Genomic DNA, 72,089 nt, shown 5'->3' with positions numbered 1-72,089 from the left:
CAGATATTTACAGGGTAGATTCCCTCTTCATGGAATATCAAGAGAGCACATAGAATGAATCAGACCTCTCGGTTCAATAGTCAAGCATAACAGGGACAAAAAGAACTGGCAGTCAGAACTTTTTCCCAAAAACTATTCGTAATCAAATGAGCCAATGGCAATTGGAAGCTGTGTGCCCTGACTGCTGTATTGTTGGACATGTCCTGTCCTGAGTGGTAATGTATTCATTTTTATTAAGATGGTATCAAAGTAGGATTGGTTGGGGACATTTCAAACTGTAGAACCTGGCTCCTGTATTGGAACACTATTCCCCAAAGCATTCTTAGCATTTTAAAAATTGCATCGTCAAGAGGGGCCCTGGTTAGATCCTTTCTTCCTGATATCTAATTTTATATAGTGGAGCTTTCAATCATGGAGCCTTTGATCCCAAGATAAAATTGACTAGGTGGAGGCAGGCTTTTTATAGAGTTGGGCTTGCTTTAAGATTAAATATCCACAGAAATTGGAGAAAAATCCTCCCCTGGAATAATTTATTAGGACAGTTTCGAATTGACATTTGAAAGGCAGAATGTAATTTAGAGCTGGGTAGCCATGCATGGACCATCTCTCAGAGACTCCTTAAATCAAATGCATCTTTTCCAGGGATTGTGCATCAGCTGCAGAGATCAGCAATCTGAAATAAGAAAAATATACAGCAGGTATGAAGTATTACAGACAGGTGCTATGGGTCTGTCTGGATGTAACCAATGATGCTTATCCACCACACCAGGATCAAGTAAGCCAGCGGGGAAAATATCTGCTAATTATGGCCCTGCAGAAGTATTGATGAATTCTATCCATTTTACAGTCCAGACCAGGATTTTTCAAACTTGGCAACTTTTAAGATGAGTGGACTCAAAATCAACTCCCTCTTCCCTGTGATATACCTTCGTGTATCAGAAGACTGCTGTCATGTCTCTCCTTAACCTTCTCTTCTTTAAGGTAAACATACCAAGTTCTTTTAACAACTCTTTGTAGAGTTTAGTCTTTGTAAAGTTTAGACCCTTAGCAGCTTTGGTGCTCTTTTCTACACTCTTTTCAGTACTGTAGCAGCCTTTTTATATTATGGCAAGCTGTAGTTGTCATGGTATTCCTGATGTGATCTGACCAGTGCAGCATGAAACTGTACTATAAACTTTCACAAACAAAAAAAAATGTTGATTTCAACATTCTTCTGTGTTCAGACAGGGTATTCTTCATTTCAGTATTCTACCATATCAGCCCATTATACTTTTGTACGCTATTTCCTATTACAGTTGCATTGTTACACTATTTCATCATGATGATATTATGTGATTTCAAGCTAAAGGGTAAAATTGATCTAAGGATAAGTTGTATGTAATATCATTGGGACATGGTGGAAAAAACATTGTCCCATGATTAAGGGCAGGTGGAGAACAGAATAAGCTTCACATAAGTCTAGAAGTTCTTTGGAATAAAGCCCAGAACAACAAAAGCCACACATTGATTTATTAGTTGAAGCTCCACATGATCTGCGCAAACCCACTCAACTCTTCACTTTACATCCTTCCTTCAGCCCACCCACCTGTCTGTCACACTGTTTGTCCAGCTTACTGTTCTTCCAGAAGATTCTTAGACTCATATTCAGAAATTTCTGATAGGCATAAAACCCCCGTACAGTGATATCTCTCAAGCAACCTGAAAAGAGCCTAGACTCAAGCCTCCATCCCTGGCACCATCCCACATGCTTGTCCAAGTTCTCTATTACATGTTAAGAAGAGAAATTGATGTGTGTTTTTTTTCTCCTCACCTTATGGTGTTACTGGACAAATGGGGAAATAAAGGTAGGAGGATTTACCCACTATTTAGCTTAAACTGCCCCACAGTTTGGTGTAGTGATTAAGTCCACCAGACTAGAAACCCTGGGACAGTGAGCTCTAGTCCTGCTTTAGGTACGAAGCTAGTTGGGTGATGTTAGACCAGTCACACCTGCTCAATCCTAAAAGCAGGCAATGACAAATGGCTTCTAAAAAAGCCTTGTCAAAGAAACTGCAGGGATTTGTCCAGATAGTTGCCAGGAGTCAACACTGACTTGGAGTCTCACACACATACAAGTTCTGTGAACAGAACCACTTGCAAATGTAATTTTAACTGTCAGGGCACCACAGTATACGCCAGCATACTGTTCTACTGACTCAAGGATTAGAAGAATGCACACATTAACAAGGGACATAAGAAGGAGCTCTGAATCTCGAGCTTTAATTTCCTTTGCTTTCTATTTGGAAATATGTGACATAGATACACTAGATAGATGCAAGCAAGCCAAACTCAGATGGAAGCAATTACTTTTTAAAAGGCATGAATAAGGCTGAGTTCACCCTCAGCTCTGGCTAAATCCATCCATGTGGCTTGCAAATGATTCCTATTTTAGTGCATTGTGTAATGCTCATCATACCCTATATGACTCCTAGAGAAACTGGATTTAGACCTTGCAATGCAAACTCTGAGGGGATGGGTGATTAAGAAATTGGATGGTTGGATCAGAGATGGTATTCAGCAGGTTCTGACCAGTTCTGGAGAACCGGTAGTGGAAATTTTGAGTAGTTCGGAGAACCAGCAAATACTACCTCTGACTGGAGATTTTACAGTATCCTTCCCCTGCCACGCCTACCAAGCCACGCCCACAGAACCGGTAGTAAAAAAAAATTGAATCCCACCACTGGATTGGATGGATGGGTGGCTGGCTGGCTGGCTGGCTGGATAGATGATTGATAGATAGATGATAGATAGATGGATAGATAGATAGATAGATAGATAGATAGATAGATAGATAGACAGACAGACAAATCCTATGCAAACAGAGACAGAATAGATATCATACAAATAAAAATAAGCCCATAGACATATCCCACTGGAACTCTGGGAGCTGAAGACTACACCTCTTAGAGGTGCCTAGTTTAAAAAAAACTATCCTATAGTATTTGCCATCAACCAAGTAAGCAAGAATGGCAGCTCTTGCCTTGAGACAGTGACCTCAGACCATGCAGTCTGATGTAACAGTGAAGTCACATCCGCAACGGATCAGCAGTGAAGTTCCCATTCTGCCCTCCATCCCAAATGAAACATCAAACTGGGAAGAAATAAAACTCACATACAGTGGTCTCTTTTACATCCCGCCACATCTGCAAGGGCTCTTCCAGAAGGCTGCAATTTCACTCCAGCGGATAATTTTCATCCTTCAATCCGCATGGCTTTAATGTTGTGACTCATGGCACCATAGTGCTTCACTGCGCAGCTGGTTTGCAGAACTTGCTATTTCAAGTGTCTGTCTTCAGTCAATTTAAGAAGAGGATTAGATGAATCCTTGGAGGATAAAGACTACCTGGGACCAGTAATTTCAGAAAGTCTCCCGGGGAACACAAGCACTAGGGTGCTTTTCGGCTCCAGGCTTGCAGGATTCCCAGGGCCAACTGGTTGACAAATGTGGGAATACCAGACAAGAAAGGCCTTCAGTCTGATCCTATGTTTATTATGTTATTATGTTTTTAGCATGCCAAAAAGAGGAACGGTTCTGTGTCACAAGTACATGACTGGAGAAATGTATAGGAGGTGATTTTTCTGCTGTCACCACGTCTGTGTTAATGAAAACTGCAACCATTGAATTTTCACTTGGTTCAGCTACTAACAGAATTGTAGTTCCAAAGATGTTGATGTTGTTGCTGCTGCTGCTGAACAGAAAACAGATTGTCAATATGAGCCAAGTGCAATAGGTGGACCAAATCCTGCAGGGACATAAATATGGGGCTTAAATCATAGTCTGGCAGAGTTCACACACTGACGCAAGCTATGTTTGCTATCTTGTGTCTGGTTTTACTTAATATATTTTCTATGCTCCTTTACACAACCATAAAGAAATAAAGAAGAATCTGCTTGGAAGAATCACCATATGTTCTTTTTTAAAATAATTTTTGGTGGGCTGACATCATTTCAATGCAGGATTATTGCAGTGAGATTATTATATGCACAGAAGTTGAAAGATTCAAGATTATGCACTATTTTTTATTTATTAATTATAAAATATATTTGCCGCCGATCTGGTTTCCGATGGTTTCTTGGCTGTGGATGAATGGCTGGTGAAATTGACAGATTTTGCTGAGATAAATTAAATCCTTTGATTAGAGAAAAGGCATTATCTACATTTATTGGTAACTGGAAACTTATGGGTGTCAAAATGAAAGCATGAGCTCTGATGATTAGGATTATAGAAACAACAGTATCATGATGTAAATTTAGAGGGAGCAATTGTACTTATAACTGCTATGAAGAATATCAGAAGTCTCTTTTTGTATCTTTTTCTTTTCTATTTTTCTTTGTTTTTTCTTGCACTTTTTTCTTTCTCTTTTCCCTTTCTTATTTTTATTTATTTGTTATTTGTTTTATTTACACCCAAGTGTGCTGTGCTACATGTGAAGAAGAGAAATTGATGGTTTTTTTTTCTCACTTTATGCTGTGGCTAGGCAAATGGGGAACAGAGATAGGAGGATTTACCAGCCAGTTTATCTTAAGTTGTCCTGCAGTTTGGGGCAGTGATTAAGGCACCAGGCTAGACACCCTGAGACAGTGAGTTCTAGTCCTGCCCTAGGTACAAAGCCTAGCTGGGTGACTCTAGACCAGCCACACCTTCTCAGGCCTATGGAGTAGACAATGACAATTTTTAGAAAGTCTTGCCAGGAAATATGGCTTTTGTGCCTAAGATGGACTTGAACTTATAGTCTCTTGCTTTCTACCCTGACGCCTTAACCACTAGACCGCTCTCCTCATTTTAAATTCCTTTTTAAAAATATTAATTTGCATTAGATTTTATCTTTCTCATAAAAAGTTTTAATAAACATTTATATTTTTTTTAAAAAAGAAATATAAACATGAGATTGCCAATGGAGAAACAGCTATGTACATTGCAGCATGAGGCAAGCTTTGCGAAATATCGCAAAATACATTTCCTCCTTTTGGTCAACACTTAGATAAGTGGATTCCTCTCGATGACATAAACCATCAACCACAATGGCTGGCTCAAATATAATGCTAAGCTCAAGTCAAACGAATACTTTATAGTGTGTAGCATAATATGTGAAATCAGAATGTTTCTGCTCCTTTTGGTGGTTAAAGTCAGCACTTATATATGGGCATGCAGAGGACAGAGTTTTCAGAAAAGTAAACTCTTTCTTTATAAAATACATCCTCGGGATGCCTTACTTAATAAGGTCAGGCACACAATTAACAGGGAAGGTTCCAAAAGGAGCTAACGTTAATGTATAAACCAGGATTTTTCAGGAAAGGCTGCAACAGGCCAGAGCTTGTAGGAGGGCCAACTTGCATTCCTAGGAAACAAGCAAGAAATTAGATCAACAGAAATCCAGGCTTGTTGGCACAGAATCACCCACCCTCCTTTGCATTCCTCTCTCCTTAACTCCCCTTTGGCTCACTAGTTCTAATCATTGTCCTCCATCCACCTTGCTACTTTTTAAAAAAATTTCGGTCACTTCCAATGCTCCATTTAGCATTAGCACTTAGACTTATATACTGCTTCACAGTGCTTTACAGCCCTCTCTGAGTGGCTTACAGAGTCAGCACATTACCCCCAACAATCTGGGTCTTCATTTTACTGACCTCAGAAGAAGTTTGAGCCCTGTCAGGATCAAACTCCTGGCTGTAGGCAGAGTTTGCTTGCAATACTGCATTCTAACCACTACGACTCCTCCACTTCCCCTTCTTCTACCTATGAAATCAAAATGTGTTGAAGAATCCTGATTTTAAAAAAGCTGGGTAGCTTAAAGAGCCCATTTTCAGCAAGTTCCATCCTGCCTTGCTTAGTGGCAAGAGAAAAGTGGTGGAAGGTGACTTTAAATCTCTATGGATTAAATCCCCCCCCACCCCACCCTTTGCTAGGCCATGGCACATGTACGTGGAACTCCATCTGTGTACGTCACCACTAACCATTCTCTGTACATTTTTTGCAAGGATCAGTACGTGCCTTGAATGCTGCTAATGCCTCATCCTACTTGGAATCTACAAAGCTGATGAAAGCCAAGCAGGAAAAGAAGCAATAATATCTGGAGCTCAGAGTTCAGAGAATTAAGAATGTTTCCACAGATGAAGCTAACACAGCTAGGAAGCCTTGCCCATACACTCACTCTGTGTAGCTGCGTGCATAGCTGAAAGTCTATAGAAAGTGGATTTGTGTGAAATTAAGCGGTTTAATCTCCTTCAGATGTGATCAGTGGTACACAATAGTTACTGGAGAGACTTCCCCATATGTGGCATGGGAGGCAGTTCTAGCCAAAAAGCTTGGACTTTGGATTCTCATGCCGGCTGTGAATATAACCTAATAACTAAAGCAGGACAGCCTGAAGTAAGGAATCCTTGATTCTGTGCTGGATGACAAAGAGGCTCTAATGCTTTTTACATTGTCCTGTATTGGCTTTCAATTGATTCCATTTTTTCATCTATTGGGTACATCCCCCCATCTCTTTAAGGCAACCTTGCTTATTATAAAGGAGCCAAACCAGATTGGCCACAGAGTAATTATCAGACTTCGGATTTGGAAGGTACCTTTCCAGTGCAAGCATTTTACAATCTGGTATTTATGACATCAATCCAGTGCTCTCAGGATTGTTATTTACATTTCGCTCAGGCTAATGAAACAAAGGTTGAGCTTGGCTCAGCACTTATCTGAAAGAATGCTTCTTTGAGGAAGAATTTCTCATTTCTTTATCATATTTTGGAGCAGTGTGGTGGCCTAGCAGTGAAGACATTTGCCTCCCATTCAGAAGGTTGAGAGTTCAATCCTAGGTAGTGGCAAAGGTTTCTCTCAGTGCACAAAGAGAACATATCTGCTGTGAGCTCCACATAATTGTCAGGAAGAGCATCCAGTCACTAAATGATCAGGTCCATTCAGTCACCCCAAATCTACCCTCAGTTAAGGGAATACCAGGTCATTAAAAAACAACATTTGTTCACTTATAACATTTATGTAGCCACCCATCTTCTAGCCAACTGGCAAACTCCCAACAAAAACTGAAAAACATATACAATCATTTTAAAAACTAGAAAATTCAACCAGTTAAAATATAAAACATTAAAATAACAAAAACCTGGTATAAATCCATGCTAACATGCCATTATTTAATCTTTTTTCCATTGTCTTGAGATAGGCAGATTTCTAATATGAATTTCACGAGCCAATTCTGGTTAATGAGTTCCAGTGTAAATTTCTCCTCCATGTTATTGCTCAGCTGTGCACACCGTGTTATTTTTCCCTGCCATAGTCTTCGAGATTCCAAAGGGCAGGAATGTACTAGAAAATGAATGACGGCCTTAATAGGTTCCAGGTTACTTCTGGAAAATTTCAACTTATCCTCCCTCTTTGCCCCCCCTTAATTCCAGAATCTGTAATATGATCCAAGAAGGTCAATCAGAGAAAGATTGTCCAATAAACAGTTTCAAAGTCTGCAGCTTCACTAACAGATAATCAGAGTTGACTCTTGTAGGTCAAGTGGGGGGGCCCTACACCATTTCTGACAGATGGCTGTCCAATCTCTTCTTGAAAGTCTCAAGTGATGGCGCTCCCACAACTTCCGAGGGTTGATTGTTCTCACTATCAGAAAGTTTCTCCTTATTTCCAGGTTACACTAGAATGTAGGTGCCACTATTAACCAGAAATAATCCCTAATTTGGTGGGATTGCACTGGTTGTTGTATCCTTCCAAGCCTAATTCAAGGAATTGATAGATACCTGTAAAGTTTTTTTATGGCTTTGACTGTTGTTATTAGTCTACCTTGGGCCAACTAAGAGAAGATCCTGCTGCATGATCTTGCTTCTTGAGAGGTCAGATTGATTTCTTTGGGTGGGGGGAGTAAAAAGAGGGTGAAAACAGTTCTGTCTCAGAGTTTTTGCAGAGGAAGAATTTTAACAGAGAGGTGGTAATCTATATGTTTTAATTATATAATGTTGCTTTAATATTTTAATATTGTAAAACCATGTAGAATCCAACAAGTGGGTGGCACACAAATGGATTGACTATGCACCATCAAGTCAGTTTGGACTGCTAGTGACCACATAGATTTTTTTCCCACGAGACATACAAATTAATGTAATAAGTCAATAAAACTACAAGCCTGCACTTCTCCCATTTAATCTATACAATTTTGAACTGCTCAGGAACCGTGGCTGTATTATTTCACCCATTTTTGACCATGTCTTTGGTCCCAGTATAATACTTGGAAGCTAACAGCATAGATTTGAATTGCTTCTTTTAGGCTACAACTAACAAAATTATCCAGAAGAAAGTCCCACTGAATTTGGTCATATCTGAATAGACCTCTATAGACTGTGGTAGAGGAAATAAGATAATTTCCAGGATTATTTCATCCCTATGTCTACCATTGGGAATACTGCACAGGGAGTCTTCAAACATAATTTTCTGGTAAAGCTGTCATAAGGCAACATCCAGTGGGATTCTCATAGTTTATTATCAGAGGATTAACATCAATTGTACATGAAACTTCAAAGCAGCTCCACCTGTATTATCTTTGTATGTTTTATTTCCATCTATCTCTACATGAATCTGAGAATGTTGGTTTCCACAACAAAACTTTCCAGATGTTTGTATAAATGTGGTTTGCTGATGTACATAGATTGGTATTTTTCAATTCATTGATCAGAAGAAGAGACTAAAGCTATCTCTTTTGTTGTTGCTGCTGCAACACAACAGAAACAATGACACATAAATATGAGTGGGGAGGCACAATGTGATCTGTGTGCCAAGATTTAAATGTACTATGGTAAACATGTTAACTTGCCCATGAAGCTTCTGATAGAATCTGCATCAAAGGCTCTGGGTTACCATATTTAAGACAAGGCTTAAAACAGATTGGTGGAAAGAAAAGCTCATTTGTTCAGCAGAAGTAGAGAAAACTGCGGGCTGAACTCAGATTTGATTGGCTCAGTATCAGCCTAGTTATTCGGCTAGTCTCAAATGTGCTTTTTCAAAGGCAACTGGATTTTGTTTTACCTTGGAGACCTTTCACGTCTCATCCAAGAAGCTTCTTTAGTTCTGACTGAATGGTGAGGGATGGAAGGGTTTATATTTCCTGCAGTCATCTGGTCATTAGCACTCTTTCAGAGAGTTGTTGAGGCCACTTGGGGGTTTATTTGTGCACTTAGGGTCACCTGAGTAGTGCAAACAGTTGTGGAACCTCCCTGGAACTCCTTTCAGGAAAAAACAAAGTCCAGTTACCTTTAAAAATGCATCTTTGGGACAACCATGACCTGGATGACTGAGAATCTCCATAGACACTTATTCATCTAGTCCAGGGGTCTCCAACCTTGGCAACTTTAAGACTTGTGGACTTCAACTCCTCAGCAAAGCTGGCTGATGAATTCTGGAAGTTGAAGTCCACAAATCTTAAAGTAGCCAAGGTTGGAGATGCCGGATCTAGTCCATATCCTGTTTCCAGGACCTTATACTTGGGACCATATCAGTTAAGATAGTAAAACATCTACATTTTCTGAAGTGGGAAGAAATGGAGAGACTCTGGTTGTGGAAAGGTTTTGCATGCTTACAATAACAGTATTTTAGGTCATTACAGATAATTATCATCATGTAAATAAACCTCATGGCAATTAAGTTGGCAGTGAATCTGGGTCTTTTCCCTGGAGAAATGAAAAGAAATACAGTATCTACCAATTTGTTTACTTCTGACCTTTCTTAAGGAATGTGTTTGGAAAAAAAGGGTGGGGAGAGAGATTCATGGTTCAGCAGAGATGTGTCCAGGAAGTTCAAAGGGGTGCCTTTAGCCAAGTCCTTTTGCATTTTCAAGCCACTCTGTTCAATCGCTTATTTTCTGTGCAAAAGAACAAATGGACAGAAAGCTGACAGTGAAAACAGTCAGAAACAAATGGTGCGTGTCAGACTCCCCCGGAATTCTATTGCAGATCTCAAAAGTTGTCATTGCATAACAAAAAGTTGTCATTGCATTTCAAAGGAAATCTTACAGATTGTTTGAGTAGAATATTATCGGCAAGTTCGAATCAATTCAGATTAAATTAGGGGCAGTTTTACCACAGAACCTCAATTAGCACAGGAAAGCTTCGAGGTACTGCACAATTTAGTTCCTTAAGTGCAATTCTTATCTATGAGAATGAAATAGAAATAGTAATAATTCAGTATTATTTAAAACCAAATGTAGTTCCTTCTATATTCTTGTCATTTAAAAAGAAAGGATGATTTTGGGTACTGAATGGAAGAGCATATTCTTGAGAGTAAATTGGATTTACTAAGTAAAAAATGGTTGTCACAGAGTCAAAATATAAAAACTACATAATAAAGTTAGGACTCTGAATTCAAAACTTCTCTTTTTCTCTTCCTGTCACTGACTTTTCCAGGGTTACCATTAATACAATTTTATTTCTATACTGCTATTAAAAATTTACTTACAGTGTTCACATATTGCACTTGTTTGTTTTTATGATAAGCCTTGGTAATAAACCTTTGATTTGGTGAAGCCTGAAGCAAAATAAGTATTCATGTGAAATTGTGAAGCATTTCACAAAGGAATTGTGAAGCATTTACCATTTCATGGTTTTTTAAGTGTGATTTCTTTATACTATCCTGGCATTGTGCCTTTTTAGCTGCTCTTGGTTTGTGCTCAGTGGATTGGTTGAAAACCTCAGCAGGGACAGCTACCCAAAAGCCAGGGTATGCTAAAGGAATCATGTTTCACTGGGTATACATCATACTCAATTGCAAGCAAGACATTAACAATTGCAAGCAAGATATTAACAAGAGATCAAAGTCTCAAACTCTCCTGTGCTGCTTGATCTGTTCACTGGTCTTGCTTGCACTTTGTAGCCGAGTGTGATTTATGAATTCATTGTGCCACATAAATGAGCCCAGGATACCCTACCTGCCTCACAGTGTTGTGAAAGAGGCTGCTGTCCCTCAATTTTCTCTGCCTAAACAGTCCTATAGAATGATCAAGCACAATAGGCTTTGTGAGAAATCTCTCTCCATTTAAGGATCTCAGACACATTTGGACTTGGGGTTGGGGATGGTGGTAAGTGAGGGGTGGTGAAGTTCTTGAGGGAACTTCTATTTTCTAAGCTTTGGTTACTACCAGAGAGCCAGAGGTGTTATCTCTTGGGATACTTTTGTCTTAAAGCAGGGGTCCTCACTTAGCAACTTTAAGACTTGTGGACTTCAACTCCCAGAATTCCTCAGCCAGCTAAGCTGAAGTTGAAGTCCACAAGTCTTAAAGATGCCAAGTTTGGAGACCTCTGTCTTAAAGTATCAAAAATAGAGGTCTGAACACTCAGAGGTCTGAACCTCATTTTACAGGGAAGCATTCCCATGATGGTAAATCTCTCACTCGCTCGCTTGCTCTATTTCCATCCCTCCAGACAGTCTTATTGGTTCCATATATGTAGAGGAAAACACAGGAGATCACCTCATATGGGGCTGCTTAAGTTAAACAATTCTCCAAGGCCCAAACCACCAAACGGCCAGACACCGGGAAGTCTTGGCACGTCCCTTCTTCTGAATAGATGACCACACTGAGTCCCCTACATAAGAGTGATAAAGTGACTGCTGTACTTGTTACTTGTCCTCTGAAGATGAAACATGCTAGTACAGAAGATACCAGAGTGGTGTTTGAAGGTCACAGAAACACAGGATTAAACTGCTTTGTCCATGGTGTGTGCAGAAGAAAGATCAACAGATTCATGGACAGTCCAAAACTCTTTTGCCTTGAGACCACAGTTCTCTCAATCTCCTACACAGATTTGTTGGTTTCTATAAGTCACCACATAGGTTCCACATCTCATACCGATTCCTCTTTTTCCCTTCCAAAGAGTTTATTGGGAAAAAACTTAAGAAATGGCTCCAATATGCTGTTGCAAGAGATGGAACATTTATTATCTTACAAAAGCAAATTCACCCCATTTTTTGGAACCCCCCACCAGCTGTTATTAAAACTTACTTCCTAGGCAAGTTGTCAAATTGAACACCAGGGATAGCTGTTTCCCTTCAATTTAGATACTGCATTAAACTATACTTAGATTGGTTTGGCTTTGAATTCTTTTGTTGTGTAGAACCCTACTACTATGGTGTGCAAAATATGGCATATGGTTTAGTACAGATAGTCTGGGCTTACCACCACAGTTGAACCCAAAATTTATGTGGTTGTGAGACCTTTGTTAAATGAATTTTACAACATTTTGCCAGTAACAGTTGTTAAGTGAATCATTGCAGTTGATAAGTTAATAAGTTAATAACCTGGTTGTTAAGTTTATCTGGCTTTCCCATTGACTCTGTTTGTCAGAAGTATGCAAAATATGATCACATGACCCCAGATGCTGCAATGGTCGTAAGTATGAACCAATTGCCAAGCACCTGAATTTTGATCACATAAACATGGGATGCTGCAAAGGACATAACTGGGAAAAACAGTCACGAGTGACTTATTTCAAATGCTGTTGTAACTTTGAACAATCACTAAATGAACTGTTGTAAGTTGAGAACTACTTGTATTGTGCCTCAACTCAACCAGTTTGATTTATTCAAGAAATAATGATTAAGCAAGCAATAATTTAACTTGGGTGAGCCCAGTCATAAGGGCTAGAAGGGATTTTAGCCTCCTGCTGGTACAAGGATGTAGTACTGGAGAGATGACACCACCTGCCTTATCTATTTTATACTTCCAAATCAGTACTATACTTAAATCCTGTTAATGTACCTGACCCTCACCTTGCTCCACTTTTAAGAGCTCCATCATCTTTTCATTTGAGCACACACTGCTTTGGGTAGAGCTTTAAAGTGAGAAGCATAGTTTAAAACAACCGAGTGCATATCTTGCCCTTCCCATCTTTTGGAGCCAGAATCAGTACCAAGCCTCAGGTTGTGAAAAAGGCCAGTGTGCTGTGATAATTACCATATAGGATTAGGACCAGCAGTGGGATCCTACCTATTCCACTATTGGTTCGGTGGCCGCACGTGCATCTAACGTGTGCCCGCAACTTTTCCCACACTAGCTGAGGCTTGAAGCGCCAATCAGCTGAGAGGATAAAGAAGAGAAAAGCGTAGGGACGGGTGGGAGGGCCGATCCTGCTCTGTTCTCTCCTTTCTCCTCTCAACTGATCATCGGAGGCCTTTTTAAAACCAGTAGCATACCACCACTGATTAGGACTGGAGAGAACCAAGTTCAAATTCATGTTTAGCCATTGAAACTCATGGGCGGCTTTGTGCCAGTCGCTGTCTCTCAGCCCAACTTACCTCTCAGGGTTGCTGTTAAGGTAGTAAAAAGAAGAAATTGCATCTTGAGCCCTCAGAGAAAAGGTGCGAGAACACATAAATCCATAAAAAGATCCTTTTTTTTCCTAACTGGGGAAACATTAAGAGGCAGCATGTGAAGGTCCACTCCACAGGTCTTTTTCTAAATCCCATTGTATCTTAAAACTGATTGCCGAAATGGGAGTTCAGCTCTCAAGGACTTGCAGCGCTGACTGTTTGGCAGGGCCTGATGCCCACGGAGTGCCAAGTTATTCCTATTTATGTTTATTTATAGAGCGAAAGTCATCTCTCCCTTCACTCCTCTTCCCTGCCAAGGTCACCCAAATGCCTGAATTACAGCATATCAATATTATGAGAGCCTTCCCCGCCCTGGAGGCTTTCCAGATGGGCTGGGCTCAGCTCAGCTTATACCAGACAGCCACTGGCCACATATAAGCTCGCGTGTCACTGGAGAGCAAATGATTTCAAATAGTGCAGAGGTCAGTCTGTGAGTCGGCATCCTCTAGGTGCTGCTGATAAGAGGTAGAAGGATGGAAAAAGCAAAGCACCAGTTTGCCCTGGTGTTGGACGACCCTTGCTATTTTGGGACACAGGATTGGAAAATAGGAAGCTTCAAAGATTTTTGCTTTCAATTCTTTGGAGGGCAGCCAGGCATCTGGCATACAGATGATCAGTAGAAGGGGAGGGAAGGGGGAAGGGGAAATGAGCAGCTTTCTCTCCACCAATCAGCCAGGTATTGCAATATTTCAAAGAACATTTCTATATCATTTCATGTGAGGCTTCAGGATAACATTTGTCCATCTTCTGCATCTTAAAAACTCACGTTCTTGTATTAATAGTTTTTTCTATGTGCACCTTGCAGGTTTTTCGCATCTCCATCTGCATTTATGATGTACCTTTGACACATATTCAAGGAACGAAGAAAAATATACACATTTCTCCTTTATTATGTCAACCTTGTAAGGAAGGTTAATGCTCCTAGAATGGCATGTTCTATTAGCCAAGACTAGCAGAACAATGTAATACCATAAAGAAGAAACCCATTTATGCCATTAATCTGTTAACATTTAAGGAGCCACAATATTCTCTATTGTTCTCATTACTTCCTAAGATTTGAATACAAACTTTTCTAAAGTTTGGCAGTTCCAGAAAAGCCATGTTGACATGCTATTTTCTCAGACAAAGTTGTGCACTGTTAGGATAATTCAAAACATGCCTGTTTATTTAATTATGCTTGTTTTCATATTATGAACAGCCACTTCTAATGTGCAATTGAATTTACATACCATGCCGAAGCATATCTTCCAAGTTTATTTATTCTGCTTGGGATCACACCGGTGGTCAATTCCTAAAACAAAGTGAAATAAAATGTGTAAATCTAAAAACTGCTCACCAAAGAATTAAGCATACTTAAGCCTATTGTCTTCAGGATTCTTAATTCCATTTAATTCTGTGTTGGATTGTGAGCAATGCTAGCTACGACAAAGGTATGCATAGCAGAATATTTTACAGGTCTCAAACTGCAATCACATGGTATTTTAATTGGAAAGTAGGCCTGAAATAAATGGTATTCACAGGATTTGGCTATAAATCTTAAATTTAGATATGACATTTTACAATGTAAAATAATACATATGCCTAACCTGCTATTCCAGAAAGTTCTTGAAAACATGTACTACTAACTTCTAAGAAGTAGCTTTCTTTCTGCTATAGTACAGTAACTGCTACTTAACACAAAATGCTTTTAACTTAATTTGTTTGACGCTGGGACGTATATAGATGGGAAATTATTTCACAGCTCTGCTGGTGCTGGCTGCTTTCTGTTAAACAGACTGGTAACCAGGGCATTTTCTAAGCAACAGCTATTCTGATTTCATAAAGAGACTCCTTTTGTTTTTTAACCAGCATTGCCTTGTAACAACGACATTCGACTCTTGAAAAGTTCCCAATCGATAACATTAGGTTGCTTGGATTCAGACGAAATGAAACACTTAATTACATATTGCGCAGCTAATTCTGGAATTTACCAACTTGGTGCATGTTGATGGGTATTAATTTACTTAACTTTAAAAGGTTTAAACAAAGTGAGTAAGGATAAGGGTATAAATGTTATCCAGTCATGACAACTGCATGACAACTGAATAGTCAAGAACTGACTATTCTCAAACAGCCTGGACTGATTAACAGAAGTGTGTGTGTGTGTGTGTGTGTGTGTGTAGGCAATTTTTTCCCACATAAAAGAAGCTATGGTGCAACCCACTAAGCCATCACATAATTTTATTTTAACATTTTGAATGATCCAGTCATTGCTTCAGAAAACATGCTTAGCTTGTTATGAAAAGCCAGCAAATGATGATTGTTTTAGTTAATGAGGGCTAAATGATGATTTAGTCTGATTTGTGAACTCGGGCTCTACTTCAGTTCTGGCTCCTTCGTCTGATTTTTGAACCAAGTTCTGCAATGTGCACACAGAGAGAGAGAGCCAATGATATTCCTGATATATCTGTATAGATATCCACATGCAAACATACTCAGAGATTCAGAAGTATTTGCATAGTAATTAAATAAATAGATACAATATTGCAGAGTTTTCATGTTCCATGACCGGAAGGAGGACCTGAGGAGAAGGGATGGTCATGTAAGCCCTAGAAAAGCTCATTGAAGAAACGCCCTTTTGTAGGCATTTTCACAATTGTGTTAAAGGGCTCTCCTCCAGTTCCTGCTTGCACACTTTGTGCTGCCTCGCATGCCTAATAATGACGCCAGAGAGCAGTGCCATCTTTATAGTTCGACGGTTGATTTGCGGCTTCCTCTAGCTTCATTTTTTCCCTTCCACCATCAGCTGAGAGGGGGAAATAGCCACCAATTGCACTCCTGAATATAGGATGGGCTGAGGCTGGGGGTGGGATTAGGACATGGCAAGATTTTAGGGAGGACTAGAGTAGCTGCTCAGCCACCTATCAAATCTCTGTTTTGGAGGAGTACCTCAAAAGGAGCCCAACTACAGGTCGTCCTTGACTTACAATCATTCATTTAGTGACTGTTCAAAGTTACAACAGGATTGGAAAAAAAAGTGACTTAGGACCAATCCTTGCACTTAAGATCATTACAGCATCCCCACAGTCACATTACAGCCCAAGTATATATTTATTAGAATTTTCTGGATCATTTCATTGCCATTTATGACCTTCCCAAGCGGCTTCCAACCAACAATGTCAGTGGGGGGAAACAGGATTCCTTAAATGACCGTGTGATTCAATTAACAACTGCAATGATTTGCTTAATAGTGGCAAAAAGGTGTGATGACCCAGGGTGGGATACAAAACAAACACAGTCACAGAAAATAGGTGAAGCCCCTTTTATTCCTTCACTTTGCTTCCAAGTTCCGAATATCCTTGATGGAAGACAAAAAACTCCCACACAAACAGGTACAAGAAGGAGGAAAAAAGCAACACAAACCAGGCAAGATAAGGTCCACACATAACAGAACACACACTGGGAAGGATGCCAAACTCAGAGAGGAACCATAAACTGGAGATATTTCCAGGCTTTGTTTCCAGTATCCGTCCATACGCAGGTCCATCCTCTTATTCAGTTGTCACAGCTGCAGCCCATGAAGAAGATCAAGGCCTTCTCCTCCTGAGTAGACCACATCTCTCCCCTATCCTCTCCTCCCTGCATGCCCCAGAATGGAGAGGAGGTGGGCCCGGGTCCTTCTCTGACTGCTCAGCTGACCTCTGCCCTTCCCCAGCCTCCTCCACAACCCCCGGAGACGCACTTCCACTCCCTGCCGATTGTTCTTCCACTCCCTCAGAGTCAGTCTCCACCAGGGGCATGACAATCAGGTGCAACTCATTTAACAATCACCTTGCTCAGCGATGGAAATTCTGGTTCCAGCTGTGGTTGTGAGGTGAGGGCTACCCATACCAGTTCTACTATATCATTTTCCTGCGACAACACCAAACCCTTGTCCAAACAGAGAACCCATGCAACACACACCCATCTGAATCTTGACTTTCTGTATGTTGTGTTCCTGAGTAAAGAGTTGGATTTCCCCCTCCTGGATTCTGTCAGGAAAACTTGAAGGAAACCTCACTGAAGTCCATAGAGGATGGGCATCAGCAATAGAAACATGCTCCATGCTGCAGGGCTGCACATGAGCAATGTCACTTTTTGAACAGTGCCATCCACGATGACTGCTTGCTTGGGAGAGAGCAATTTGCATTCCATAGATGATAGGCATCAGCAGTTCATCCCATCTTCAGAATGGCAGAAGGGGCAGGCATAATCTCCTAGTCAGAATAGAACTGGAAGGTTAACCTTGGAGGTCTTTTAATCCAATCCTCTGCTCAAGCAGAAGACCCTGTTGCATTTCAGACAAGTGACTGTTCAGTCCAGAGGTGTCTGGCTGGAGAATTCTGGGAGTTGAAGTCCACAAGTTTTAAAGTTGCCAAGTTTGGTTCAGTCTCTTCTTAAAAACTTCCAGTGATGAAGCACCCACAAGTTGTTTTGGAGACAAGTTGTTCCACTGGTTAATTGTTCTCACTTTGAGGAAGTTTCTTCTTAATTTCTTTTCTCCTTGATTAATTTCAGCCATCGTTTCCTTGCCCCACAAGCTCTGATGCAACCCTATGTTTGCTTATTTGGGAATAAACTGAGCTTAATGGGTTTCCTTACTGATTTCCAAAGAAACCCTCTGCTTCTATGGAAACCAGGTGTCTCATCTACCTGCCCCTACCTGGCTCAAAATGTTCACAGATGGCAGGCTGAGAGACAGTGGGAAGGAAGCCAAAGGGGGTGAACTTTTACTTGAACAATGTGATGCCATTTGTTTAGCAAGACTTGTCAAAGGAAGAAAGGGGAAAAGACAGCATCTTAACTGGAACTGTTGAATTTGAATGAGCACAATCACCTTGGTAGGCTGGGAATAAAATAAAATTGTCATCATGAGATTTTTAGGTGTCACAATAACACAAAGTTTGGCAAGGCTTGAGATGAATCAAAGATGATGGTGATATTAATTTGTTCTTTTGAATCTTACCAGGGCTGCCTAACATACCCACATGCACAACACACATAATTGCACAATTGATTTGTTTTCCAAGTCTCATGTTTAATGCCTGATATTGCCAGATCTGCAATTAGTTCAAGATTCCAGTAACAGACAGAATGGATAAAACTTTAAGGAAGTGGTCAAACCAGTAATCCTAATAGGGCCAAACTCAAAATAGTTTGTACCACTCAACTGAGAAAGTGACATTAAAAATGCAGGACATACTGCTATGGTATCTTCTAACTAGGATTGTTTATTTGTCTCCCCTTCCTCCAAAAAACCTCAAGAACAGCGTATATTCTTTTCACCACAAGCACCTTGTGACATAGACTTAACAGGTGGCAGTTGAAGCATGACTTGAAAAAATAAATATTCTGTCTTATTTCAGCACTAACCATTATATTAACCCAGCTCTCTAAAGTTAGGATACATTCTAAGCTGAAGGCAGGAGCAGAGAGATTACATGGAGGTGGAAGAAACCGTATTTGGTTTAAACCAAAGAACGTATTCTTGAAAGACAGCAATTTACTGTTACAAAAGACTCTTTGTTAGTTTTGCTGTGACAAATTAATAAAGCTACCCCAGCAGAAAATGTTATTAGATGAACTGATATTAAATAACTGAAGCTGATTTGAAAGAATACAATTTAATCCCTTCACCTCCAGTCTGACAAGTTTTTCAGTCTAGACTTTTCAAGAAGGATGTGATGACATGTTGCAAACATCTCTTTTTCGATCCACGTCCAACTTTGACAACAACGGGGTAGGAGTTTTATCTGTTCCCCCACTGGAAAGACTGTGAAAAAGAGGATAATTAATGCAAATGTACAGATGCATTAGGAATAGTCTCTCAGAAATCTATTTCTTCTCCCATGATCAACACAGGAGCCCATATGGCCCATTGGTTTCCGGAAAAGCCTCCTCTTGTAAAGCCCAATAAATTAGGCAATTGTATTTTGATAACCAAGCAAAGAAAAGTTACAAGCCCTGCAGGGGAGCACCAGTCAGTAACCTGTTCTGCAGGATGCTGGCGTGGGGTGGGAGGTTAGGGGGGAGGAAAGAAAGACCCACTCGTGGGAGAGTGGGAGGAAGAGAGAATGGCTTACAGTAAGCAGCCATGAACTTTCTCAGCACCCTGTGCCAAAGACTGAGCCTCTGTTAGCTGAATGCAAGGTCAGAAGGGCCCCAGCATTTGTTCCACCCCCACTGCGCTCACAAAGGAGTCCCAAGAATGGACAATGAAAATTGCAAATACTGGGGTCATAGAGCTTTGAGCAAAAGGAGGCCCCTCTGGGAGTCATATTGCTTGGGTGGGTGCATCGTCTTCTTGGCCAGCTGCCAGCCATGGATGGGGAGGGGGACCACAAATGCAAGTAAGGAGGAAGGCTGCCTTTACAGGGAATGCCAAAGCAAAAATAGGTGGGCTAAGTCATCCGTCCTACCCACACTGCAGAGAGAGCTTAAGCATGATGACAGGCACTGGCAGAGAACATCATGTCAATGCCTACAACTCTCTTTTCCAAAATTTTGGGTGTTTGAGGCTTATGCATTACAGGTAGCCCTCGACTTAACAACCGTTCATTTAGTAACCATTCAAAGTTACAACGGCACTGAAAGAATTGACTTATGACCTTTTTTCAAAGTTACAACCTTTGCAGCATCCCCACAATCATGTGATCAAAATTCAGATGCTGGGCAACTGGTTCATATTTATGACCATTGCAATGTCCCAGGGCTGTGTGATCGCTTTGCTAAGCAAAATTAATGGGGTAGCCAGATTCACTTAACAATCGGGTTAGTAACTTATCACATGCACTGAACAACTGTGGCAAGAAAGGTTGTAAAATGGAGCAAAACTCACTTAACGAATGTCTCACCTAACAACAGAAATTTTGGGCTCAGTTGTGGTCATAAGTCGAGGACTTCCTGTACTGTGATTTCCCAAAGAATAGAAGAACGCCAGAGCACGAATCCATGTGCACACATAAGCCCCTGTCCCCTTCCAAGGCCATCTGATAGAATCAATTTAATCCAAGTCCTCTTCAGTTGTCAAGCCCTGAAGGTAAACCAGACCAGAAACCCAAAGTGATTAACACTAATACTATTTTTTTTATAATAGCAATGGCACTTAGACTTATATACCACTTCACAGTGCTGTACAGCCCTCTCTAAGTGGTTTACAGAGTCAGCACATTGCCCCCAACAATCTGGGTCCTCATTTTTATCCATCTTGGGAGGCTGGAAGGGTGAGTCAACCTTGAGCCTGGTGAGACCCAAATTTCAGGCAGCTGGCAGTCAGCAGAAGTAGCCTGCAGTACTGCACTCTAACCACTGCACCACTGAGGCTCCTCTGAGGCTCATAGTATGGTTATAGCGACAGAATCTCACAAGTCAGAATATTCTTTCCCTTAACTTCCTTCTCTTTATCTTCCTGAGAACTAGGGAAGGTCAAGCCTGAGATGCTTTCTCAAATTACATTTCCGCTTTGGACTCAAATTGCTGATCATTGTCTTGGCTGAGGCTTTCCCTCCCTCCCTCTCCCTCCCTCCCTTCTTCAAGCTAACTCTTAGCGCCCATGACATCAGTATTGCTGGTGGAAGAGGACCAGGACACATTACAGCATCACCTGTGACTTGGCTGGAGGAACTTCAAAATAGCCGTTCAGCAGCTACCAGTAGACCCAAGTCTTCCCTGGCAGGTAATTCACACCAGCAGACTTATTCTTTCTATTCCCAGCCAGCACAGGCTCTGCTCACCTGGATTGATGAGAGAATTGGGGATCTGCCTATCTGGAAGGATACACCTTTGAGGGCAGCATTGTCCCGAAAATTTCAAGGCTGGGTTTCATCTTTAGGATCGTTTCCATCTTTATAGTGTGGAGGTTGAGAAAGAAACGCTGCCCTAGGAGTTCAATGAACTTTTAGCCTGTCAGTGTTTCTCAAAGTTGGAAACTTTTAAGATGGGTGGATCTCAGTTCCCAGCTGGGAATTCTGGGAGTTGACATCCCCCCCCCCCCCAAACCGTAACGTTTTGCCAAGTTTCAGAAACCTTGAACCAGATGCTCTGCTAGCATAATTTCACCTACTTCGAAACGCGGGGAGCCACGCGGGGGCTGCCAAAGAACAACGGACCGCGCTTATAGGCTGTTCTAACCGCAAACCGAAAGGCAGCCGCCGTGAGGAGAATCGCGGGGAGATTTGGGTTGGGTGGGGGGAAGCTTGATGTATCGGTACTTCGCCTCGAACGAAACCCCGGCGAAATAAAACCAGACTAGATAAAATAAACCAGGCTAGAAAACCCAAGTGATAGATGCTAATGCTACCTTCATAATATAGTCATAGTAACAGAATCTCATAAACACACACACACAAATCTTTATGACTTTGGTTTTTCCAGTCCGGTTTATCTACCAGACTAGAAAACCAAACTGATTAAAATAAAGGGAGGGATGGAGGGGGAAAGTATTTTGTTTCTGGGTAACTGACAAGGGGGAAGCACTTTTCCCCTCTCTTCCTCAGCAAACACCACTTTCTTCAGAGAGAGAAAGAGAAGATAGATGGAAGGAGGGAGAGAGAGAGAGAGAGAGACGGTGTGTTCTCTAGGCAAGAAACGGTTTGAAGCTGGCCAGCGCTACGATGGATCCCAGTTCAAACCCCGGCGCGGTTCGGACGGGTCCTTTTAGATTCAACTGAGTCTGAAAAGTGGCCTCGGAAGAGGACCCGGACTCCGTTTGGGGGCCAGGGCCCCGCGCTCCGCTCCTGCCCTACGCCTCTGCTGGCTCCCTCCAGGCGCTGAAGGGAGCTCCACCCAGCCAGGGACTCTTCGGCGCTTGACGTCTGCAGGAGTTACTTCGGACCCGCCGCTTAAGCCAGTTCCTCCCCTTTCGCTTTTGCCGGGTTGGAAAAGAGGCAGGCTGAGGCAAGCGAGGGGCGGGTGGGGTGAGGGGGGAGCGCCGAAAGGAGGGAAGGTTGGCCAGCCCTTCGCGCTTCAGCTTCGCAGCCGGCCGGTCGGTCAGTCAGCCGGGCTGAGGAAAGACAACACCACAGGAGTTGGTGGGATCTTTCTTTCTCGGCTGACCTGCTCCCCTTCGGATTCGGAAGTGGCGCTGAGCGGCCGGCAGGGCTGCGGGATCAGGTGGGTTCCACTTCCTTGTCTCTTCGGGCCGTTTTGGAAATGGGACGTTGTTGCCAACCAGCGAACCGCGCTGATCTCTGAGCCGGGGTGGGGGCGCAGCGCTGGCCGCCTTCAAACCGTTTCTTTCCTCAAGGTGGAGACAGCCCCTCTCCCTCCCTCCCTCTCCCCCCCCTCTCTCTCTATCGGACGCGAGTGGGGTTTGCCGGGGATCTGGAGAGCCTGGAAGAGAAGGGGAAAGTGCCCCTCACTTGTGTTGGTTGCCCAGCGACAAAAAATATCTCCTCTCCCCTAGCACTAGCCGCGGGCTAAACCTGCCTAAAAAAACTCCAGCTATGTCTGAACTGCAAACTCCCAGAATTCCCGAGGAGCCGCTATTCCGAGTAGGCACCGCTTTGCCCATCTAAATCTTGGTTCCTGCTATTGCACGTCTGAAGGCTGAAAGCAGGGGAGACGGTGGCGCTATTTCCCCAGGGTAATAGGGTTTAGAGTGGGCTAAAGGCGGTTACTCCCTTGCCTTTGGCAAACCTGAGGGAGAAACAAGGTGCTGGGAAAAGAAACCTGGACCGTGGACTATTCAAGGGAAAGGAATATTAAAGTCAGGTGGTTCTTCACCATCTCTCCTCCCTTCCTTCCCCATCCTAGTGTTTGGGGAGTGAGGGTCCTGGATAAACACCTATTCATTAGACTTCTTAGATGGCCCCAGGGAAAGGGTATAAAACCTTGCATGCTGAGGGTGAAGTTGGAAGGCATATTCCCAGGATAACTTATTACTTGTAAATATTTGTGGCGAAAATCCTGGGGGATCCAAATGCTGGCCTTGAATGGCCTGCCTGCTTTGAAATGAGGAGATATGTCAGAGACCCAGATATGTCTGGAGACCCAGAAAAGGGGGACCAAATTGTAGAATTGAAGAGGTGCAGCCAGGTCTCCTCTTCCAGGTGATGCTTCATCAACTACTGGCTCCCATGTTTCTGAGGAAGAGATGGGGAGAGCAGGGATTTAATCTGCATTCGCTGTTTAGGAATCTTTGTTTTTTTTTTTTTTTGGAAACCAGAAGAATATCCCCAGCATCAGCATTTCTCTCTGCAAAGCCACTGAAGCCAGCCTGAGTGGAAGGAGGCCAGGCTTTTGTGGGACAGGGCATATTATTTTGGGATGGGGTGGGGGTTGGAGGAACATAGTATTTGCTTCCTTCCTTCCCTTCTGCATTTCATTTTGTATCTTATGCCATAGAGTAAGGATCTGAGATTTAAAATTGATATGGGCTGACATGCCTGAGTCAATACCAGCTTCTATAATAGCTCTCATGTTTTGCAGGTGTCGTTTTCAGGTGTAACTGGTATCTAGAATTATGGGAGGAAAGGTAGAATCATAGAACTGGAGGGATCTTAAAGGTCATCTAGTTCAACTCATTCTTTGATGCAAAACATTCAAGATAAAAGCATCTCCAGCAGATGCCTGGATAGTCATTACTTGAAGGTCTCCTGAGAAAGTACAAAAGAAGAAAAAAGAAACCCAATTGTTTCTGTTTTTATGATTAGACCGTGCCCATCCTGGCTCTGGTTCACATATATCCAGGTCTTTAACTTTTGCTCAAGGGACATATTTCCAATAAACCTGACAGCCTTCACTTCCTTCTCTAATTGTATCTTTGCATTTCTTTGCATTTTTCTAAAAATAGAGTACTGCAAACTAAGCACAAGACTCCAGTTGAGATTTGTCTTCTCCATTGGAGACAGATGCAAGTACCCTTAAGAGAGTTGAAAGGCATTTGAAAGAATAAAGATAGGCCTTGGACAACAGTATTCAAACAGCCAGGTTTGGACTATCTAGAAACATGAAACATTATATATCTGTTTGTTTATTTTTTAATTTTCAAAAAAATCAGGTTAGGGTTATTCAAACAACTGCTTTCCTCAAGAAAATTCTCACCATCAAATAAGATATATATTGAGGTCTTAGCTTCCTGGCATCTGAATGTATTAATCCAGTTCATGCTAACTGGTGTGGTTATGATTTCTTTTTTCTTTTGCATTGCAGGTTAAGATTAGGAGATAGTTAATTCTGTTACTTGGCTTATTATCATAGTGAAGTTGAGTCTACATAAAGGTTACATCTTGCATTACTCATTCAGGGAACCACCCATTTGTTTCCAGTGTCCACCACTGGGCAGTGCATCCAGACAGTTTTAATTTTCTTGGCAATAGTACAGGTATGCAGGTTTTGGCATGTTTGGGTCTTCCCCGTGTAAGATTGAGAGTATCTTGATGAAGCCAAAAGCACCAGCCTGAAGATGGCAAGTGGGACCTCATCGAAATGTCGCCAAGATACTCTCAATCCCACCTTTATTACTTTCTAAGTGGCAAGTATACCAAATACTCCTTCTATGCCTAAGGGAAACCTAGAATTCACAATCTCTGTTTTACGACGATAATTTATGTGTTTCGGGAAGCTTTTTCAACTGTGCAATCCAGCCTAACAGCCCTGAGATTTCAAGGTTGGCCCCATCCACCTACTATCCAAGGCTGAGCTTGCGCAGCTTCCAAAATTGGTCAAGGTCAGCTAGATGCTGCCACCTGCTGAGGTCTCACATGGTGTATCTCCACTTAAGTCCTTATATGGGCCAGTTCATTGGAGCCACCACCTTTCCCCTGTAAAAGAGAGCTTTATGCTCTAATAGAACTTTATGCTTCTCCTTTTCCCATCTGTTCAATCTCCTTCTCCTCTGTAGTGAGGAAAGAGGCCCAGCATTCAGGAGTACGTACGCCTTACGTAGGCCTTACGTCTGTTCAGCTTGTCACCCCAGTCCATGTACAGTAATAAACAGGCTTCCAGCAGTTTTTCTGGCATTGCATCTTTCTCTGGCAGCACCGTGACTATGAATCTTTCTTTTAAAGGAACAGTGCATGTTCCTCTCAAACCGAGCTGGAGGACATTCTCAGTAGCAGCAATCCTGTCAAGGATTCTGTTATCAGCGGACTCTCGGCCAGTAAGAAAACAATGAATTTGTTGGGCTTTTATCCAGAGTGACACCAGAGTTATCTTTTTGCTGTTAAAGAAAAGAGCTGCAGAATCTGCAGAAGAAACCTCAGAGTGCCATATGGTCTGAGGAGTGAAGTCCTTGGAGAAAAATTAGCCATTCGATTCAGCAGTCAGATTATTTTTTAATTCAAATGGAGCCTTTCTAGATAAATGACCCCTTCCCTTGAGTTTTCACTTTCTTCAAAAGTCAGTGCATTTTTTCCCCTCTGTTGGGAAAGTGTGATCAAGTCCCAAAGAGTAATTTTAATTTAAAATTTTATACACTACCCTTAAAGCTGAGGGATTTTTTCCTAGGGCTCTCAAATACACTGAAACCACTTCTATACAATATATGAATTACGAATCCACTAGGGCTCACATTTTAGTTTGGAGGGTTCCAGTCAACTCATACATTAAATGTATTTTACATATAATGTAAATATACATATACATATACATACATACATACATACATACATACATACATATATATATATGTTTTAAGTTTTCGCAGGTACTTACACGTATGGTATTCAGCTTTGTTCGGGTATTTTCCCACGTCATTGTAGTTGTGCTTTTAAAGTTGTAGCAACGTTTCGGCAGAATCTCACCTGCCATCATCAGGCTTTTGTATTGTGTTCGTCTATATATATCAAAGGCTAAGGCTGAGCCTGGCCCGTCAGAGGCTCCAGAGAGGGCTTTTCAAGATGAAGGACAACCTCTGAGGCTCCATCTCTAAGGTTGCCACTTCCATCCTGGAAGAAATCCCAGAGATAATGATGGTGATAAAGGTGGTGGTGATTTTGCCTGATTGATGTTACCACCTTGAATTTTAAAACATTGATCCAGCCGATTATTTCAAATATTAAAAGGCTGCCTCTTTCAAAAACAGTCCTGTCTAGGCAGTGGTGGGATTCAAAAAATTTTTACTACCGATTCTGTGGGTGTGGCTTGGTGGGCATGGCAGGGAAAGGACATTGTAAAATCTCCAGTCAGGGGTGGTATTTGCTACTCAAAATTTCCGCTACCGGTTCTCCAGAACTGGTCAGAACCTGCTGAATACCACCTCTGTGTCTAGGGAGGTTTCAGCCTTCAGGACTCAGAAATTGAACGATTGCAAGAGCAATCAGAAACTCACCTTCTCCCCAAGCATCTCCCAGCCAAAACCTGATAAAAATGAAGAAAACCAAACCCTCTGAGAATATCGGAACCTGTTTGGACCATGGATTCAATTTTCCTAAATACCTACCGGAAACAGTATGTTGCAGTCTTCCCCAAGCTGGCGCTCTCCAGAGAAGTTGGGCCTGCAAGGCCAACTAGCATGATCAAAGGCTACACTCGAAATCTTGCGAGACCTTCTGAAGAATAGAGTCCTAAATGCATCCGAAGAGTGCCTGTCTAGGGAAGAATATTATCAGTCATATGGCCATGGTCTCCCTTGAGAGTGGGGCTTTAATTCAGAACTCCGTTCTCAAGGGAGACAGTGGTCACACGGTGATGTTCTTGTTGTGACCTCTAGAGCGCAGTGATGGCCATTAGAAATATGAGCTAGCAGTAATTTTGAGCACTGATTATTACAGAAGTGTACTGTCAGAGAAATAGATTGCCATCCTTACTAGAACTACAGCAGTTGAAAAATAAAATAAAAATTGTCTAAAATTAAATAAACGCCTCATGAAGACGGCATCATCAAAACGTTTTCACCAAACTGTACCTGATTGTCAGAATTTCTATATTTATTCTTTGAGATTAAGAATTGCAAATAGTTTGAGAAAAGATTTGCATGCTGCCGTTCCCTTGAGCAATTCCTCACTAGCCCCAGTTTGCTCCCCGGTCCACCCCAAACAATTTGAACTGAATTGGAATTGTTTTTGCTGCTCCTAACATCAAAATGACATACTGAGATCACAAAGAGAGCTCTCAGAAGGTCATTGCTCCCTCTCCTCTCACTGCCGAAGCTTTTGGAGAAACAGATGATGCAAAAAAGGAGTGGGGGGGAGAATAAAACCATTACTCTACTGCTTGGCTTCAAAAATTCACACCCATGTTGTTATGATGAGAAGCTAAGAGATGGATGACAGTTTGCAAAGCAAGAAAAAGAAAGGAAAAAATGTCCAAGCCCCCAGCACTTTATTGCATTTTGAAAGTGAGCTTTATTGTCTTCTATTGGGAAAGTGTGCTTTGTCAAATATTTCTAAGCATGTTTCCATGCCACAATAATAGACTGGAGGAAGAAAAAGAAGTGGTAAATAATGTGGACAGGATCCAGGAATTTCCATTCAAAAAACAGGTCAAGTAGCTTTAATTGCAGAATCCTACAGCTTTTTCTGCCTATCTAATAAACAAGACAGAGAGGAAGCGGTTGGAGTTTTGACTGATTCTCCTTTTCTTCTGTGGGGCGACTGACTGCAAAGCAACAGGTTGCTTAGGGGGCGTTTTTTGTATGTGGGGGGGGCTTGGGCTCAGGAAGGAAGGAGACAAGAATCCCTCCCTACGGCAGAACAGAATGCCCACACGCTTGAGCAGAGCAAAATTGCTCAATTCCAATTTCAAATAAACTGACGTGGGGGTTAGGGGGGAAAAAAACCTCTCAGTTTGATAGAGATGTTCACAAAGTTAAGAAGAAATACGGCAACTTGATCCACACGTTTATGAAAGTAGATTGTATAGGCCAGGAACTGCAATATGGTACTTGAGAAATGTTCCTGTTTTAAAATGGGTACCACTACTGTCATGGAAAGATACCAACCACCCCGTCCTCTCAGTGGAGTCTGAATGTCTAGGGCTGTGCAAAGCAATGAAAAGAGACTTTGCAAATGTACAAGCCCAAAGGAAGCCACTTTTTGCAAAGCACATCAAGGGGCTGCATTCATCGCAAGGCTTTTAAAGATGCTTTAGGACAGGGGTCTCCAACCTTGGCAACTTTAAGATTTGTGGACTTCAAGTTCCTCAGCCAGGGGCTTTGCTTTTGGGATATCTGCCTGGGTATGCACACACAGAGATATCCCATCTGGCAGGATTGCCAGCAAAGCAGTTCTGGGTTCACCTAGTCCCATCTGTGAAGGCAGCCAGGGACAGTTTTCAAATTAGCTCCTGAGCCTTGCAAAGGAAGGGGCAACTTTAATATTTGGAAAGGAGGAGCCAAAGATAATCTTGTTCTAAGAAAAAATCATTCCCCCCCACCCAAACTACAATCAGTAGTTCGTCATACTTGTTCTTCCTTCATATTTTTTCTCAGCAGCAAGTATTTCAAGTTTTAATATAGTAGTAAATATCTTTTTCTCCTCCTATGAAATCAAGAGGAGAATTCTTCTGAAGGCAACATTTTGTATCAAAGAACTAAGAAAAAGGTGAATTTTGCAACCCTTACAAATCCAGAAAATGTTAATGTATTTCTCTGAATTTTGCCAGTGTGGGGAGCAACAAGGTAGAACAATGAAACCCTTCTCCTTGACTGCTAATGGAGGCCTCTTCAGAACTTAGTTTGTTCCGTGTAAGTGTGTGCTAAATTAGAATTTAACCACTTGTCTGAATTGTGAGATTTCACCTCCTGCTACTGGCCCATCCTCTTCAAGCCTTTCTGAACAGCCAGTTCTTAGTGCCTAAGCAAGGATGGCCATGAAATTCCTGTTTCAAATTTCATAACAATTTAGAAACTGGTGTTTGCCTATTACACTGGAAAGCTGGTCACTCACTTTGGCACCCAGTAACAATTTATATATTTGTATTGTACCGCCTGATTTGCTTCTCAAATTAGTGCATCCAGTTGTCAAAGGAAAAGTGACTGCAATTAAATCTACTTAAGTAGTGATTTCGAGCTCTATAATACATTGGAGGGGAATGTAGCTAGTAGAGGAAGCTGCCTGCTCCTTTTCCATCTGTAGCGCTTTTCGGAGCTACTGTTAGATTGAAAAGGCAAAGCACTATTATCCTGACTCTGGGAGGGGCTAATCCTGATACAATAGTCACATCAGTCTTACAAAAGAAAGAAAAAAAGAAAGAAAGAAAAGAAAAGAAAGAAAAAAGAAAGAAAGAAAGAAAGAAAGAAAGAAAGAAAGAAAGAAAGAAAGAAAGAAAGAAAGAAAGAAAGAAAAGGAAAGGAAGGGAAGGGAAAGCAAGGGAAAGGAAGAGAAAAGAAGGGAAAGGAAAGGAAGGGAAAGGAAGGGAAGGGAGAGGAAGGGAAGGGAAGGGAAAGGAAAGGAAAGGAAAGGAAGGGAAGGGAAGGGAAGGAAAGGAAGGGGAAAGAAAGGAAAGGAAAGGGCAAAGTTCTTCCTCCCAGGATCAGTTTCTTCCTAATGTAATAGCAGAATATATTTTTACCTAAAGCTTGTTTTCTTGCCACTGCTTTTATGTAGCCCAAAGTGCGAAGGCAGAGGTTTATAGATTGTTAGACAATGGTTTTGGCTCGGGTAATTTCTCTGGGATCTGAAGTCACTGAAAAGTTACAGTACTGCTAAGGCACAGCTGGACTCACATGGCACAGTATGCTCTGCTTTGAGATTTTATTTGCTGTGTGGTTCAGAAGGTCTGGAAAAATCCATTTATGAAATTGGCTTATACATTTATCTGTGAAATTCTCGCCACTCTGCTACCTATCTCTGAATACAATGTCCCTTCCAGGCACTGCCATAGTGTATTTATTTCTGGATGAGTAGTAGGAGAGCAGGTCAAAGAAGTAATGGCATTTGTGTTAGAAGGCAAAAAAAGAGTGAAACAATTAGTGGGCTAGTTCAGTTCGATCAGTTTACATGCTGCAATAAGTCATATTTTTTTTCTTTTTCTATTTAATCATATCGGATTGTCGGAGGCTGCCTGGACAAGTCCTGTAGCTGTCAAGCTTTTTCAGAAGTGATTTGCCTCTTCTCTGGGGTTGAGAGAAAATGACTAGCCCAGAGTCACCCAGCTGGCTTTGTGCCCAAGGCAGAACTTGAACTCTAGCCTGATGCCTTAAAACCAATCTGTCTCTTGATCGTATCCTTAATCACAGATTAAGATTTGCTGAATAAATCACATTTTGAAGGGTTCGTATTGTGCTAGGGCATCAGACATTCCTTGTGACCCTCATGGTTAGATTGATGCTCTAAAGCAAACGGAAAGAAACCCCAAAGCACAACTGAATGCAAGAGCCAATCTATGTCTTGAAAAAAATGGGAACAGCTCAGACCCAAACTGGGATAATGAGCAGGGATACAATTATTTCCTCAGCAGAAAGTTAGCAAAATCAGACAGTGTGATGGTGGGTTGGCTCTGTAGGATGGGTGCTGATGCAACCACTAACAGCCCACTAATGGGATGCAGTGTCACTACAATACAATAGTTAATCTAATGTGAAAGAAGCTTTCATGAATCCTATTTACATCTCACTGACTAGATCAATACTTTCTAAGCCCATTATGCAGTTTGTTTGATTCTGGCATCTTGGATTATTATGTGAACCCAGTCGTGATATGTGAATTTATCAATTTTCAATCCACTGATCAATATCAGTTTATTGGACAAAAGTTATTAAATAAGCATGGCTTATCTTCTGCTCCTTGAGCCAAGGATATCATGATACGAAATGTCCTTTTCCACTCCTTCAGTAAGCTTTATGTTTAGCAAAAGAGAACGTTGTAAGAGTTTTTATTTGGAAAGGTATAACTAATCTTGTATTCATCTCTTCCTGTGCTGCGTTCTGGGTTGCTGGTATCCTTTGCATCTTCATAAAATAGTGATCCCTTGCTAGATGAAAGGCAAATCCATCCAGTCTTTTTAAAACATGGTAGTTAAAAAAAATACTTATGATCTTCTGCTCACAATGACTATAAAGAACACTGTGTAGACTGTCTTTTACACCATTGGCATGAACCTAAAACAATGAATTATCATCTTCAAGAATCTCACCCATCTTTCTAATCAAACCCTCCTGACTTTTGCAGCCCAAAGTGTAAGTGTTCTAAATCTATGAGAGAGTGCACTTGCTCTGCGCACTCATATGAATATGATTAATCTAGAGGCAACAAAGCAAGATAGCAGAAAGGCAGCTACTAATGGAATTGGCATTGCATTTGGGGCAAGGCAGACATAATTAGACTTCATGCCGGGAAGCCTTACAATGCTCTGTAATCCCTGCATGGTCACATAGCTCACTCTTGCTCAACAAAGGGAGTGTTTCACTACCACCACCATTTTAATAAGTTGTAATGAAGCCTTTATTTGGAGGAAGACTCTCGTCTCCAGTGATCACATCACACGGCCCATATGGGCTGCCACTCAAATGTGTTGACCTTGATGAGGATAGCAAAGAATTTGTGAGCCTGGAAAAGGCAGTGTGCAGAAAAGAGTTGTCAGATTCTGTCTAAACATTTACTCATCCTTATATGTGGACGTAGGTGTGTGCGCACACTTTTGAGGGAGTGTTGACTCCTGGCAATTATCTGGAGAAGCCCCTGTTTTCTTGGCAGGATTTTTGGAAATGGTTTTGCCATTGCATTCTTCCTATAGCTAAGAGAAAATGACTGGCACGAGGTCAGCCAGTTGGCTTTCTAAATCCAGAACTAGACCTGTTTCAAGCTTGGTGCCTCACTCTCCTATTGCATCTATGGTCACAGCATTCCTGTACTTCTTACATTGCCAAAATGAAAAGGAGAAAGAGAACCAACAATTTTAAAGGGAAAAAAAAACATATGGGGGGGGGTACTATATGTAAGAAAGGGGAAATAAAAGCAACTTGATAAGAATGGAGCATGGTTTGGGTACATGGAATGTTGACTACAGATAAGAATATAAATGAATATCCAAGGAAGGTGAATAGTGTGGAACAAAATGAAATTCTGACAGATACCTTCTACATTGCAATATTTATTTACAGGTGTTCACTGTAAGATCAAAGAACACCTTGCATGTTATCCAAAAAGATATCTGCAAAAATCTACAGGGCCTGCAATCAATTTGCAGGTGCACACATCCTTTTTAACAGATACACATTTTTTCTAAAGTTAATCAAGCCATAAAAGTGAGGGGAGTGTTAGTCTCTCTTTATTTCTTTGTTCTCCGTGGGTTAACAAGCTCCCAGAAAAGGCAAAAACTGTGTGTTCACCTGATCTCTTGGCAAGGTTCATTAGTTGACATTTCAGCCATTGAAGAGATACAAGAAAATCCTCCTGCGTTAGAGCTGGGCTTACCCAGCATCTCTATAATTTCGAGAGGAAGCTGGCATTGCTTAATGGCCAGAGAGGCAAGGAAATAATTGCCACAGACAAATGGGCTCAAAGGTGGCCTTCTCGGCATGAAAAGAAGGCGCTGGGTGAAGATTCCTCCAGGAACAATGCAAAATAGGGTTGAAGTAAATAAAGATGTAGGAAGAAAGGAGCTGAATTCACTGTCTTTGCTGGGAGCTTGGATGGCAGCATTTCCTTTGGCACACGGAAGGGAATTCTGTAGTTGTGCTTTTGGCATCTACACCAAGGAGAGCATTTACTGATTATATGACAGCTGGTAGGCATTTTGCAACCCCAGATACTGGGATTACCTAAGAAAAGAATCAAGCCAGACCTTGGCTGTAGATTGCATCCAGACAGGGATGGGATTCTATCAGTTTGCACCTATTCACTAGAACCAGTTGTTACCATTCTAAGCAGTTCGGAGAACTGGTTGTTAGAAGAAATTACTGGACTAATCCTGTAAGGAAGGCAGGAAGGAAATATTCTGGTGTTGCTTACAGAAACTGCCTCTCGGTTAATCCTTATTACATTCTTGGCAGAACTAGACTTCCTGTCTCAGGAACTTCTCTGGAGTTTTTTTTCCCTCCTTTGCTGGTACTTTGCTTGTGTGGAATGACCATTTAAAAGTTACAATGGCACTGAAAAAAGTAACTTATGACCATTTTTCACACTTACGACTGTTACAGCATCCCCAAAGTCAGGCGAGGCCAGGTGCGGAGATGCATGCCTCGATGTGAGTGATACTGAGTTGGCCACGCCCAGCCAATAATATGACCACCAAGCCATGCCCACCAACTAAGCCACGCCCACAGAACCAGTTGTTAATTTTTTTGAATCCCACCCCTGCATCCAGATGAGTTATACAGGCAAGCCAAAGTAGCAACTATACCAGTAATGGCAAAACTTTTGGGCCCCAAGCGCCCAAAGCATGTACACACATGCATATCCAAAATGCAAGGCGCCCCCCACATGCATGCAGCACCATGCATGTGCACACCTCCCCCCCGCATGTGTGCCCACCCCCACATGCATGCCCTCCCTCCCGCATGCCTGTGCATGCCCCCCCCACATGTGTGGCCTCCCCCTCCATGCCCGGCCTGCGTGCATGCACTCTGCCCCCACACATACACAGCAGAGACCTGAAGGCTAGCTGGCCAGTGGGAGGTGTACGCGCATGCACAGTGCAACTTAGCTGGGGCGACGGTGGACATGCCCATAGAGAGGGCCCTGCGTGCCACCTGTGACATGCTGCCATAGGTTTGCCACTACGGAACTATACTAATGTGCTATAAACAACTTTTCAATCAACACATCGGTTGCTTTCAGAATACGAGGGAGATGGGTGATTAAGAAACATGCAATAAGAATATGATTCATTTAGAGGCAACAAAGAAAGATAGCTTAAAGGCAGCTATTAATGGAATTGGCTTTGCATTTGAGGCAAGGCAGGCATAATTAGACTACATACATGGAAGCCCTACAATTAACACTTTCTGTTACCGTATCAATCTATCTTTTGTCCCTCACTGACCTCACATTTAGCACCTGGTAATTTCTTCCAGAGCTCAGGCAAAAGGGTCAGTTTCATTTTTCATCCAATTTACATGCATATTCATTCAGTATATGCAAGACTTAAAAGTGGAAGTGCAACTTCTTTGCCTGTCTGGACCTCTCATGAGCCTTAACACAATATACTTTTGAACCTCCTCCAAAGGTTGGAGGTATCAGCTGTATGGTACCGCCAACTCTCATGTGGTGGTTCCGTACCTTCCTAAAATGCGGCAATCATTTGTGTTTCCTGGGAAGGAGAGACGGGACCCTTAAATACTCTATTATGGAATGAGTTTGGTTCTTTCATCTGTCCGATTTAATATCTATATTAAGCCCCAAGAGACATTATTTACAGGTCAAAGAGAGGCATCATCAACATGCAGTTGATTCTCCCACCCCCAAGTTTTGTATCTCTACCCTGGTCCTCCTGGGATATATATGGCAGAAGTGTCTTGAGAATGTCGGGTTGGACAGGGAGAAACAGGGACAGGGTTGGACTAGATGACCTACAAGGTCCCTTCCAACTCTGTTAATCTAATAATCAGATCTTTAAATGGACTTTATACTGAGCCTTAGCAAAATTGGATGTTCCTAAGCTTCAGGTCCTGCTGCTTATCCATGGGTGTCAAGTGCCCTAGCAAGTTCCATATTCTGCCTAATGTAGGAAAAAATGGTCTTGAAAATCACGCTAAATCAAATTCTAAGAACAGAGATAATTTTAACATAAACTCTCTTGTATAAAATGTGAACCACAAGATAGGCTTTCTAAATGTTTCATACGTGAAACATACTACGCATTCCATAATCACACAGTGATTAAATTGTAGCTGAAGAGATGGCACTTGATCCCAAAACTGATGCTTAACTGGCCACAGGGATTTTTCTCAATTATGTAGCTCAGTGATTCTTAAACTTAATATTTATCCAGGAACAATGCAAAATAGAGTTGAAATAAATAAAAATGTAGGAACTCCCATAAATAAATCTAATCATTTCACTGCAGTGAAGATCAGGCAGGAAACAAATATCTTGTTTTTTTATATATAAATAAGTTTTAAATAATTCTGTATAATTGGAGAGGTCTCAGCTTGGGTGGCAAGATCTCTGCAGGGTACAGTTAAAGCAAAAGCCAAGATGTCTATGACAGTGTGATTGAAGCTCTACCTTTCTTTAAATGTGTGATGGAGTTTTTGAGTCCTTCATCATGGCTGCCATCTTTTATCTTTTTGTGCGTGTTTTTTTAAATAGCTCTGCTCTGTGGAAGCCTCACCATAGGCCTGCCCAGGCAAAGTGTGGAGCAAAGCATTTTTATTTTATTTATTTATTTGATTTATCAATCGCTTACAAGATAATAGGTATAAGTATAAAATGAGTAAGAACACAGGAAATAGGTACGAATAAATGGGGACAATAGGACAGGGACGGTAGGCACGATGGTGCACTTATGCACGCCCCTTACAGACCTCTTAGGAATGGAGTGAGGTAATTGTGGATAGTTTGAGGTTAATGAAGTGGGGGTTTGAGGATGCAACAACAGTCAGGTAGTGCATTCCAGGCATTGACCTCTCTGTTGCTGAAGTTGTACTTTCTGCAATCGAGTTTGAAGCAGTTTACATTGAGTTTGTATCCGTTGCATGTCGTTGTATTGTTGCGATTGAAATTGAAGTAGTCATTGACTGGTAGGACATTGTAGCAGATAATTTTGTGCGTTTAAGTCCAACCATAGGTGGCATAGTTCAAGGTTGTCCAAGCCCAAAATCTCAAGCCTGATGGTGTAGGGTATTCTGTTGCGGGCAGAGGAGTGTAGTACTCTTCTTGTGAAATACTTCTGGACTCATGCAATTGTATTAATGTCTAATATAAGTGCAGATTCCAGACTGATGAGCTGCATTCGAGTATTGGTCCAGCAAAAGTTTTATATGCTCTAGTTAGCAATTCAATATTTCTGGAGGAGAAGCTTTGTAAGATTAGATTTACAGCTCTTAATGCCTTTTTGGCAATTTTATTACAGTGAGCTCTGGCGCTTAGGCCATTTGATATGAGAACTCCAAGGTCATTGACAGAGTGAGGATCATTAACGAGGTCATATCCGCCTAGTTTGTATTTGGTGTACTGATTTTTTACCAATGTGTAGGACAGAGCATTTGCTGGTCAAGATTTGGAGTTGCCAATTGTTTGACCATTCAGACACATAATCAATTTGAAGGACAGTAGCATTGTCGGTGGGGTTGAATAGTTTTACGTCATCCACAAAGAGGATGCAATTACTTATAAGGTGATCGCAAAGGTCATTTATATAGAGCATGGCAGGAGTTGACAGTGTCCTCAGCATGCGGGTGTAGGCAAAGCAGCAGGTCTGTCAAAACTTGCTTGCCCTTTGCTTGGCCAAGGCCATAGCTGGTTCACCCAGCAGGGAATCAAGCCCAGAGGGAAGGTGGATGATGCTTCAACTTTGCCTGGGCAAATCAGGTTTAAAAAGAATGTGCAAACTCCGTCCAAATTATTCCTGACATCTGATGGGGAGGATCACACTCTACAATTGACAGCTGTTCCCATGAGCCTTAACTTTTTACACAATTCTTCTCCCTCCTCCTTTTCTCCTGCTTCTCTTGTTTATTTTTCTCCCCTTCGTTCTCTAAACATCGCTCTACTTTGTTTATGGATCTAGACATAATTTCCTTTGACGTCATCATAACTATGATGTCTGACTTTAAAATTGCAGCACTGCTTGTGGATTTTGGTTACTTGGCAGGTTCCTCCTGGCTTGACAATACATGTGAAGTGAAAATGACCTCTGCTTTTCTAAACAGATCACAAAAACAAGACATAGTAAAGCTGGTTGTTTTAGCATTGGACTAGGAGTTTATTTCGAAGTGCAATTCATGATTTTCCTCCAATATAGACCAGGAATCTTCTAAAGTGAAGTGAAAGGCCTTTGAGGGCCTTTGGAATCGAGTGACTGTCATTTTGACTTTTTTATGGTACAATAGTTTTGCTTTTTAATGGTCTTTATGATTTTACTAAGTTTTATGTGTAAACTGCTGGTGTAATTTTCCCCCCATAAATAAATGCATCGAATAAACTGCGAGCCATTTGGAGGCACTTTTTAATAAATACATAAATAGACAAATTATAGTGGTGTCCTCCCCTCCATCTTTCTTCTGCTCTTGCATCTAACTCAAAATGTATCCTTGCTTGTGAACTGTTCCATTATCCATGCACTTTCTCTTTTTTCTTATTGTTCTTTCTGCAATATCAATGTAGAGATGGTAAACATGCAGAACTATAACTTCATTAATTTAACAACAGCCACATGTAATTTTTGCAGGATTTCTATGGAGGCTTATTAGAGTCTGAGAGTGAATTCTGAATAGTCTTTGAAGCATTATTAGCTTGTGTCTGATTTACATGAGTAGAAAATACCTCTATTCATAAGCTTTTGTTTCACTTTCACTGCTGGATTTTCTGACAGAGTGACTTGAAGCAAAGTGGAAAGAGAATCCAGTTCTCCTGTTTGTAAATACTCAATAACACTCTAGTTCCGTGATGGCGAACCTATGGCATGCGTGCCACAGGTGGCAAGCAGAGCCATTTGTGCCAGCACGCGAGCTGCAGGCAAACTTACCTCACTGCACTTACCTCACAGTTGATTTTTGATGGGTTTGAGGCCTTTTTCGGCCTCCCAAAGGCTGGAGGAAGACTTCTGCAGGCTTTGCAGGCCGAAAATTAGCCCCGTTTCATCACTTCCTGTTTTTCTGAAAATACTAGAAGTGACGAAATGGAACTAGTTTTCGACCTGCAAAGCCTGCAGAAGCCTTCCTCAAGCCTTTGGGAGGCCAAGAAAGGTCTCAAACCCGCCGAAAATCATCTGTGAGGTGCAGTGCAGATAAGGGGGCAGTGGGGGTGGGGGATGGGGATTGCACGTGCATGCATAGGGAGCAAGGAGGGGGCGTGCATTACCTTCTGGGTGCTGGCCTGCGAGCATGGAAGCGCGCACAGTTTTTGGAACAGGAGCCCAAAAAGATTAGCCACCACTGCTCTGGTTGATCTTACCCAAGAATAATTGATTAGATTGTCTGGGAATGCTAGATACCGTAGGTCAGAAACATCTATATGGCAATGGATTAGCTGATCCTGTTATACCTGGACAAGTTTTTAATATCCTTACAAATACATATTGCAGTCATGTTAGCCTGCAGCTACTACACATTCCATATATTTAATTACAGCTCAGTTATTCTATGTATGTGAATAAAAACATTCCTCAGACCGGCCCAAAATAGTTATGATTTTAAAATATTGCTCTACTTTCTAGAGAATAAATCTCTGTGGTTGCAGATTTGCATAACACAGATACTGCAGAAGGGTAATCTAGAAAATTGATAGTGCAAAATAAGTTTAAAATGGTCTTGGCAGTACTTATTTTTTCTGGTCTGCTATGGAAAGCAAATAATTCTGCCAAGTTTTAGCCTGATATATTTAAAACTGAAATAATGGCCTGTATGGAAGGGGGGGGGGAACAAATCTGCAAGTAGCCAGATATGTTTAAGGGAACGAATATACATAGTTAGGTTTGCCTTTCTCTGTAACACATGTGTTCAAAATGACCACAACAGATTATGCACTCATCTGTAACTTTCTGGTATCTGATAGAGAAGGAAATATAGCAGCAGTGATTGAGACAAAAAGATACAGAAGAACGGACTAGAACTTGAATCAAAGGAGTTCTGTGAAGTATTGGGCTTGCAGCATGGCCAAGGATAGACAATTGTGTGTCATTCAGAAGTTTTGGATTCCAGTTTTTGCTAGCTCCAACCATGGTCAGTTACAAGAGACTGTGGGGAATGTAGTTCAAAATTTCTGGAAGATACCATTTTGCATGTATCTAATCCAAAGAAAACAATTGCACCTTATGTCTTGTGCTCCTCAAATAAAGTTCCATCAGGTGATCCCTTGAATCTGCTAAAATGCATCTTAGAACTGCATGTGGCTCCTGAGAAACAAGTATGTCTTCTGATGGTAGAAACATTGACTCTGTTATTGCACTAAAATTCCTCCATTAGGTTCCTTAGTTCCATTTTTCTCATTTTAATTTTCAATTTGATTTGATTTGATTCAAGCTCCTGCAATGTACCTCAATAGTCTCTGGGTTTAAATCCAACACCCATTTGTTATACTGCTCTGCATTCAAATCAACAAGATTACATTTGGATCTAAGTTACTGCAAGAGTCACTGCACTCTTCAAGCTACTAGCATTGCTTCTGGGTTACTCCTTACACTGCTTAGCCAAAATAGGTAAATCTAACTGGGAGTAGATTAGTGTTTCTCCTTCTAAAGCAAGCTATGTGTTTCCCTCTTCATTGCTCCTGTCACTTTGTCCTTCTCCCATTTATCCTCCTAGGAGGACTGACTTGGCGAGCACAGTCTCACTCTTGCTTTTCCATCTTTCAGCCACCCAAGTCCAGAGAAGAAGAGGCAGCAGCTACTATGATCCAGACATTGGCCTTCCTTCTGCTGCTGGCTGGGAAAGGGACTACAGTTACCACTACCAGTCCCCGTGTGAAGCTCTCCTTCCATGGTAAGGATGGGAGTAAGAGGTGGGAAGGCAGGAGAGTTTCTCTTGAATGGAAACCAAGTTGGGTTCTGTAGAATCTCTTGTATTCTGATAGAGCAATACTCTTGTGTGAATGATGTTAAGGGGAAAGCCTTCTTGAGATGACCCATGAAACAGTAAGTGGAGACAGAGCTGATCTTTATGCAAAATAGGATCTGGGTCAGCTACTAATCTATGTACAGAGATTTTGCATCTTGTGAAGATTCATTTGCCATTTTAACTCTGCTGTTCACCTAGGACACACAAATTGTGTCCCAATTCTTTAGGTTGTAATTAGGCTTTAAAAAAATGCCTGACCTGTGTTTGGACAAGGAAATCTGTTAACAAGAATCTGGAATAACCTTATTCTTGGATTAGTGAAACTGGGCAGTATTCCTACCTCCGTGAAACATACAGCAACTTTCCTTCACTGAATGGGCATGATCTGTCCAGGGAATTGAGGTCTCACTCAGCTGTGAGAACTACAAATTGCTGGATGGGAAGAGATGTCCATATGGGAGGTGGAGGAGGACATCACACATGGGAAGAAGTGCAAGCAGATGAGCTTTTTAAAGGTGAAGCACTGATTTGAAGCAGGCACTTGTCCTCTTTCAACAGAGTTTGGAGGATATTCCTCATTTTTGTTCTATTCCAGAAACTTTATGTTGTTGTTTTTTTTAAGTTGACCCAAAGTCAGGTTAGATTGGCTAATTTGGCATTGCACTTCTCAAAGGGGAGCCCTTGTTTCTGCTGGTCCTTTAGTTGGGTCTCAGACAGATCAGAGCTGCTGGATGGCTTTGGCATCCAGTTTAATCTTCAGTCCAAACTGAAGTAGATTAAGCCGGAGGCCATAGCCTAACGGAGTAAACTGGACTAATTTCAGTTTAAACTATTTCATTGAGTTATTGAAAGGAAAAACTACACTGCTGGGAGTGTAACGTATGCAGCTTTGTGCTGCTGGGGGGAAAAAAAGGCAGGATATAAATTTAATGAAATAAATAAGTTGGTGCAGCTGATCCGGCTGTGATTTCTCATCATCTCTTGTAGTTGAGATCGGCAACAGCTCATTAGCGGGTGGACTGCTCCCCTGCCACTCACTTTCTTTCACTTCCTCACAATGCCTGATTTGTTCCCGCTGCTGAAGGCAGATTAGGCTCTGGGTGTAAAGAAAGAGTCCTTTCTCTGAGCAGATGCCTGTTGTGCTGGGAGATTAATGTCACGCTGGTTGAGGCTGGTAGCCTATTAAAGTTGGTGGGACCAATCAAAGAACAGGCTGAAAAGAGGGGTGTTAGGGTGGGATTTGATACAGGCAGAAATTGGATTTGGGATGGGGGGCAATCAGATTATAATAGAAGTTTCCCCCACAGCCAGCTCTCTGCCAATGGCTTGAATGACTCTAGGTTGGAGCAGGTTAATCACAAACAGCTGAGTTGTGTATGCGAGATGAATCTTGGATTCAGACATGCCATTACTTGCATTTTTCAACACATACACATACACAAAGAGAGAGAGACAGAGAGAGATACCCCTTATGTCCAAGGGAGTGCCCAGTGCAAAAAAAAAGGGCAGGGGGGATTTTTTGGCATGTTTGTTGGATTGTTGGGTAAAAAAACATAGGCTGCTTGCTTGTTTTACATGGAAGACATAGTTTCCAGGCTAATAAGCAACAGGCTATTTTAAATGTGCAAAAATCCCTATAAATGGGTGCAATAGGTAAGCCATTTGTGATTGTCAGAAAGAAGACAGGTTTAAAGGTTTATCTTCCTAACATCTCTACAGCCCAAGGGCCTTTACCAGTTCAGGCTATAGGACTTTCCCATTTAGATGCTTATGATTGCTGGGTTGAATGTAGCAAAGTGACAGGAATGTTCAAGGATTAACTGTTAATCTAAGACATGAGTAGTGTGTGTGTATGTGTATGGGGGAAACCAGAGGAGTGAATAGGGCTCAGAGACCAGATGATGGCACTGACTTGACCAAGGGCATCTAATATTTGTATCTAGCGGCTTGGATGCAGAAAAACCTTTTGATGAAATATATTGGCAATAGTTATTTGTAATTTTGTTCATTTTTTTTGGTTAGGAACTCTGAAAATGCATTATTTATTTCCAAAAATATTAGTGAAGACTAATGGGAATTTTAGCAGAGAACGATATACAACAGACTGTCCTCTCTCAGTTTTACTCTTTGGAAACTTAAGTTTGTGCAATTTGTCAGTGGGGAGATTCAGTTTGTCCTTTTCAGGGCAGGAGAACATATCGTACTGCACTTTGTACAGTAGAGTAGAGTACTCAAATGATCAGTTAGATTTAGGGATAGATATTTCAAATTAAGGTTACATCTTCACTGACAAACTTCAATCTTCCATATCAATTAATGGATGGTTTTTGAGACTTCTTGATACAATATTAACTAATTTGAAATAGGACTGAAGTTTTGGAGAACTTCTCTGGACAATTTTGAAGTTGTCAGAGATCAAATTCGACCTTATTAAAATCTATCTGTCTTTCTTGCTCTCTCTCTCTCTCTAATGTGAACATGTGTGTATCAACATATTAACACTTCTTATGTGAAGATTGATATTCAGAAAAAATGGATTCATCCTTGTGTTAGCTTCTGGCATACCAAGTCTGATTTGATCCCCGTGATCTTGCTAAATTAACATTATGGGAAGAATGCAAAAGTGAAAATAGAAAGCCAGTCCTTTTACTGAAATTCTTGGATGATTGTATACGATAGATTAATTAATGGGATCAGATGATAGGGTTTTTTTTATGTTTGAAGACTTGCAGCAGAAATATAATGTGTCACTTTTAATTATAGCATTCTATAAATGAGCCATCAGCCTTGTGTTGGAGTTCTCTAAAGTATTAGAGAATTTAAAGTGTACTTTACAAAAAATAAAATCATAATTGGTAATAATAAACAGCCATTACAATATATTAAATTAGTTATATTAATTATAAGTTATTAAAGCATAGAATAACAAACTTGAGGTCTAGTACATGAATGTCAATACAGAACTATTTGGGAACATCTTTATCCCAGTTCCATAGATTTAAAATTATAGTTAATTCAATAAAACTCACGTCTGCTAGACATCAGTGCATATTTTCAAAAAAAAAATGGTTGGAGATGTGGTTCTCAAAATACATAGATTATTTTGGTGTAGTTTTTTTATCATGATTATGAATTATATTCCAATGGTGTAAAAGATAATAGGAAATAGATGCTGCAGGTGTTGATGATTTCAAAGAAACAAACAAACCAATAAATCATATAATTTTTACAAGGAATTCCAAGGGAAAAGAAATCACTTAGTTCTGTTCAGCCACTGTATTTTTATGCATAGTTTCATTCTGATATAGACACATCACAGTGATAACCATCAAGTCATTTTCTTAAGTCTGTTTTTATCTTTGAAGAAATAATTCCTTATTATTCTACATGTACTCAATGGACAAGCAGCAGAATGGCACTCCTACATTTTTCATAGGTCACATGAACATGATAACCAGAATCATTTATACAAAATTATTCATCAGAAGGACTCTTAGAATGCACACAGGGAGCTAGTCACCCAGAACAGTCTGAAACAAGTATGACTCTCTGTTCCCTGCATACAACATATATGAATAGCCATAAAGAAAAAGCATTAAACCATCCATATTTTGTTCTTTTCGTTTATTTAGCTTGCACCACACTTGGTTGGCTTCATCTGATTCTCTTCATTCTGGCCTGCAGAACATAAATAAAATAAATAAATAAAATCTTTTTGTAGTTGGGTAACAGGCCATCTTCTATATTTTCTCCAGACCTGAAGATGCGACATGGGCTGCGCACCTATGAGTTGGAACGCTCTTGTTGCTACGATGCACTGCTCCTGGATGAAGAGAGGGGTCGGCTTTTTGTGGGAGGCAAAAACTACATGGCATCCTTGAGCCTGGACAACATTAGCAAGCATGACAGGAAGGTAAGAAGCCTATGTACTGCACCAGACTTGTACCTCAACCTGGCTGCTCCAGGGATATTCAATTATAAGCTCTGCCGCCCCTATCAGTCTAACCAATGGCTGTGTTGCCGTGGAAAGACACAATGTAGTGGTTACTCTACCCAAATATTTCTTCCCTTCCCTTTTGTTAAAGAGGAAGGAATGGCTATCCCACAAAAGCTTGTGGAGGATATTTGGCCCAATTTATACAGATCCCACTATCTGTGAGATGGGGAGCAAATAACTGTGATAAATAAAATGTATTTGGAGATTACCAAGGATCGACTACATGCTGAAAACTGCTTGGGTTTGAGAATGTGGTGGAATAACAGCTCTTTTACTAAGAATAAAGAACAACATGATTCAGACATTTTAAAATGTTGGCTCTCCAATGGCCTGCTCTGGTCTGGAATTTATTGCAGCTTCTCTTCCCTGAGGAAGGAGACATTTTCCTCCTCATGAGAATGAACCTCACAAAATATCTCTGGGAAGGTTCCCAGCTTAATGAAATGGGATGGTGGGGGGGAGTGTGCTGATAGTCTCTATCCTGGACTATTGATGGAAACTGCATACTGGCCCAGCAGGAGAAAAGCTTTGAGGATGCAATACAGCCAAACCATCTTTGACCCCTTTCTCCTGAAGCACCAGTTTTCTGTGGCAGCACTTCAGTTTGGGGAAATCTCTGCTTCAAGAGATTAGTTCATTCACTGCTCAGTTTCTGCACATTTGCTGTTTAATTTTTAAAAAATAAGAACTGGGGCTCTCATTGCTTTTTTGTCAGATTCTTTTTGCAGTGGCTTTATACTTATTTTTTTGTTTTCACAAAGAGCTATGGTCTGAAGGACAGCCAATGGATTGCTTGCTTGCTTGTTTACTAAACAAATAACTGCCCAACTTACACACAGTGACTCTTAAATGTAAAACTCAATAACATTAATTTGAATGAGCTGCACTAGGCAAAGCATTCGTGGTGATCTCAGTCTTGCAGTCCATCAGTCCACCATTACTTTTACAGCATTCCGCCTACTTCCTGATAGCACTAGGATATAAACAGCAGGGAAATTGTGGATCCAGACTAAGGAAAAAACACCAGAATTCCCATGTATGCTTTTAGTACCAGGGCTTTAGTAGCATTTGACAAGGCTGTAATGAATGACCAGACTAGAGGATTACCCCCTTTGGAGTGTCATTGGTTGGTTTTGCCATTAATCTTCTCCATTTTTGCTCTCACAGATTTATTGGCCCGCGCCTGTGGAATGGAGAGAAGAATGCAACTGGGCAGGCAAAGATATCAATGTAAGTGACCATTGGGGGAAAATATATTAATTAAGCTATATGTGCCACTGGTTTTTATTTTATTGTTGCTTTATTTTACTTTGCTGTTTTACTGTTCTTACTTCTTCGTATCATCATCATCTTTGGGGAATTTATATTTTGTCATATCTGGTCTTTGACCATAAACAAAGGCATACAGCCAAACAAACATCCAAGGCATAAAGTGAAAAGGCTAAGAAGCACTAGGAGATGTGACGCAAATCAGATGCTTCCAGAGTGAACGAACAGAGAGCCACAAATACTTTCATTGTATTAATGGGCTCTAAGTTAACTTAAGTTAACCACAATAATACAGGAGCACCAAACTTGATTGCAGGAAATACAGCTTCAGCAACACAGTGGTCAATGCCTGGAATACACTACCTGACTCTGTAGTTTCTTCTCCAAACCACCAAAACTTTAACCTTAGATTGTGTACGGTTGACTTCACCCCATTCCTAAGAGGTCTGTAAGAGTCACGCATAAGCGCACCAACGTGCCTACCGTCCCTGTCCTAATGTTTCCTTTTATTTGTACCCATTTCATGTAATCACAATCAAGTTTATACTTATATCTGTTATCTAATACACGCTTGACAAAGTAAACAAATAAAAATAAAAATAAATAACTAAAAACTTGAGCTTGGAGGATCCTGATTCACCCGAGACCTTTCATTTTTTGTAGAATGCCTTTGAGGATCTTATAGAAGTGGATTTTCTTACCTGTAAAATGTTTTCTCTCTTCCCAATCTGTCAACTGGTGGCATTCTGCCCTAGCCCCATGAGGCCCCATAAGGGCTGTAAGGGTCACTTTGGAGGACTGGCTTGTGCACTTAGAGATTCTTCTTTTGCTTTGACCCACCCTGACCTTCCAGGAGATAAGAAAAAGGTTCCCACTGTTTTGGCAGGAGTGGAGATGAACCAGGACACCTTCAGATTTATGCCTTGATAAGTGTCAGACTGAGCGAGAAGGGGCTCAACACCCTGGTTATAACTCATAGAGGTTATGCAAAAAAGGAGCAGCGTGAAGTCAAGTCTACAAAAAAGAAGCTAAGTGAGATGGAATTTCTTCCAATCAGGTTCATTCCCCCATCCCCAATAAATACATACTTCATCAAAACATATAGTAAATTTGCCCACCCAATAAGATCTCAAACTTTATTCAGCTCTGAAATAACCTTTAAAAATATTTTATCTCCTTATGGAAGATCAGCAGGGAAGACATCAGATTTACCACCATGAGCACTGTGTATCATAAAATGGGAATCTTTATAGAAAAAGATCACCTCTGAGCTCACATGAGCTGGGCTGAATCTACAGGAGCAGATTGTCTCTGAAGTACCCTGTGGTCAAGCCTCAGAGGGGTGTATAAATCAAAAGCAGCATCTGGAACTTGAAAATTCAACTTGAAAGCTTATTGATAACCAGTGCAGCAACCAGAGAATTATTTTTTTAATAGATGTTGGTCACTTAACTATCTCACACCAACATCCTTGCTGCTATGTTGTTACCAACAGAGCTCTTTTGTCATCTTTAAGGCCAGTCTCGTGGAAATTATTTCACAATAATCTAAATAATGTAGTTATAAAGGCATGAGTAAGAGAGATGTAGGACCTAAAAGCTTCAAGACCAAGATTTTGGGTATGTTCGGTTGGCTTCCCTAATTTCTAAAATGGCTGCTGAAAAAGAAAGACCAATTTTTTCCCAAGTGCTCTTTCTTAGCTTCCGTTGAAGTGCTGGGACATTTTCTCTGTTTGAACAGTACAGCGTGGCATTCTGCGGTGAACTCTGTTGGCCCTTTAGCCAAGGGCAGGCAATGGTGATGTGGTCATGATAACTTCATAGGCAATAGTTAATTATTTGCGTGTTAAGCAACACCAAGATCGAGCAAGACTGACTCCAGAGGAATGTATGAAGCATCAATGATACAGCTATTGGCTTCTCTTAATACACATGGCCTATATTAAAAGGACTTGGTAGTTTGTAGTTTAAGATATTATGGCAAGTCGGCATCCTGTAGGAAGCAAGCCATCCTGTTCTGTCATAATGTGGTTTATTTGTTTCGGTATGTCATGTTATGGAACCAGAGTAATTGTATTTTGCTAACAAGTATTTAAGATTTAGTGTACTGTATAATGGCAGTGGTCTTACTATGTATAAAGCAAAGAAGGAATATGGCCCATTAAGTGGAGTAAAAATATCAGCAACAGACCAGTAGCTTCAAACAGGGCCTTTACAGTTGTCCCAGTGGGACTAAATTTCTCGGACTTTTTGCCTGTGATACAAGTGGTGTTCTTCCATTGAGTTACAACTTTTATTCTGAATGAAGGAAATAGGCCTAGAAACAAAATCCCAGCAAGGAGAGATTAGAGTTAAGTCAACTGGGCACAAGAGTTGTCCTAAGTCATATTATTCCTGCTTAAAACTCAAATGAGTTGCCATGGCACCATTCCAAAACCGAACAGAAAACACCTCTTTCCGCTCCTCCTTTTTCCACAGGTTTCATTCCAGATAGGAATCCAACTAATCCTGCTGGAAAGACTTCTCTTCTACTCCACTGAGCCCAGCAGATAGCAAGGAGGCTTGTGGGGAGGGGGAGGGGGAGGCAGGTGGCCAGAAAAATGAGGCTGCTATTGATGGAGGAGAGGTGCCTCTTTCTGAGCTGGAATCCCACCCCCTACCCGTAATAGCTCTCCACAGTTAATCTGTTTGGTCATCCTGCAAAAGGAGAAGGGGTTATTTGTCTTCTTGGGCTACTCAAAAGTGATGACAGGATGTGACAACCTCAGACCTGTTTACTTAAAATCTCCACAGTAGGTTGTGGAGACAAATGGTTGAGATCCATCTGTGTTTGGGTATAATAAAGAGACACAGAGAGAGAAAGAATGAACGAGATTCTTAGCATGTCCCCTGTTGTAATTAATTAGTACATTTAAGTTTTGACAGCCATGCCATTTTAGACAAAGCAAACACTTCCCGGCTGTGTCCTGTTCATAGGAACATGCTTCCTAATCAGGGATGGTTCTGTATTAGAACATCACACATATAAAGGGGAAGATCCTACCAAATGGGTTTTCTTCCAGTTAAAAACAGTAGCCCAGTTTGTCTCTGTTCTATCATGAGAATGGAAGTAGCTCACAGAGCTATTCTGTTTTTTGGTGGGATGATTAAGAAGCAGAACATTTATCACTCAATAGAGCAAAACTCCCAATCCCCGTATGATTAACTAAGGAATATGAGTGCTGTTCCCTGTGTACAGATTTATTCACGGTTTTGAAATGATCTTGAAAGAGATGGAGAAAAGACCTGATCTGTTTAAAACGTAACTTTCTTTATGACTGAAGTTTGCTTAAGTTCAGTGCTAACACTTCATTCAGACTAGATGAAATATGACTGAAGTATTAGCTACAAGATCTGACTGTGGCTCTCATCAATATCAATTAAGAGAGGAAATTAATTTAATTTAAGCAACTAGATTCAAGGTCCAAAAGCATTTGGTGAAAGTAACAGTCCTGACACACTGAGATGTATTTTGCAATGGAAGTGACAATGTGATCCAGAACAGCCATGGTCTTGCTCTTGATTAGATCATGCTTACGGCTGCTGGTTAGTTAATGCTATGTGGTTTCTCTGTGGGAGTTGGTGTGTACCCAATTATGGCCAGCTTCTATCAGAACACTGGTGCTCAACAAATGGCTAAGACAAACTTTTAAAGAGCTACACCTGGTTGCTTACATGCAGGGCATGTAGTCTACCATTGATCCACAGTCTGGATTTAACTTGCAAACTGACCCAATTCATTTTTCACGGCATAAAGGAAGTATACTTCCCAGCCCTGTTCTACCATCTGCTTGCCTTGAGGGCCATTTGCCACATTGTCATGTGAGTGATGTACTAGTTGTTGTAATATGGCCAGGAGAAAAATTCCTCAGAAATTCACTGGCACATGTCCAGGCTTTGAGAGAGCTGATGAGACAGCAAGACCAGAACATGTGGCCCGTGCCTAATGCAATGATCTGTCACCATGGCATCTGACTCATTTCCCTTTCCTATTACCAGCAGCTAGGCATGGGAGGCCAACCGTTTTCTGTCCGTTGAGCATAGTCATTGTTCTTGGATTTGGGTTTCCCTTGGCTGCTGGCTCACGAGTGTAAGTGACTTTAGCCTCAGAGAGAAGGCTGAGGAAGAAGATCCAGGATTTTTCCAGAAGGGGACATCTTGCTTGCTAAAAAAACATAAATGCAAAATGGCACATAGAGAGTTTGGATTGAGATTACAATTACAGGTTATGGGGGTTCTGCAGAAGGGAAGAAGACAGCATGAAGAACTGAGTGGTCCCAATTAACCATAGGTTTAGATCAGGGGTGTCCAACCTTGGCAACTTTAAGACTTGTGGACTTCAACTCCCAGGAATTCTGGGAGTTGAAGTCCACAAGTCTTAAAGTTGCCAAGGTTGGACACCCCTGGTTTAGATGAAGCTGCCGTCAAATACTTTCATGAAAACTGACAGTGTTTTCCCAAGAAACATTCTTTTCCTTTTCTAAAGTTTATACTTTCTCCTTCTCTTTCTTCTTGTCCTAATTGCTGGAACTGTCAATGTAGATACAAGCCAGTTTGGTATTGTGGTTAAGGAACCAGGCTAGAAACCAAGAATCCATGAGTTCTGGTTCTGCTTTAGGCATGAAGCTCAGTTGAGTATCCTTGGGCCAGTCATTCTCTCTCAGCCCTAGAAAACAGGGAGTGATAAACCACTTCCAAAAATATTGCCAAAATACTGCAGAAACTTGTCCAGGCAGTTGGTAGGAGGCAATGCTGATTCAAAACACACACACATACACACACACACACACACACACACACACACACGGGGAGAGGGGAGGGGGCAGGGAGAGAGAGATACAGATATAGATATGTTAGTTTCTCCAGTTCTAATTAGTTTCTCCGCTTCTAGCAATAAACATTGCAATGAACCTGGACATTGCTGAATCTTTTTATTGTGTTCCTCTCTATAATTCAGTGCAGATGCCTTCTTTTATTAGTAATGCCTCGCTAATAGTTTCAAATTATTTCTTTCTCTTATGGCAAGTATTCCTTATAATATTGTAAAGCAGGCATATGGAGATGGGGAGGGAAGGGACGTTTTTTTATTCAGGTTATTGATGGATATTGAAAGGCAATTACGTGTGAAAGAAATTAGAAGCGCATGAAATTAGAAGGAAAACACTAGAAGCCAAAGAAAATGAAATACAGTCATAAACATCTCCTGTTTGTATGCATTCTCTTAATACATTTTTTTCTGGTTTTAAGGTTTGTCTGTTTCAAAAGCTGAACTACTGAGCCAGTGGTAGGGCTTTAGCATGAACTTGGCCTCAGCTTTGATCCCCTCCTTCCCTGAGCCTTGTGTTGAATTTATGGGGACTCTTCTTTCTTCCTCTTCCTCCTCCTCCTCCTCTTCCTCCTCCCCCTCCTCCTCCCCTTCATCTCTGCTTGCAAGACCTTGCCATGGCCCTTGTTTGCTTTGTAACCGACTAATGGCTGCATGTGAAGTGGCTCCTTTTGGCCTGTTCCATTCAGCTCTCTTTCAGCTTTGGTGGCTTGTTTTCTGTTACCTTTCAAGAACTGTTGGGAGACAATAGTTTTGAGCCTTTCTCCACCTTGAAAATTTTTAAGATGTGTGGATTGCAACTCCCAGAATTCTCCAGCCATTATGTCGGCTGGGGAACTCTGGGAATTGAAGTGCACACATCTTGAAGTTGTCAAGGTTAAGCAACGCTGCTGGAAGGCACGTTCTTGAGTGCCTGGTAGTGCTGAATGAGGCCCTGGATATCTTCTCCTTTCCCCACAGTCAGCTTATCATTCCCCCCACCCACCCCTCTATTTATGACCCATTTCTTGGGAAGGAAAGGTTGCCCTTCTGCCTGAGTTATTCCAGACATTTAAATAATCTGACACTTTTTAATGAGTAAATCCTGCTTAACACTAAGTCAGACAGATGTTTACCTCCTGACAGAGCCTGGGGGGGGGGGAGAGGAAGTAGACCGTGTGGCAGTTCCCTCGGTGTCTGCTCGTGACAGGTACGAAATCCCCTCCTTTCAATCCCCAAATTTCTTTGACTTTCTCTTGCATGAAGTTTATGCTGCTGAACTGCTGCTCTCTCTACAGTGCCTCCTGTTGGGAAAATCAGGCAGCAAGATATGCTGTCATCCCAAGGAGTCACTGGCTTCACAGCACCACTATTCCATCTCATTTGATGTCAACGAAAGGGAAGGAAAGCCCCCACATGTGCTGGCATTCCAGCAATGTCAGGGGAGGGTATCCATAAGTAAAGAATGCACCAAGACAGCAAAAGACAGCAAACTGTGTTTCACATCTTCCTCTGGCCTCTTTTTTTCTCCGTTCCCAGTTTTGCAAGCTGCTCTTTTTGGCCCCTGAAAAGAAGCATTTGATTGGAAAAACGCTCTCTGCTTTTTGCAAGCTTTCCTGTTACTTGATCACTGCCTTCCAGCTGTTCTCCTTCCTTCTCTTTCAGCAGTTTTATTTTTTCTCTCTAGTTTGAGTCATTTATTAGGCTTGCTCATTAAAGGGCTCTGCTTTTGCTTTTCAGGCCGAGTGTATGAATTTTGTTAAGATCCTGCACCTCTACAATCGCACACACCTATACGCCTGCGGCACTGGGGCTTTTCACCCCATCTGTGGCTTTGTAGAAGTGGGGCAACGTGTCGAGGTGAGTGATGCGTAAAGGTTCATAAAGTGTACCCGTCTCTGTAACGAAGGTTACAGAGACTAGAATCTAAGCAAGAGAATCACAGGAGCGCCAAGCTTCTCTTGATGGACACGTTGGCTCCTTTCTCTAGGACTCTGTCTTTAAGCTGGACTTCAAGAGCCTGGAGGATGGCAAAGGCAAAAGTCCCTATGACCCAAATCACACCGCGGCTTCAGTTCTTGCAGGTAACGGGAGAGGCCCCCAAACAATGACCTAGCACCCAAATAAAGGCGAGACATGAAAACAAGACCCATGTAAGATGTCACGTGGGATCCTTTGAAACCCTCATCTTTTCTCCCTCCCTCTGCCTTGGGAACAGATGAGATCATCTGTTGCCACACTCTGTGCCAGACATGCAGCTGCTGGGATGGTAGTTCATTCACCTTTGAGCAGTGCCCTCTCCCCAGTCACCGAGATCTTTCTCAGGGACCACACAAAGAAGATTTGGAACAGTCTCTGAGAGGTCGATGGAGATGAGGAAGCCAGAAACCTTTTGAAACGTCTCTCCTTTTGTGCTGGGCAGGTGAAGAGCTTTATTCTGGTGTGGCTACTGATCTGATGGGCCGAGACTTCACCATCTTCCGCAGCCTGGGATCGAGGCCTTCTGTCCGCACCGAGCAGCATGATTCTCGATGGCTCAACGGTCAGTGGAGGGTTTGTAAGAAGGGGAAATCATCATGTGGGAAGTGAGTCATACTTCCACTTCCACACTTTCCATACTTCCTCATAGTGTGGAAAGGGAGCAATTGGGTGGGGGGTGGAGGGTGAAAGAAAGAACGCCCTTTAAAGTGCTAGGGAATCCAGAATTCATTATTACAACTCTTGGCAAATCAAGTTGCTCACTTGTTGTTTAATAATTTATGAGTGGAAGCTGCCACCTAGTGATCAGAGCTTGTCACGATTACAGCCTGAGATTTCAGAAAGCTAAACTTGAAAGAGAAAGTGGAAGGAAAAGGCATCAGAATGCTCTGTAGGATGTATGTTTTCTGTTTTGTTTCACTGAATTCATTAATCGGCAGTTCTACGTTGCTGTTTTCAAGTTTAGGGAAGTAGCAATCTGGATGACCACATTGGCTGGGAAACTGGGAATATAAATCCCAATACATCAAGGAAGAATTATTGGGGAAGGCTATCCTGTGATTTTCCTCTCTTCTAAATATCCTGGACCAACTAGTTGGCTTTCTTCTCACTTTTTTTCAAGGACAACAGAGAACAATTGAATTTAATGATGAAATATCCTTAGAGTTTGGACAAAAAAAGTCAAGAAGTTGGCTGTGACAGTGTCATCAAAATGTAGCCTATTTTCTTATGTGCAGCACATAATAAACAGGTGGAACTTCAGCCACACTGCCATAGCCTCAATATTGACTCTTTATTTTTTTTAACCACACCCGTGGACTGTCCCAGAATCACAGTCTCTTGAGATTCTCTTACCTATATGAGGAAGGCTTTTAGCCTTAAAATGAAGTTTGTGTACGAATGCCTCCAGGTTTAGTTCTCCATGTCTCAGGATCTAGCTGACTTTGGTTGGTCCTAAAAATGAAGGAGGGTCAGATCTGATTCATACCTGGATGGTGACTGTTAGGGGATCCTAGGCTCTTAAAAAAACCTCAACCAGAAAAAGGCGATTTCTATATTCTTGCAATAAAAACCACACAGGCACATCCATAAATTTAGCAGAAGTTGAGCTTAACCTGAAGGAGACATCATGTCTTCTGATCTTTGAGAAAGCTGATCTCCCATGTCATGCTTAACTTGTCCCTAAAGAACCTTTGGCACAGGTGGCAGAGGAAAATACCTCACTGCTAAGATTTCATCTTAAATAGAAGGAAAACCAGAATCTAGGAAGCAAGTTGTCCCTGCAACATTGCCTATTTCTTACCTTGCTTTGCTATCCCCTCTCCAAGGCAGCCATTTGCAAACTTAAAAATAATGGCCTATGTTACTTTGTCCTGCATTAACATGTTCTTCCATTTCTTTGCCTCAAGAACCCAAGTTCGTTGATGTCTTCTGGATCCCAGAGAGTGAAAACCCTGATGATGATAAGATCTTCTTTTTCTTCCGGGAAACAGCAGTGGAAGGATCCCAAGGCCTGGGCAAACAGAGTTTTGCACGCATTGGGCAAATTTGCCGGGTAAGACTGTGTTCTGACTCAAGCCTCATTCAAATCAAATAAACACAAAGTATATATAAAGGCAAACCTTTTTTAATGCGTCTCTGTGAATTCTGTTCGTTCACAGCAAAGAGTCATTAAAACTAATTGTCCCAGATAAGAGTTGTGAAAGGCTGCCAAGAGCACAAGATTATTTGCAGGGAAATATCCAGAACCAAAAGGACTTCCACAAGAACTTGGAGTTGAAAGAACTTCTTTGCTTCCTGCAAAGAACCCAACCCCTGAGGGCTGGCTTTTATCCCTTATGGGAGGGGCCATCACCTTGCAGCTTTACTCTGAGTCGCCCGTGCTGCTGCACTGGGCACAGGCTCCTCGGGGTCCTCTGCATCACTGCTGGCAGACTCCACAAGCTCCGAAGGCAGCACTCCACTCTCCGATAGTCCTGGCCCCATCCCTGCATCATACGCAGGCCCCTCATCTGAGTCCTCACTCTCAAAGACCTCAGCCGTCCGCATCTGCTGCCAGAAAACCACAACAGACTGTTGTATCAGCTCCAGTCCCAAGATGAGGATGGTCAGTTAGACCATCTTGGGAGTTAGACAAGTCTGATGAAGATAGATGGCTAGGAGTTGGCCTTGGCTTTATTGAAAGGGTGAGGACCCCTGCCCTAGAGTGAATGTTTCCTAGACATTCTACAGCAACAACAGGCTGTTGAAGTATCCAAAAAGGATTCCAGCACAGCAATTCTTGAAAGCAGTAAAAGCCAATTTCTCACCCGCGTTCATAGAAATTCTCAATCATCCAGGTCATGGTTGTCCCAAAAGGCCACTCGACTTTCCTGTTTTTTTTTTTTTTTCTTAGAAAACATTTCGCTTCTCATCCAAGAAGCTTCTGAAGTACTGAAGAAGTTTCTTGGATGAAAAGTGAACCATTCTCTAAGAAGAAAACTATAAGGTCCAGTTGCCTTTCAGATAAAGGCAGAGGTGGGCTGGCCCTAACTAAGATTCTGTGCAGTTCAGAGAACCCCCAAATCCCACTCCCGGCTGGCCGCACCCACCCCTCCCCTCCCTGGAGTCCCCACGTGGCCCATTTTGGATGCAGGGAAGTGCTGGGCACGTGGGAGGCTCAGGGAAGGCAAAAAACAAGCCTCCTGGAAGTTTGGGAAGGCCGGAAATGGGCCCATTTTCAGCTTCCAGAGAGCCTCTGGAACCTGAGGAAGCTATTTTCATCCTCCTGGAAGCTTGAGGCAAGCCCCCAGAGCCTGGGAGGGCAAAAACGCCCCCCTCACTGTGGTGCAGGAGGTCAACTAGGCCATGCCCACCCAGCAACTGGGCAGAGAACTCTTTGCTAAAACTTTTGAAGCCCCAAAGGCACCTTCGGGACAACCTCTCACCCCCATTTTTAGGTATGCATTAAGTTCTGTGTCCAATTGAGCCCATTTGCATTTAAAATTCTGAGCTCTTTGACGATCCGTGAATCAGTTGGCCTCTGTGTACATCGTTCCCTGTGCTCTCCAACTAGCTTTCTTGATAGGTCTCTTTTTCTCCCTTTAGAATGATATGGGTGGGCAGAGAAGCCTGGTGAACAAATGGACCACATTCCTGAAGGCTCGGCTGGTGTGTGCAGTACCCTGCACTGATGGGAGTGACACCCATTTTGACCATCTTCGTAAGTGATCGTCTGTGGTGGAGGGTTGGAATGGTTTAGGATCTTCCAGGAGCAAGATGAACAGGAATGGAGGCTTGCTTTATCTCTTCCTTGATGAATGTTTTGATGTCTGGGTTGAAAGAAAGTCATTCTCTCCTTTGGATAGAAGTGATTTGTCAGATGCCAAGCTGCAAGCTGATGATTTCTTTCCTTCTTGTTGAACTCAGGCGATGTCTTCTTGTTGCCAACCAGGGATAAGCGTAACCCATTGTTGTATGCAGTTTTCACTACTTCCAGGTAAAAAGAAAACAGTTTTTGTTACATCAGCAGTGGGCAGAGTTCAGGCTTCTTGTATCTACTTTGCTTTTTCACACGACCCTCAATCCGTCAACCAAAGACATAATATAATATAATAAATATGACATAACAAAACATAACAATCCATACAGAGAGTAGTAAGGACAGACTTATATTGCTTATAAGCACTATATGCTTTGAGCTCAAAGCATTGTTAGAAACCCCACATTATCCACTTTATGGTCTGTTTCTGTTGCTTCCTTCTGGGAGGAGGTGTTGTAATATTTCTAGCAGGACTACCAGGTTCTGTAACAGCTTTGTTTCCCATGCCATCTGTCTGGGAAACTCATAAGATTCGTGTTTCTCACCATGTACATGTATACATTCGGGCTAGATTGTGTTGTTTCTCTGTGTCAAAATGGGTATATGCATAATTCTCTATTTATTTATTTATTTGTTTATTTATTCATTCATTTATTTATTTTGACATGTTTATGTAGTGTATATTGGAGAGGGCAACCTTTTGAAAGCTGTATGCAACCAAATTTCATTTTAATGTATGCTGATTAGTGTACATTTAAAGTGACAATAAAATTAAAGTTATTCTGCTATGACATGACTTGGCATAATAATATAATATAATTATAATATAATATTTATAATCTTCCATTGCTTTTTAAAAATTTCTTCTCCACCCATCCACCCCCAACGATATTTTTAAACAGGCAAATATGCTCCCCCAGTGCCTTTTGAGCAAAAATTAGACAGGTTCTACAATCCACGTTACCAGATGGCAGTGGGCTATGCATTCCTTCCCAGTTTCATTTCTTTACCCTTCCTGTAATGTTTCTTTTTCTTCTGATTACAGCACAGTTTTCAAAGGTTCTGCTGTCTGCGTGTATCACATGAATGACATCCGCAGAGCTTTCCTTGGTCCTTTTGCTCACAAGGAGGGGTCTAACTATCAATGGGTTTCCTATCAAGGCCGTGTCCCTTATCCCCGCCCAGGAACGGTATGTACATTGGATTTGGAGATCTTGAAATATGAAGAAAAAAAAAAGAGTTTCTACCCATGAAAACTCTAGAGACTGAGATAATTGTTCAGTGATAACTGACTCACACACAAGAAGGAAAGAGATCTGTACTTGCAGAGTTTTGCTTTTGTTCTAGGTCTAGGAGATTCTTGAGGTTTGGCAGACAATGAAGAAAGATCATAAGGGAGGGACAGCAACTGAGCTGCATGGAATGGAAAATTATTATGTGATTTTATTGAAATGGAAGGAAAGCAAAAGACAGAATGAAAGCCAAGTGGGTGGAATGGAGGGCTGTTGTAGGAGGCATTTACGAGTAGACCATTTTTCAATGTTTGGGACGTTGCCTCTCTTTACTTTCCTTCTCTATGAATTTCTAGTGTCCCAGCAAAACCTTTGGCACCTTCAGTTCCACCAAGGATTACCCTGATGATGTGATCCAATTTGCTCGTAACCACCCATTAATGTATAATCCAGTACTGCCCCATGGCCAAAGGCCTGTCTTCCTGCAAACCAATACGGACCACATCTTCACTCGCATTGCAGTAGACCGAGTGGCAGCTGCCGATGGACATTATGATGTCCTCTTCATTGGCACAGGTATGTCTGCTTCCCTCCTCTTCCGATGAGTAAGCATTGATGTTCAGGCCAAGTTTCTGTTGGCTCCCCCAAAACTGCATGCTAGGGGATGTCCCTTGTTCAAAGGTAAAGTGCTTGAGTCCTTCTTCAGATTTGGCTCATAGCTTTGAAGAAGCCTATTGATTGTAGCAGAACCAAATATAGAGCAGAGATGCATAGGCAAACACAAGGTGCCTCTCAATTGTAATGTTAATGTAATGTCAGAAGAAAGAAGTCCTTTGATTCATGCAGATAATACCTATTAGTTGTTTTAATGAACTGAATGTTGTTTAAACAAAAACATTTATTGGGTTGTTGTTTTTTCCTCCTCATCTGCTTCACTTTTTGGGGTCTTCCCATTTTGAAACACAGCTCCTAGCACCCTGCCCAAAGGCCATTTTAAGCATGATTTCACTCTCTCTTCATCCACTGCCTGCAGTTCCTTTGCTTTTTCCACTGTATTTTTCTTTCAATGCTATATATTGGCACGTGTATAATACATTACTTCGAAAACATGTATGACCAAAGCAGCCATAAACACAACCAGCACAACCATGACTCCCAGAAACATACTTTTACTTGGGATTCAGACATAGGCAATCATCCCATTATTCTAGTATAAATGAAGCGCAAAATGATGATTGGCCTCCATGGCATATTAAGGATTGGAACCAAATCCTTACTAACTCGGAACTGTATGAACTCAATTTCTAGCCATGTAGATGGCAAGAAACTGGAAAAGGTTCTTGGGGATGAAAACTATAGCATAGGAAAAAAAAAACATATTTCATCCACATTGAAATCCTGATCAAACTGGACCCCTTAATAGTTGCAATGGCAGTTTTATTTGTAAATGCTCCAGGAAATATGTTCCTGACTTCTTGGATTATAATCATTCATGCCCCAGGCTGATGGTCCAACTTCTCTCTGGTTCTTTGATGTTGTGATATTAGTAAATCAATAGATATTGATGGAAATAGTAGCTAAGTACGCTGCTCAAAAAAATAAAGGGAACACATCCCAGATCTGAATGAATGAAATATTCTTATTAAATACTTTGTTCATTACATATCTGAATGTGCTGGCAACAAAATCACACAAAAATTATCAATGGAAATCAAATTTAGCAACCCATGGAGGTCTGGATTTGGAGTTACACTCAAAATTAAAGTGGAAAAAAACACTACAGGCTGATCCAACTTTGATGTAATGTCCTGAAAATAAGTCAAAATGAGGCTCAGTAGTGAGTCTGGCCTCCACGTGCCTGTATGACCTCCCTACATGAGCCTGGGCATGCTCCTGATGGGGTGGCAGATGGTCTCCTAAGGGATCTCCTCCCACTCCTGGACTGAAATATCCCCCAACTCCTGGACAGTCTGTGGTGCAACGTGGCATTGGTGGATAGAGCAAGACATGATGTCCCAGATGTGCTCAGTTGGATTCAGGTCTGGGGAACGGGTGAGCCAGTCCATAGCATCAGTGCCTTCATCTTGCAGGAACTGCTGACACACTCCAGCCACATGAGGTCTAGCATTGTCTTGCATTAGGAGGAACCCAGGGCCAACCGCACAAGCATATGGTCTCACAAGGTGTCTGAGGATCTCATCTCAGTATCTAATGGCAGTCAGGCTACCTCTGGCAAGCACATGGAGGGCTGTGCGGCCCCCTAAAGAAATGCCACCCCACACCATTACTGACCCACTGCCAAACCGGTCATGCCGGAGGATGTTGCAGGCAGCAGAACATTCTCCATGGCGTCTCCAGACCCTGTCACGTCTGTCACATGTGCTCAGTGTGAACCTGCTTTCATTTGTGAAGAGCACAGGGCACCAGTGGTGAATTTGTCGATCTTGGTGTTCTCTAGCAAATACCAAACGTCCTGCATGGTGTTGGGCTGTAAGCACAACCCCCACCTGTGGACGTCGGGCCCTCATACCACCCTCATGGAGTCTGTTTCTGACCGTTTGAGCAGCCACATGCACATTTGTGGCCTGCTGGAGGTCATTTTGCAGGGTTCTGGCAGTGCTCCTCCTGTCTCTCCCTGCACAAAGGTGGAGGTAGCGGGCCTGATACTGGGTTGTTGCCCTCCTACGGCCTCCTCCATGTCTCCTGATGTACTGGCCTGTCTCCTGGTAGCGCCTCCATGCTCTGAACACTACGCTGACAGCCACAGCAAACCTTCTTGCCACAGCTCGCATTGATGTGCCATCCTGGATAAGCTGCACTACCTGAGCCACTTGTGTGGGTTGTAGACTCCGTCTCATGCTACCACTAGAGTGAAAGCACCTCCAGCATTCAAAAGTGACCAAACCATCAGCCAGAAAGCATAGAAACTGAGAAGTGGTCTGTGGTCACCACCTGCAGAACCACTCCTTTATTGGGGATGTCTTGCTAACTGCCAATGCTTTCCACCTGTTGTCTCTTCCATTTGGACAACAGCATGTGAAATTGATTGTCATTCAGTGTTACTCCCTAAGTGGACAGTTTGATTTCACAGAAGTGTGATTGACTTGGAGTTACATTGTGTTGTTTAAGTGTTCCCTTTATTTTTTTGAGCAGTGTATATTAAAGTTGTTTTCCCAATCAGATGCACTCCATTGATGCTGAACAACCACCCACATACTTGCGTTTTGTATGTAAATTGATTTGCATGGCTTGAAACGTCCAAGTTTTCTCTTAGCTATGGAGGAAAAACAGTTTAGCCAACTCACCTGCATATAATCTCTTTTCTGTGCAAAATGGTTTTGCTTTCCCTTTGCCTGACAGACATTGGCACAGTCTTGAAGGTTGTCACGGTGCCAAAGGACTCGTGGCAAAATAGGGAAGAATTGCTGCTGGAGGAACTGCAGGTATTCAAGGTGAGTTGAAGTCAGCTAGTTTGACCTAAGGCAAGAATAGCTACTTTTTAAAACAATATTGAATTGTAGACTTTATTCAAATAATACAATGACCATAGATGCTTCTCCCATGGTTGATGGAATTAACTCTTATTGCTTATTTTCTCTCATAAGCTAAACTATTATTAGTTAGTTTGTAGTTCAGAGGATGATATCAGAAGGATACTTGATTGGACTAATGAAAATTATTAATATGTTGAGAGAACACCAAAAATGTTGATCCAATCATTTAATCTTCTAGAGCGGGAGTGTCCAACTCACAGCCCATGGGCTGGATGTATCTCCTATTAGTCCTGCCCCTGCCTGGTTTAGTGAAGGGGAAAAAGTCCCGATACATCATGTGACGCCGCCGTGATGACATGAGTTTGACACCCCTGTCCTAGAGTTTAAATTTAACTTCAATCTCAATTATTAAACCTAAGTTGGCTGAGCCATAGGAATACCATTTACCCTTACTAGGACTTTCCTGATGCAAGGCCTCATTGGTTATTGAGCACTTCCTAGAGCAAAGGAGTCAGGATTCTGCATTTCCCAGGATGACTTTGGTTAAAGTAATCTGAATGTGCAGTGCATTGGGTTTGAAGGTTGCTTTAGAATGTGCTGCCTGCCTGCCTGTCTGCCTGCCTATCTGCCTATCTCTGTCTATAGCAATAGGAATAGCATTTAGACTTATATATAGCTTCGAAGTGCTTTACAGCCCTCTCTAACTGGATTACAAAGTTAGCATATTACCCCCAACAATCTGGGTCCTCATTTTATTGACCCCAGAAGGATGGAAGGCTGAGTCCACCTTCAGCCTGGTGAAATTCGATCTGCCAAATTGCAGGCAGCTGGCAGTCAGCAGACATAGCCTGCAGTACCTGCACTCTAACCACTGTACCACTCCAGCTGTACCTCTGCCTCTGCCTCCATCTCTCCCTATCTAGCTGCTAGGAATCTAAACACTTGATGGCACATAATGCCTGACACAGAGTGCCTCATACTCATATTAGCATCTAGTTGCAATTCCTTCAACCAAAAAGTTATTTTCCCAGGATCAGGCTGCAACAGTAGAGGGCAGCCAAACAATCCTGGCAAAAGTCATGATGAATGTTATTTTCAAATTCTTGTGACCGCAGAATATTTTACCTCTGCAATTCAAAACACTGCAGAACCCTACCAGTTGGTGTGACCATGTGTTACCACCAGAACCGCAAGTATCGAGATTGGGATGACTGGGTTAAGTCAGGCACTGTCCTAGCCATCGTAGGTGCTTCTACTTTTCCAGCTTCAGGCTGAGATAGTGCAAGGCTCCACCAGAAAAACTAAGGCTGTGTCACCCTTTCAACATAGACCAGACAAAGAAATGAAAGTCAACATACAGAAGAATACTCCTTTTAGTATAAGATTGCAGTAACATATTCTTGCAAGTCTGGATGTGCTTACCTCTTCCCTCCATTTAATTTCCTAAGAAGTAGGAAGAGTCCTGTCTAGACACTTTCTCAATTCTCAATCTGCCCTGGACTCAGATTTCTTTTATCTGCTGACTGTTGTCTTGTTTGCTTGTAACTACAACCCTGTTGTTCCTCAATATTATTCCTCCTACCCCTTACTAGCAGTTACCTGAAAGGTAGTAGCTTTTTAAATCAGCAGTTCAGCACCCTCATATTTATTTCCATTTCTCCTTGACAGGATTCCTCTCCTATTACCAGCATGCAGATCTCATCCAAGCGGGTATGTAGCACAACAGGGGGAAAAATTTTTGGGAAGCGATCTTATGCAAACCAGGAGGCAAATTTCTCATTGAGTGCATTGATTCATAAATAATTAAAGCAAATAATTACAGGTGGGGAGAGAAACTGGTAGTGGAAGATGATCAGAATAGGGATGATTATATGTATGCATTTCTTCTTTCCAGGAGATTTTTTTTGATGATGATGATGATTATTTCACAACTCTTTCAGAACATCATATTGCATTCACGTGTCTTTTCCTTGAGATGCCCATGAACAAAATAAGTAAAATGCTCATGTTTGGAAAGTAGTAGTTTGCTTAATTTCCTGTTTGCTGCCTACTTATCTATACAAGTTATGGATTCCTGCTAGATACCTCGTTTGTGATTTAGAAAGTTCCGATCATATCCATTCTCCATTTTCCTCTCACTTATGTGAGATTTCAAAGTCTCAGCTAAATCAACAGACAGAAGACACTGTGAACAAAGCCAGGATTGATGGCACTCAGTCCTCTTCTGGGTAGAGGAACCAAAGCAATTAAACAGAGGATTTGACATATTTTTATACACATCAAAACCTACCACCTACCACTTTTGTCTTCTGCCCCATTGGCTAAAATTGTTGAAATTAATATCAGATGATTCTAGGATGATTTTTAAAATTATGCCTGGGTTCACAATCTAGCCACAGTGACATGTTTTAGCAATCAGGCATTACTTATCATTTGTTCAGCAGTTGCTACATCCTGCTCTGTTTACACTAACTAGCTTCTCTTCTGGGTCAGCATGACAACTATCCTCAAATGGACTTCTGCTTAATAGAACTTATGCTGAATAGATTTCATCTCATCAGCACTTCTGTCTGTGTTAATGTTTCACCAAGGTTTTTACGGTTATATAGAAGAGAAATATATATATTGATCCATTTACATTTTTCTTTTGCAGGAATAATTATTTCTTCTTCTTTTTTTTACTTCTCACACTTATTACAGTACATTCCTTAGAGTGCTGCTTGGCAGCCTAGGTGAGGCCTCATAAACAGCTTCTCAAAACAGTAACCCATTAGAAGCAGAAGGTTATTTTCCATCCAGATATTAGTGGCCCCTAAGGAAACTCTGTGACTTTGTCTTCCAACAGCAACAACTGTACCTGGGATCAAGGACTTCCATTTCACAACTGCCCTTGCACCGTTGTGAGATGTATGGCAAAGCTTGCGCAGAATGTTGCCTAGCGAGGGACCCCTATTGTGCCTGGGATGGCACCACCTGCACTCGATACCTGCAGAATACCAAACGGTATGGCCAAGGATCAGCCTATAGATTAGGCCCTGTAACCTTTGGGGGCCAATCCAGTGGTGGGATTCAGCCAGTTTGCACCACATCAGGAGAACCGGTTGTTAACCTTCTGAGCAGTTTGGTGAACTGGTTGTTGGAAGAAATCATCAGGGCAGAGAACTGGTTGTTAAATTATTTGAATCCCACCACTGGGCCAATCCTATTTGCATGGTTCCTGGATGTAATCAGTGAAGGGTGGTTATGCAGACCTGGCAAATCTTTTCATGCTTTCTCCCAACAGGCGATTCCGACGGCAGGATGTGAGGAATGGAGATCCCAGTATCTTGTGTTCTAGATGTGAGTGCTCTTAAATCTGCTCACCCAATTGAACAAATCTGGGCTGAAACAAGCTCGGGGCTTTTGTGCTCACTGTTTTGTGGGAAACCTGTTGTCTTTACATGGTATGAGAGCCAAGGGATTGCATTAAACCAAAACATATATGGGCTCTTTGATTCAGCATAGCACGTTACATATCCATGCACAAATATTTAAACTTCAGCACATGAATCAAAAGAGTACTAAAGTTCTTGATGTACTTACATTAGAGCTGTGAGCAAGGAGGACATTTAATTTCACTGTTTCCTTTTCCCAGCTATTTCTGCATTCATTTCCTACCCAAGAAATGTATATCTAAATTATGTACTATTCTTCCAATGAATATATTTTGCCAGTTATTAATCCTAGTGCAACACATCAGATTTGCACTTTCTTTAATACAGGTAGCCCTCAACTTATGACCACAATTGAGCCCAAAATTTATGTTAAGTGAGACATTTGTTTATTGAGTTTTGTCCCATGTTATGACCTTTCTCACTGCAGTTGTTAAGTGAATCATCACAGTTGATAATAAGTTGATAACAGGATGGTTAAGTGAATCTGGCTTCCCCGTTGACTTTGCTTGTCAGAAGGTCCCAAAGGGTGATCACATGACCCTGGGAAACAGCAACGGTCATAAGTATGAGTCAGTTGCCAAGCACCTGAATTTTGATCACATGATCATGGGGATGCTGCATAAGCGTGAAAAATGGTCATAATGGTCATTTTTCAGTGCCATTGTAACTTTGAAGGTCATTAAATGAATTATAAGTTGAGGACTACCTGTACAACATATGAATATTCATTTACTTTTAAATGTTTCAAACTGCATCAATATACAGAAAATCAGGCCTACTTACGATAGATGTCAACATCTATCCAACATTCATTCAATGCATGAATTGATATATTTATATTGTACAAGAAGCTTGATCTTGAAAAGTTAAGGAAGGTGAAATATGATCAGTGGTTGGTTGGATGGAAATTCCAGGGTTGTTGACTAGACTTGGAAATTGAAACAACCATCCTGGAAGATAGCAACAACAAAACATTGGCATATCAAAAGTTACAGAAATGCCTCAAAGTTGCTGCCAGAAATTGAATTCTCTTTGAAGGCGACTATCTTTTTTAACTTAATATACAGTTTTGAGAAGTCGAGATGAGGGTGATAAGGATGCTATTCATTCAATCGGGACTGATTCTCAGCGATTCTGTGGCCCAGCTGTCTCCACATTTTCTGATTTTGTACAGCTTCTTCATTTGTTTTAAAATCTGGCTGGTGTCAGCTTAGATGATCTTGCATTAAAATGAAAAATGGTTTAAATTTATCCTTCATAGGTGAACAGGGCTCTGACATTGGATGATCTGAGCCCCATAATAGTAAGCTCTTATCTGCCATAAAAAGTTGAATCTGGACAGATAGTTGAAACTGTAGTGCAAGCAGCAAATAAATTCATCTTCACAGCCATCACCACAAATACAAATTAATAAATGCCTCAATGGTTGGCTGCACAGTGAGCCCTTTATCACTTTCTATCTATTTGAATCATGTTTATTGTACGTAAGTCCCAAGAAAACTACACTGAAGCCTGGTCTCTGCAGTGCCAGAGAAAATCAGCGGCCCATTCTCTTTCCCCATTCCATAAGACAAGGGTCTGAACAGTATCTCTGGACTCTGACTTACAGAAACCCTTTAAAGAATCAATTTAGTTCTCTAACTCTAAATGGCAGGATCATTTTAATTGACTCCCCATCCCTGCAGGAGAGCAATGATGTCATTGGATTAGATCTAATCTTGATCATGAGGTCCAGCGGTAGATACATGGCAGCCATGAAAGCTATGAAATTCTGGTTTAGAAATATAAACCAATCTCACTGAATGAGAGTTGAAATTCCCTGGATTGCTATCAATGCCTTAGCCATTAAGGATATTTGGCAGCAGAGCAGAAAGTAAACCAACAGTATACCAAGACTATTTTATTGAATTAACTCCAAGTTAAGGTCCTTGTAATTTGCCTAGTGCAAACAGGTGTTTTGATGAGTGAGATAATATTCTTATGAAGCACAGCAAATCCCCACCTGTTTCTCTCTCTCATCCAAAATCTGGAGCTGTTCTATCAGATTCTATCAGATTTTGGTAGAAAGAGGTGGGGACTAAAGGGTGTGATGCCCTACAACCATCTATGTTCCCCAATCTCTCACAATTTGTAACTAATGAATCGGGACAGTTCTTGGTTTTATTCTTTTCTGTCTTGCCTCTCTACCCACACACAATCCAACAATCACATGAAAAAAAAAGGAGAGAATCCAACAATTATACATTTACCAGACCTATAAGGTGTGAAATCAAGGATAAAAATCTGAAAATTTACTTAAACCGTTTTCCAAATACTTGCCTAAATCCAGTATCTTCCCTCTTCTTAGAAAACCCAACACAAAAGAAAAATATGGCAGATATCTTATCAGAATCCATCCTTTCCAGTCATTTAAATGTTCATATCCATCAATCCTTCTAGGCAGAAATAACTTCTTCATTCATAATTTCACATAGATTTTGCATAGGTTGTTTTTTTTCTGGACCCACATATCCTGCCCTCACAGGTGCTTCAAGGAACCATTCTCTTTTCTCATTAGTTTCAACAATGTTTTTATGCTTCTTTCCTGATGGTTGGCTTTGCTATTGGACTGGGCCCGTGTGCATATGGGCTCCTCAGCATTTAACTGATAGACAGTTTGGTTTTTATTCTCCTTGTTATTCTGATTTTGTACAGATCCTCAGAAAACCAGTGTACCGGAAAGGAAAATCTATGGAGTGGAAGGCAGCAGCACTTTTCTAGAGTGTCTGCCAAAATCATTGCAGGCCAAGATTGTGTGGACTTATCAAAAGACTAGAAGTGACCCCCAGAAGGAGGTAAAGCCTAACTGCTGTGTGCAGACATTTTCCTGCTAATGACAAAAGGCATACTGATAGCATCAACCAGCTACAATTGAAGCAATATAGAGGATGTCCTCATTAGCTATTTTTGGATAATTGGCTTAGTCTATAAAGCACTACAGGTAGCCCTTCACTTATAACCACAATTGAGCCCAAAATTTCTGTTGTTAAGTGAGATATTTCTTAAGTGAGTTTTGCCGCATATTTATGACCTTTCTTGCCTTTGTTGTTAAGTGAATCATTGCCGTTGACAGGTTGGTAACCTGGTGGTTAAGTGAATCTGGCTTCCCCATTGACTTTGCTTGTCAGAAGGTCCCAAAGGGCGATCACATGACCTTAGGACACAGCAACGGTCATAAGTATGAACCAGTTGCCAAGCGTCTGAATTTTGATCACATGATCAAGGAGGTGCTGTAAAGGTTATAACTGTGAAAAACAGGCACCGGTCACTTTTTTCAGTGCCATCCAGAAGTGGTATTCAGCAGGTTCTGACCAGTTCTGGAGAACCTGTAGTGGAAATTTTGAGTAGTTCAGAGAACCGACAAATACCACCTCTGACTGGCCCCGCCCCCATCTCTTCTCTGCCTCCCGAGTCCCGGCTGATCGTCTGGGTCTTCTTTTGTTGCGGAGCTGAAAAACAGGTTAGTGGGGTGGGGAGGGAATGGGGTTTTGCAATATCCTTCCCCTGGAGTGAGGTGGGAATGGAGATTTTATGGTATCCTTCCCCTGCCACGCCCACCAAGCTACCCCCACAAAACCAGTAGTAAAAAAAAAAATTGAATCCCACCACTGGTGCCATTGTAACTTTGAACCATCACTAAATGAACTGTTGTGAGTCAAGGACTATCTGTATAAGTTATAGTGTGTTTTATTTATTCAACCTTTCATTCATGTATCCCAACCTGTATGACACTCCGTTCGTAATGACTAGCTTACATCAAGGCCATACAGAGAGAAACAGGTGGGAAATCATTACAAAATGATCTAATGATCATTACAAAATGATCCAAAAACATGGAACTGAACTGGCTACACCACTTTCAGGGTACTATAGTATAGTTTATATTCAAAGCCTTCTTAGCCAGTCGTGTTTTATAGAAGTCTTTTTTAAAAAAAGAAAATAACAAGGAGGGAGTGGTCTGGATATCCAAAGGAAAGCTGTTTCCGTAAAAAGAAGACTATCGCCATGAAGGTTTAGCTGTTGGATCTCTGCAGGTGTCATTCCTTCCATGAGGGGGTGGTGGAATCCTCAGCAACCCTTCTCCACCTGATCTTACTAGATGAATAGAATTAACCCAAAGCAGACCAGCTGAGAGATATCTAGGGCCTCAGCCATTTAGGGGTTTAAAGGGGACAGCGAAGAACTTTGAATTGCATCTTGAATGCTAGTGATGATCCCACTTTTACTGGAATAAATGTGAAACAAGGCTAAGAAATTCAGATTAAGTTGTTGATATGGCTTCAGCCTTCTAAATACATGTACTGTTTTTGCTAAAAAAAAATGATCAAGGCAGAGCAAATCTAAAATTAAACAACCTGAGCTGCAGTGATGCAGTGGTTAGAATGCAGTGCTGCAGGCTACTCCTGCTGACTGCCAGCTGACTGCAATTTGGCAGTTCAAATCCCACCAGGCTGAAGGTTGACTCAGCCTTTCATTCTTCTGAGGTGGGTAAAATGAGGACCCAGGTTGTTGGGGGTGACTCTGTAAACCATTTAGAGAGGGCTGTAAAGCACTGTGAAGCGGTATATAAGTCTAAGTGCTATTGCTACTTGCTAATACAATAATAAAGTCCCCTGAAATCATTCTTTAAGGCATTCAAAATGGAACACCAAAAAATTAAGAGGCCTATCGTCATCTCTTCCAAAAGTAAAATGAGTGGAAGGACTTGCATTATTAGAAGGAATCCATTCCATGATTTTGGAGCAACATCAGAGGAGATGCTTTCCTGTCTCTCTCTGGCAGGCACTCCAATCATACCAATGTCCTGAAAGGATCTTTTTGTACAGATTTCAGTAACAAGACAATCTCACAGTGAGACTTAAAATTCCTCTGGTTTTTGGATCGTTCATTCCAGTTTCATTTGTCTGTCTTTCATTAACCTCCAGGTATTGCTGGATAGTCGGGTCATCAGGATGGAGCGGGGAATCCTGTTGCGCAGCGTGCAGCGCAAAGATGCTGGCTTCTATTATTGCCATGCAACAGAGCACGGCTTTACCCAGGGCCTGCTGCACCTCCAGCTGGAAGTGATCCATGCCCAGCAGGCTGACTCTCTCTCCCTCTCTCGGGAAGAAGAATCCACGCAACCTTTCCATCGCAAACTTTGGTATCAGGACTTCTTACAATTGGTGGACCACCCCAATCTCAGCACCATGGACCAGGTGTGCGAGCAACTGTGGAGCCACAAAAGCCACCAGCCCAAGAAAAAGGCCCCTCCATTGCCCCCTTTATTTAACATCAAATCTAAAAGTCAGAAATGGAAACACCTGGAGGAAAAGCGGAAAGCCCGCAGCCGAAGAACGCATGAAGTGCCCCGGGCAGAAAGGGCTCCGCGGAGCACAGATATCTGGTGACTTTGCATAAGACCCACTTATACAAACCTCTGTGCTGGGAAGGGCCAGGGAAGCAGGATGGGAGTATGGGAGTAGGGATGGTAGAAGAGAAAGAGGAGGATCTTTTACGGCTTCCTGTGGCTGGGTGGAAAGGACATCCTGGCAGACCAGCCCCATACTCCTGATTGCTGCTTCTCCTGTAGTTTGTAGGGGGACTGGTAATGTTGGTGTGGGTTTTTTTTTTCACTAGCCTGAGACCCTTTCTAGTAGCAGAGCTGCTACTCTTCAAACTCTTGACAGAGAGCAACAGGACCTGGGGGAAATGGGGGAAGCTCTGCACTCTTGGCCTGTCCATAATACACAACCAAAGACGAAGGTAGCAGCCTCCAGGGGACCAAATGGACTAGAGGCCACATCCTGAACATCCTTGACCAGTGAGGAAAAAAAAAACAGGCAGAATTCACCTGGAAACAAAGTTCTTTTCTGCAAGGATCCAATGGCTACCAAACTGTTACCTAGGGATCTCTAAGTGTCCTTTATTTCTGGAGCTTCCACTGATATTCTGTCGGCTCCTGACAAGAAGAGCACTTGGATGCCTCTCACAATGTATCCTGTTTAAACCCTAGAGGGAGACATTGGCCCTCTTTCCTCTCCCTTCCTTATCCAAGCATAACTGAGCTTAAGTAGCCACGGTGTGTGCTCTGTCTCCAGAAAAACAAAGAGACCCCTGATGTATTTATTAACAGACTGTTGACTGATGAATGTAGTCCATCCCTCCTGGGTGGCCATCAAGATTTATCCTCCGATGGAACAAACAGGGCTGTTCTTGCCCAGAGTTCATTTCTGACTTAGATTTTCTGGGCATAAACTTGTATGAGAAGAAGTTTCAAGTTGTTGTGGTGATAGTGATGGTGATGCAAAAGCAGAGGAACCAAACCGCAGAAATTGCCCTCCCCCCACCTGTATTTAGTCAAGGCCCCAGAGGATTTTTCACTTGCCTGAGATGAGACCCTTTCTAGAGAAAGAGCAGTCCAAAGGAGATCCTTGCTGTGAGCCAACGTTATGGGGATACTCCCTTGTTCTGGAAAGCATGCAGATAGTGGATCTTTGATTAGTAATCGATCATGATTACTCATTTGGTATGTGAAGAAAACCAGCTGCCCTGCTTTGAATTGTACCTTATGTCTCCCACTCTTCCTGCTAAACTGATTATCTTCCACCAACATTTGATTCCTATGTCAATCCGGTTGGGGATGGGAGTTGCTAGCCCCAAAAGCTCAACTGTAATTCTGGGTGGGGGAAAAAGGGTCTGATGCCACCAAGAGTTCACTTGGCTCATTTTCAAGCAATTTGTGTGGCACTCAGAATGTTCATCCCATTCTCAGCCTATCAGTAAACATGGAATTATCTGCCTTTCCAAAAAAAAAAAAATGCCCTGATCATTCTTTTGTTTGTTATTCTGTAGAAAAGCAAACTTAAAGGTGCAGGTGCTGATGTGAAAATAATATAGCAAGCTGGATTGGGCTAAGATGTGAGGACCAAGTCTGTAATACTCCCAAGTGCACTGGAATTGGGTGGGCAATAAATTTTGCTGGTGGGGAGGGGGAGGAAAGAGAGAGAGAAAGAGAGAGGGAGGCATAAGCAGTTTATCTGGTGTGCAGTTTCAAAGCAGTTTCAAAGGTTGTGACTATCCCTACCTAATCTAAACGAGACTGGAATGAACAATCCCAAGGAAGGTGTGGAGAGTGAGAGTGACATGATGTTTGACTGGGCAGCAGTTTAGAGATACTAGTAATTAGGCATTAAAACTGCCTTGTAGATGTGTGACAATGCAACGCAAATTTTTAAATCCAGGTTCTCAGTTTTACATTCTTGGGTAAAGCTGCCCCTAAATTGTCCCATAAGTGAGAAAAATTTCAGATGATCAGGCCATCTGAAGCTTTGATGAGTCCAGAAACAGTAGAAGGGCTTTTTATAATTATTTATTTCATCTTTTCTTCCTTTCGAGAAACTTCTGCTGCTATGTCTCAAAGCATTTCCACTCACCTATGTAGTCTGAAAAAATATTGTACATAAAATGTTTGGAAGTTGGAACAAATCTCAGATATTCTACAAATTGCTGTGCTTGGGTTTTCTTTCTCCCTTACACAAGTTTCTATTTTTTTAAAAAGAAAATGAAGTTGTTTTGCAATGAAGTAAAGCATTATAATAATGCTTTAGATTTCTAAAGAAATCTTTAGATTTCTTTGGGTCACAAACGGCAAATAGGACTTAAATGTATTTTGAAAATAGAAATGATTCCAAGAGTTCTTAGTCGTGCTAAATAATAGTACTATGTAACTGCAGTTCTTTACTGCTAATGTCAAACACAATTCAGAAACACCATTTTCTTAGTGATTTGGGAAAATATCTCCCTTAGGCCTCATGGTCCTGAATCATCTTAAAAGAAAATACTAGTCTCTGATTCTGAAGATTCTTAACCCTGGAAAAGTTACATTAGTGACTTAGGTGGTTGTGAAGATGGATGAAGAGACAGAAAAATAAAAATAAACCTATTTCAATACTATTGCTGTCCTTGTGGCCTTACAAGAAAAAAAACTGAGTTTCTGCAATAGTGTTCCAGAAAAAAAATTGACCACTGTTGTGTGAGTGCTGATTTTTTTTCTATTAGTTTT

At 41.7% G+C, this 72,089-nt stretch overlaps 1 protein-coding gene across 2 annotated transcripts; it reads left to right on the top strand.

Moving 5' to 3' along the window:
- Positions 1–20,990: 20,990 nt before the first annotated feature.
- Positions 20,991–71,865, top strand: SEMA3B (semaphorin 3B). Of its 2 annotated transcripts, none has more exons than XM_087924088.1 (18): positions 20,991–21,095; positions 39,758–39,884; positions 43,715–43,872; positions 45,124–45,186; positions 51,808–51,927; positions 52,058–52,151; positions 52,490–52,609; positions 53,955–54,100; positions 55,633–55,747; positions 55,954–56,023; positions 56,892–57,036; positions 57,435–57,654; positions 60,439–60,530; positions 62,241–62,282; positions 63,418–63,575; positions 63,856–63,911; positions 66,701–66,840; positions 68,971–71,865. In XM_087924088.1, the coding sequence occupies exons 2-18, from the start codon at positions 39,794–39,796 to the stop codon at positions 69,433–69,435; spliced, it is 2,295 nt and encodes a 764-aa protein (XP_087780214.1). In that variant the 5' UTR covers positions 20,991–21,095; positions 39,758–39,793; the 3' UTR covers positions 69,436–71,865. The 2 variants fall into 2 exon arrangements, with proteins under 2 accessions (XP_087780214.1, XP_026581400.1); XM_026725615.2 differs by lacking the exon at positions 20,991–21,095 and adding an exon at positions 22,329–22,531.
- Positions 71,866–72,089: the final 224 nt, after the last annotated feature.

The sequence above is a fragment of the Pseudonaja textilis genome, chromosome 2 (assembly GCF_049901715.1).
Source record: "Pseudonaja textilis isolate UNSWEBS1 chromosome 2, rPseTex1.2, whole genome shotgun sequence".
Classification (NCBI taxonomy): Eukaryota; Metazoa; Chordata; class Lepidosauria; order Squamata; family Elapidae; genus Pseudonaja; species Pseudonaja textilis.
The sequence above is the reverse complement of the archived record's forward strand: the minus strand, read 5'-3'. Positions and strand labels throughout refer to the sequence as shown.

Bases quoted from the DNA above. Each gene is read 5' to 3' on its own strand.
- SEMA3B (XM_087924088.1), top strand. From the start codon at position 39,794: ATGATCCAGACATTGGCCTTCCTTCTGCTGCTGGCTGGGAAAGGGACT. The intron at 57,037-57,434 runs GTATGTACATTG...ATGAATTTCTAG, and splicing joins CTTATCCCCGCCCAGGAACG to TGTCCCAGCAAAACCTTTGG. The intron at 57,655-60,438 runs GTATGTCTGCTT...TTTGCCTGACAG, and splicing joins TGTCCTCTTCATTGGCACAG to ACATTGGCACAGTCTTGAAG.